The sequence below is a fragment of the Oratosquilla oratoria genome, chromosome 26, assembly GCF_046742065.1.
Source record: "Oratosquilla oratoria isolate Oo_2021 chromosome 26, ASM4674206v1, whole genome shotgun sequence".
NCBI lineage: Eukaryota > Metazoa > Arthropoda > Malacostraca > Stomatopoda > Squillidae > Oratosquilla > Oratosquilla oratoria.
Genome location: NC_134802.1, coordinates 31,627,401 through 31,699,489, shown reverse-complemented (window position 1 = coordinate 31,699,489; position 72,089 = coordinate 31,627,401). Strand labels below are relative to the sequence as shown.

General features: G+C 39.1%; 4 protein-coding genes across 10 annotated transcripts in view; 3 read left to right on the top strand and 1 right to left on the bottom strand.

Moving 5' to 3' along the window:
* Nucleotides 1-12,709, bottom strand: part of MAPk-Ak2 (MAP kinase-activated protein kinase 2) — a 29,877-nt gene extending 17,168 nt beyond the window's left edge. The window contains exons 1-3 of the mRNA XM_076209483.1: nucleotides 12,373-12,709; nucleotides 5,296-5,435; nucleotides 3,507-3,679 (exon numbers count right to left, since the gene is read on the bottom strand). Coding sequence (XP_076065598.1) covers nucleotides 3,507-3,679; nucleotides 5,296-5,435; nucleotides 12,373-12,555 — 496 coding nt within the window. The 5' untranslated portion in view covers nucleotides 12,556-12,709. The remainder of the gene's footprint in view (nucleotides 1-3,506; nucleotides 3,680-5,295; nucleotides 5,436-12,372) is intronic.
* A 427-nt stretch (nucleotides 12,710-13,136) lies between these two features.
* Nucleotides 13,137-22,918, top strand: Alg1 (ALG1, chitobiosyldiphosphodolichol beta-mannosyltransferase). 6 transcript variants are annotated; one of them, XM_076209477.1, is made up of 2 exons: nucleotides 13,137-13,279; nucleotides 20,940-22,918. In XM_076209477.1, the coding sequence occupies exon 2, from the start codon at nucleotides 20,969-20,971 to the stop codon at nucleotides 22,328-22,330; it is 1,362 nt and encodes a 453-aa protein (XP_076065592.1). In that variant the 5' UTR covers nucleotides 13,137-13,279; nucleotides 20,940-20,968; the 3' UTR covers nucleotides 22,331-22,918. The 6 variants fall into 6 exon arrangements, with proteins under 6 accessions (XP_076065592.1, XP_076065594.1, XP_076065591.1 ...); XM_076209479.1 differs by lacking the exon at nucleotides 13,137-13,279 and adding an exon at nucleotides 13,334-13,444; XM_076209476.1 differs by lacking the exon at nucleotides 13,137-13,279 and adding an exon at nucleotides 13,384-13,678.
* A 4,376-nt stretch (nucleotides 22,919-27,294) lies between these two features.
* Nucleotides 27,295-29,288, top strand: LOC143039437 (uncharacterized). The gene is made up of 2 exons (XM_076209484.1): nucleotides 27,295-27,475; nucleotides 28,669-29,288. Exons 1-2 carry the CDS (start codon nucleotides 27,295-27,297, stop codon nucleotides 28,902-28,904), a joined length of 417 nt encoding a protein of 138 aa, XP_076065599.1. The 3' UTR covers nucleotides 28,905-29,288.
* A 3,319-nt stretch (nucleotides 29,289-32,607) lies between these two features.
* LOC143039434 (ubiquinone biosynthesis protein COQ9, mitochondrial-like) lies at nucleotides 32,608-67,241 on the top strand. 2 transcript variants are annotated; one of them, XM_076209475.1, is made up of 7 exons: nucleotides 32,608-32,829; nucleotides 55,806-56,009; nucleotides 57,363-57,513; nucleotides 58,615-58,804; nucleotides 66,232-66,321; nucleotides 66,834-66,953; nucleotides 67,059-67,241. In XM_076209475.1, exons 1-7 carry the CDS (start codon nucleotides 32,772-32,774, stop codon nucleotides 67,095-67,097), a joined length of 852 nt encoding a protein of 283 aa, XP_076065590.1. In that variant the 5' UTR covers nucleotides 32,608-32,771; the 3' UTR covers nucleotides 67,098-67,241. The 2 variants fall into 2 exon arrangements, with proteins under 2 accessions (XP_076065590.1, XP_076065589.1); XM_076209474.1 differs by lacking the exons at nucleotides 55,806-56,009; nucleotides 57,363-57,513; nucleotides 58,615-58,804; ... (1 more) ...; nucleotides 66,834-66,953; nucleotides 67,059-67,241 and adding an exon at nucleotides 39,421-41,453 and having other exon boundaries at nucleotides 32,650-32,829.
* The last annotated feature ends 4,848 nt before the right edge of the window (nucleotides 67,242-72,089 follow it).

Sequence of the window (72,089 nt, the reverse complement as noted above, 5' to 3'; positions counted from 1 at the left end):
CACACACACACATACATATACCAAGGCTTTTTCCCTCTTACTAGGGAGGTAGCCAAAAAGGAAAAGGCATAAAATCATTCCCACCCATTCCATCCCCGAAAACACTCCACACCCCTCCACCCTCCCTCCCATCTTAGCACCTCCTAGATGACGGGTCATCCCTGCACCCTGTCCACTGCCCTGGGTCAGAAGCAGTGTCGCAAGACACAGCACATCCACAGCAAGGCTGCTTCATTAAATCGGCGACCCCCCCCTCTCCGTCCCCCCATATAAAGGAGAGGACGGGGAGAAATCCCTTCGGGCTGCGTCAAAATTTTGCTCACACACACTACCTCACCCCCCATCCCCCCATCCATTCCACCTCATGCATCACAACATCTTCCATATACAACCATTCTCCATTCCCCTTTTGCACCACCCCAGTACCAAAAATAATATGAAGAAAATAGAAAGAATTCAGAGAGTAGCAACAAAAATGGCACCTGCACTTGCAAACTTGTCATATGAGGAGAGATTGGCTAAACTGGAGTTACCGACTCTGGAGCAAAGGAGAGAGGTGACCTACTGACCATCAACAAAATCATGAAAGGCACAAATACTCGATAGAGAGGACTAATTAAACTGGGACAGGAGTAGCACAAGAGGACATGGAAAGAAAATCAAAAAACATAGCTACAGAAGAGATCTGAAGAAAAACAGTTTTCCACATAGAGTGGTGGACACTTGGAACAAACTGGACAATGAAATAGTGTGCACAGAAACCATTCATGAGTTTAAGAGCAAACTAGACACTGCGAGATACAAAGGCGGGACACCACAAGCATAGCTCCCCTTCCCACAAAATACAACTAGGTAAATACAAGCAAGTTGTTGTGTGCATGTGTATAATGTCATGGCAATACACACAGATCTGGCAATATACAAGCTTTAAGCTCTCACATGGGTGGGTAATAGCTGTCAATCATGAGTCCAACACATGATTAAAGACCATGTTGAACTACATGGAGACACAGAGGCAACATTCTTCTCCCCCACTACCACAGAAGGATTAGAAATGGACAGGCGCGGATCCAGGGGGGGGGGGGGGGGGGAAGCCCCCCCAAATTTGTTCATCCTTGAAACATTGTAAGGATGCCAATTAATCGATTTTAGTACTTTCTGATGTTTTGCCAGGTCCGGGGGTTATATAAACTGACAGAATGTGTGCGGTATTTGGGTGGAATTGTGCTGTGTTTGGCATTTGTTTAATTCCATTTATCTGTTTTGTGCTGTGCGTGTTGTAGGGTTGCCAGGGTTGTGTCTCAGTTGCGCTGAAAAGGGATAGAAAGGAGATATACCAAGTTCGTTGGCCATTTAACATACCTGTATTGTCACCTATATGATTGTTTTGTGTTGTTGAAGCAATCAAGTTGAAGCAATCAATCAAGAAGTATCATCTACAAACAGTAAGTATTCAGGAATACCACAGGCTTTATAGATATCGTTAATGTAAATCAAAAACAAAATAGGACCTAGAATACTACCTTGAGGTACCCCCATACTTACACCCATTAATCTCGATTTAACACCGTTAAATAAGACAACTTGATTACGATTAGATAAATATGACTGAAACATCTGAAGTTCAAAGTCTCTTATTCCGTACTCAGCCATTTTCATCAATAGAATACTATGATCAACTGTGTCAAAAGCCTTTTTAATGTCTAGAAAAACTGCGGCACATATTTTTTATTAGATAGTCGAGTTGCAACATATTTATGTAAGAGAGCAACAGTCATATATGTTGAGTGGTTTTCACGGAATCCAAATTGATTATCGAAAATGATCCCATGGTACTCAAGGTAATCTACCAATTGCTCAAGAATAACGGTTTCAAGTACTTTAGACAATACCGGAAGGATCGAAATCGGACGAAAATTTGATACGTTTGATGTGGGCCCATCTTTATGGATCGGGTGTACTACAGCAATTTTTAGGACATTAGGAAAGCAACTCTGTTGAAAGCACAAAGTTATTAAATGCATGAGTAAATGAATAATTTTGGGAGCAGCAAGTTTAAGGATCTTTGTATTAAGGCAATCATAGCCATTGGACTTATTTTTAAGATTATTTATAATACTCAAAATATCGTGAGTTGATGGTTTTATTACACTAAATTGTGATGAGACTGGAGTTATATATTGAAGTTGGTTTCGTGGGTCATTTGCCAGCTTATCAGCCAATAAACTACCAATTGAACAGAAAAAGTTATTAAACATGTCAGCAATCTCATGGTTGTCAGTTACCTGCCTGTTATTGTGAATAAACAAATTGGGAGTATTATTACTTCTCTTTTTATTAATTACTTCAAGAAGTATTGACCAGAGTTTCTTCGGAACCAATGAATTTTCTTCAAGTTTTTTGAGATAGTATTGCTTGCGAGCCGATTTAATTGATGAGTTGAGAACATTACGATATCTGATAAAATTGTGTTTATCAAGTTCAGAGTTGCACTTAATGTATTTTTTATAAAGTTTATTTTCTAAATTGATGTATTTCAATAAGTTATTTGTTATCCAAGGTTTGATTGGTATCTTTCTTCTTGATGTTATTTTAGTCGTTAATTTTGATCACGCTCTCAGTCTCGAACGCAGAGGCTGAGCGTTCATTTTCAACCCTGAAGCGACTGAAGACCTACCTAAGGAATACTATGGGTCAAGATCGCCTCAACGGCCTGGCGCTACTCGGCGTTCACAATGAAATCAATATTGAAATAGACAGTGTAATCAATGTATTTGCCCAAAAAAACAGGAGGTTGGTGTTCGTGTGAGATCCCACGAACAATGCTGTGTGTTATTAATGTAATTTAGATACTTTTATTAACAGGTTCAGAAGTTCATACATGCTTTTATTTGTATTTCTGTTTTTTAAAGCTACTTTTATTTTTTATTATTTCCATGAGTCCATGTGCACTAACACTACACACGGATCCTGCAATAATTTCTCTCTATGCGAGAGTATACGCGTGCCAATGCCTTATCACTGACTAGCACAAGCGTGTAACAATATAAAACGAATATACATTCTATTATATATGTCTAAAATACAGAAAAATCTGAAAAACATTATTAACTTAAGTATACCTCAGACTTCTGATACATCAGACAACTCAGAGGAAAGAATTCAGGTTAGCCCACCCCCCCCAAATTTTTATCCTGGATCCGCCACTGGAAATGGATGAGGTAGTCACAGAAGTGGTAAAAAATAAGTTTAAGGGTAAAGCAGTTGTACAAAAGCATCTTGACACTGATTTATAAGTAGAAAATTTACACTTAAAAAAAAAAAATTACTCTTATCCATAGGGGTGCCCTACAGTCTTTAAAATATGGTACTAACTGCATGCCATCATACATTCAGTACCCCAGTGCTTGTATATTAGATATGCCTAATTTGAGGACATGATATGCAAATGGTAAGAGGAAACTCATGAAGGTTAGGTTGCATTTGGTTTCAATTCCTATTCCTACCTGGAACTGTGTATAGAAGATTTTCTGGCTTCAAGTCTCGGTGAGCCACATTAAGAAGGTGAAGATGCTGGACAGCACTGCAGATTTCTCTCATGATTTCTGCTGCTTCGCGCTCTGTAAATGCCCCATCCGCACGATCCTGAATACGCTGAAAAAGCTCTCCTCCTTCCATGCTGTCAAGACGAGAAATAATATAATGCAGCCACTACAATGTTATGATTTCTGATTTAAGCAAAAAGAAGACACCAAATATAACAATGAGAATATCAAAATAGAATTCAAATACAAACTATAAGAGGAAGACCAGATACCATGAAGAAAACCTTTGTTCTAAATGTAGCAGATGCAACCACCACAGAGAAGACATAGTACACTACTACCAGTATTCAAAATTGTCTTCCACTCACTCCAGACAGTTCCAGAAAATGTCTTCACTCACACAATCTCAAAATTTCTTTACTCAACTTAATCAGACGATTTGTTATAATCAATTACACAATGTTAGACACAAGCATTTTTTTTGTCATTTTATAAATTTTATCCCTTTAATCACCAAAATGCACATGTATTTCTAAGATAATAGCACGCATCTCATTTCTAACATTAACATAAATTCTATTACTCATGTGAAAGCATATAAAATGAATATGTATTTTCACTTTATTACAAGAAAGACCACATGTCCATTGGATGTGAAGGAATACAGGTTTCCACATACATGCATAAATACTTGGAATATCATAGAATGTAATATAGCCCAACCTGGAACAATACATGAATTTGAGGCTAGGTATGATAAAATATTAGAGAATAGGAGATGGGACCTAATGAGCATTGCTCCTTTCATGTATACTACAATTAGGTAAATGAGATGACGTGTCTGAGAAGTATGATGGGGGTTTCTAGGCTAGATAGAGTGAGAAATGAGGAGGTGAGGAGGAGAACAGGGGTGGAAAGGGAGCTGGGAGATAGGGTTGATGAAAGAGTATTAGGATGGTTTGGACACATGGAAAGAATGAGTGAAGAAAGACTAGTAAAAGAGGAGGGAGTGAACATGAAGGGACGTCCTAGGATGAGGTGGATGGATGGGGTGAAGGGGGCTTTGGGGAAGAGGGGAAAGTCTGTTGAGGACGGACGGGAGAGGACAGAAGAGAGGGGTGAATGGAGAATGGTTGTATATGGATGATGTTGCGATGCATGAGGTGGAATGGGTGGGAGATGGGGGGTGAGGTAGTATGTGTGATCAAAATTTGACATAGCCCGAAGGGATTTCTCCCCATCTTCTCCTTTTATGCATGGGAGGACGGAGAGGGGGGGGGGGTCGCCAATTTAATGAAGCGGCCTTGCTGTGACTTACGACACTGCCTCTGACCCAGGGCAGTGGACAAGGTGCAGGGATGACCCGTCATCCAGGAGGTGCTAAGATGGGAAGGAGGGTGGAGGGGAGTGGAGTGTATTTAGGGATAGAATGGGTGGGAATGATTTTATGCCTTTTTCTTTTGGGCTACCTCCCTTGTAAGGGGGAAAAAGCCTTGGAATATGTATGGTATATGTAGGTAAATGCATAACAAAAATATGCAAATTAAAAATGAACTAATTTCATGTGTGCACACTGCAGCTGTACAATTCATTTCCCATGGCCTCTAAAAAGGAGAAATTAATATCCTCCCTAAGATGATACAGGATAGAGACAGTACTAAAGAACAAGGCAATCCTACCTAAACCAAGACACCCAGGCAACTTATGTCACCATGAGCAATTCATTACTAAAACAGGTGCTACCACTTACCATTCCATAACAACTAGAAGGCATTTCTGTCCATTGTAGATATTTTCATAAACATCTATAATTCGAACAACATTTGGACAATTGGATGCTCTGCAATGGAGTTCCACTTCCCTCCTGGCCTTGGGATTGTCCAATAGCACCTTCAACAAAAGAAAGGGACATAAAAACTAAAAGTTACAGTTCTCTGCAAGGAAAGAAGAAACAAAAAATAAAGACACAAATAAAAATAAATAAATAAATAACTAAATTAATCAAATAAATAAAATTCTTCAGCATAACTAAAAAAAATTGCATACCCACAAGAATTGAAGCCATTGCAATGAACTTTGAAGAAAATATTAACCTCTTCAATACAAATCAAATTCTTGTGCGCAGCATCAGATACCTAATGTACGATGCATCACACTAATCATGTTATAAAATATAAAATCACCTTTGTATTACTAATAATCTTTCACTCTGAGTAATAATAAACACAAAAAAAGTGATCAAACCAGTTCACAGAATTTGGGGGTCACTCGTATACAACTACAAAACAAATACAATCAAGACGCCAATGCCGGCATCCTCGTATACCCACTCGCACCTCATGACACCTGTGTAGGTGTCATTGTATCAAAGAGTTTAAGTAAATACCAGGTACCTTACTTGTAAATCACCTCAGTACTTCTGGGGTATTAGCTGCATGTTATTGTGGCAAAGTAGCATGCAGTTGATACTTTAGGGTCTATATGGGGTGCCCCTATGGACCACAGCCACACATCATTTTGTCTGTGATAGAGGAAAACTCTGTACATAGAGAAATGATGACACTTTTATACTACGACTGTCCCTACGTTATGCTTTCCCCAACCCCTTGTCACTGTCCTGTACCATTTCTCCGAATATCCATTTCCTTTTTTCGCCAACCTACTACCCTGTGGTGGGGGCAAAAGAATACTGCCACCAAGTATTTCCACTTGAGTCGTAAAAGGTGACAAAAAAGGGACGGGGGATGGGATTAGGAGTCCTGCTACCTATAGCCCCAAAAGGGGACATTCCTAAAAAAGAAAGTAAAAGCATAAGAGGGTCTGGGAGCTTTCCAACCAGTACCCTAAGGTTTGGGTCTTTTAATGTGCGTGGATGTGGTACAGATGAGAGTAAAAAACTTCTTAAGAACATCAGAATGGGGGAGAATGTCAGAGACCATAATTGGCAGTTCCAAGTCCATTACCACCTATCATCTCGATCCATAATTTTATCTAATCTTCCCTTAACCTCTTCCATATGATGACGCCTATGTGGACATCATGAGGCGCGAATGGATAAACGAGGGTGCTGGCATCAGAGTCTTGATTATCTTTATTTTGTAGTTATTGCTAAGTGACTCCCAATTTTTGTGAACTGGCTTGATCACATTTTCTATGTTTATCATTACTCAGAGAGATAGAGAATGAGTAATACAGCAGTGACTATATTCTATAACACAATTAGTATGATGCATCATCAAATCGCTGCACATTACGCATCTGATGCTGTGCACGAGAATTTGACTCGTACTGAAGAGGTTAAGACAACAACTTGTTTCATCACTACATGGACACTAAGTCTTTCCCATTTGTTAACCACTCTGTTAGCAAATTAGTTCTTGCCTATTTCCTTCTTAAACCTAAATTTGTCCAATCTATATCCATTACTACAAGCCTTGCCCCACTGTTTTAATATGATGACCTTCCCTGTATCACCCTTGTTCTAAACCTGACCCAAGAGGTCATCAAAAGAAACTCAAAAAAGATAACTATACAAGAGATCAGAAAAAGAATAGCTTCCCACACAGAGTGCTGGATATATGGAATAACTTAGATAAAGAAACAGTGTGTGCAAATACTATTTAAGATTTTAAGAAAAAACTTGATACTGAAAGATACAAAGACGGGTCACTACAAGCATAGCTCCCTTCTCATGTTATACAACTAGGTAAATATGAATACTGTACCTATATTAGATCACCCCACATTCTACATCTTTCCAGAGTGTAGGTTAAGGTCCCTAAGCCTGTCTTTGTATGGTAACTTTCTAAGCTCTTTTATCACTTTGGTTATTCTCCTCTGTACAGATTCTTGCCAATTAATATCCATTCTATAGGACAGAGACCAAAACTGTACTGCATAGTCAGAGATAGGTTTATCAACAGATAGAGTTTAATGTTTACCTCTACATTTTTGTTTGTAACCATCCTTGCAATAAATCCTAATGCTCTGTCAGTCCTATTCCTGAAACTAATGTACTGTTTCCCGGATTTAATGTCAGGACTCACTAACACTCCTAAGTTATTTTCACATTCTGTTTTCTCTAATATGGCATTATCTAATCTATATCTATCAGCTGGATTGTGTAATTCTTCATTTAACAAACTGCACTTTTGAGATATTGAAGTCTATTTGCCATTACTCCAACCACAAAAACAATTTACTAAGATCCTCCTGCAGTATCCCAGCATCTTACACAACCTAATATGGCATCCTATTTTAGTGTCATCTGCAAACTTACTAACTTTACTAATAATCCCATTTTCCGATTCATTTATACACATAATGAACTATAAGGGACCCCAAAACTTGAGCCGTGGGGAATTCCACTAGTAACACTACACCATTTGGATTTTAAACTGCTAATGTTGACTTGCTGTTTTCTGTCACTAATTCATGCTCTAATCCATTCAAACATTTTTTCTTTTATCCCATGAACCTTGATTTTATTTAGTAGTCTCTTGCCTACAGTACCCTTTTCAACATGAACAAAACTGCTGACATATTCATCCCAAAATATCTTCCAATGTCCAAATGCACATAAAACATATTGGATACACAAGCTATATATATATATATATATATATATATATATATATATATATATATATATATATATGCAATAAAAACACTAGGAACGTGTGTTCACAAATGCATAAGTAACCACTAGGAAAAGTAAATTAACAAAGCAGAGCGCCTTTATATAATTACATCTTCAGTGCTGATACAAAGAAGGAATTATAAAATGAAGAAACAGGGTACAGAATATATGACTGGGTGAGACATGGTGAAGAGGGAATTCGGAGAGGTAGTGGAATTACACATGACATTTGATACCGTTTTGGTAACTAACAAGTATGGGACAATTGCTCATAACTGGTATATCACAATTTAAATAATTTTGAAATTTCATGACAAATATAACTATCTAATAATTATAAGCCTTGATGGAGATTAACATTTATTCCCTTACTAGATTTGATCAAACTGCATTTAATTAAATTTCTTTCTATGATGTTATTGTATGTGATGACTTTAGCATTATCGCAGTCAACTGGGTGGTTAAAATGAGAAGAGAAAGAGGTGATCTACTGACTATATTTAGATTCGTGAATGGAATGTAAATCCTTGATAGGAATGATTTACTAAAAAATGACAATGGAAAAACAAGAGGTCATGAAAAGAAATTCAAAAAGGATAACTATAGAACATACATACATACCTATACCAAGGCTTTTTCCCCCTTACAAAGGAGGTAGCCAAAAAGGAAAAGGCATAAAATCATTCCCACCCATTCCATCCCTGAATACACTCCACACCCCTCCACCCTCCCTCTTATTTTAGCACCTCCTGGATGACTATAGAAGAGATCAGAAAAAAGAATAGCTTCCCACACAGAGTGCTGGATATCTGGAATAACTTAGATAAAGATACATTGTGTGCAAATACCATTCAAAATTTTAAAAACTTGATGCTGAAAGATACAAAGATGGGTCACCACGAGCATAGCTCCCTTCCCGTGTAATACAACTAGGTAAATACAGCGAGTCCTCCTTATACGGTAATTCTTTATCCAGTAAATTCACAGATAAGGTATTTGGTAATTACTACCCTCGATTATATTTACGGTAAGAAAAATTCACAGATACGGTATCCGCTAGATATTTTGGAAGAGGAAAGAGCAGGGAGAAGGTATGTCTGCCATATCCTATTATTACATGTTATAATGGGTGTTCAGTATACAGTAATTTCAATTTGCGGTAAGGTTTTCAGGAACGCATATGTACCGTACAACGAGGACTTACTGTACTATCAAATTTTACATACGAACAAAGATTGGAGAAATTACATCTATCAGCACTGGAACAGAGAAGAGAAAGAGGCAATTTGTTGACCATTTACAGGTCTCAACAGAGACGACTTATTAAAATGGGACAGAAGAGAAACAAGAGGACACGAAAAGAAGCCAAAGAAGGACAGTTACAGAAGAGACCTGAAAAAGAATAGCTTCCCACATAGAATGATCGATGTCTGGAACAAACTAAATGGAGAAACAGTGAGTGCCAAAACTATACACGATTTTAAGAATAAACTGGATGCGGAGAGATACTAAAACGGGTCACTACGAGCATAGCTCCTCTTCCCCTTGACGTAAAATGCAACTAGGTAAATACACACATTTTCACCTCTACTGTTCCATCTCTTCAATGATCTACCAACTCCAGAGTCAGAACTAAACACCATGATGTTCTCTCATAAGCAGATGACTTCACTGTAATAACAAACAGTAAATACAAAATAGTAGTAAAAAACACCCAAACCTACTTGAACAAACTGAAACAATGAATAATAACAGAATCGAAGTTTCACTCCAGAAATCGAGTGACAATACTCACACCAGAGTATCATGAATAAAAAACACCCTATAGTCCTATCAAATGGCCAAATCCTTGCATCGGAAAAGAACCTTAAAATTCTAAGGCTCACATCTGATACTCATACGAATTTCAATCCACATATCAAAGACCTGATAGCAAATATCAACAAGAAAACAAACCTACTTAAATCTATGGCAAGCACTAATCTTGGACAACAGGAAGAAACTCTGATAACCATCTATAAGCAATTTATATGAACCACCCTGAACAACACTCCAGAATATGGTTCTTCCTGACAATTAGGAAATCAAACACATACAATTGACAAAATACAGCACCACCAGTAACAATTTAATGTACCTAAACCACCCCAATTACCTTCATACAGAAACAAAAATCCTCCCCATAGACATGAAAATTACAGGAACACAATTGTATGCCAGAACACTAACCACCACACACCATTCAAACTACATTTCAGAAGCATCACCAACAGAATACAACAACAAAAAATGAATCTTCCAGATAGATGCATAAATACTTGGAATAGCCTAGTGGGGGATACAGCCCAAATTGGAAAAATACATGGATTCAAATCTAAATATGATAATTGGAAATTAAGAATATAAACCAAACTGGAACTGTACATGATCTTGAGGCTAGGTACAGTAAATTAGAGTAGGAGAAAGGACCCAACGAATGTTGCTCCTTTCCTGTATGGGTACTATAATTAGGTAAATACTCAGATCACTAAACAACCCCATCAACAGAGACCACAAAATTCAATATTCCAACAACAACTCCTAAACAAAAGCCACCAAGAAAAACCCTCCCACACCTGATAACAATAACAATACTGGCACACCTGCACTTAAGGCACCATCCAGCATTGAAACTGCCAACAAAGAATAGGTCTGGGCACAGATTTAAAGTGTCCCAAATGTAACCACAATACAATGGACAATGAACACCTCTTACTACAATCCCCCACACTAACAGTTCCTAGACAACAACACTATATATCTTCCCTCAGTGACTTACAGTCCCACCCTAATACTGTTACTGGTTACCTAAGGGCCACAGGTATTCTGCAAGAAAGACCAGGGACAACATATTGATTGATATGGTAAATTTCCTTACTAAAAGATACACTTATCCAGTCACTACCCATAACTTGTATTTGTACTGTGTCAGTACCCTTGAACAACTAGAGTATATAAACTTTGGGCCTATCCCTTCCTTGCCTAGTCTTATATAGGCACAGGCACACTACTTTAACATCTACAACACATTCAAACAAAGATATATACACAGATCACAAAACAATCATCCAAAGATCAACTATCAAACTCCATACTCCCCCACACAATGCTTGCTGACTAGTTCAGCCTATCACCAACTTGGCTCATTGGCTGCTTGAGGTGCCATCTTTGTTTTGATAGACATGGAAAGAAATTAACGTATGATAAATTTGTCTACTCTAACCTAACCTCCTTAAACTAACCATGCATGCCTAAAAAAATAATGAATAAATAGATAAGTAAAAAAAAAATAATAATAATAATAATAATAATAATAATAATAAAGGAAAACAAACATGTGGAGTTAGTCATGGCTGGCCGAGGTGGTAGGCCAACTTTGTTCAGTAGTTAGGCCAAGCTGTCAATGGGCCGAATTGACCCTACACCCACACACCAGCCCTACAAAGAAATCTTTCCCATAATAAGCAAGAACCACACTAGTATAACTGCATTCAGACCACCATTTAGCTTTCCATCAAGCCAACACAAAATGTACTGGACACAATCAGAACACAGAAGACATTGAACACTCATTCTAAACTGCCCTTCTAACCCTGACCTTACCCACAAAACTATTTTTCCTTTGAGCAACTTGTGGGCCAATCTAATAATTACTATTAGTTACCTGAAAGCCATGAGTCCCCTACACAATAGACCTGGGGCAACTGATTAATTGACCTAGATCCTTAAAGGAGGGCAGAAAATAAACAGGACTGAAGTCTGAAATGCGATAAGAAATATTTTTTCAAGTACAATTACAGGAGGTATAAAAGAAATAAACCATTTCATTACATATTATTGTTACCAATTCAATAGAATTTGCAAAGCAACAATTCTGGGAGCATCCAATATCTGACACATTTCAATGTATCTTATTTATTGATTACAACAGTTTAAATGGCCAAAAAGCTCTTTCAATGTCACCTGGTCCCCTCTCATTGATGACCATTTATTTAACAATACAACGTTAACAGGATATCCGATTTTATAATAATTATATTTTTAGACAAACCCTAAGGTTTGCAGAGCTAGGACACCTGCTCCAATTGTCTTAAGGTCATCACTATAGTGCCACTCTCGCGTATCATGACGAAGGTACTATGTGCCTACCTTGAGGGCGTATTTGTGTCCATCGCGCTTGCAGAAGCATTCAACCACCTTGCCGTTGATGCCTAATCCAAGTACAGTGTTCGAGATAATATAGTCATCTAGTAAGGGAGTTGTCTTAGCATTCATTACACCTGCATGAGGAGGATGCGGAACTCCTCCGTCTACCACCATTGGTTCCTCCATGATGGCTATTCTTGGAAGTATGAACTTGAACCGTTTTCAAAGCTTAATTTATATACATTTCTCGCAAGGTGCTTAGCCTTGAACGCGATGAGTAATAAACTGCCTTCTTCAGCGAGTTGAGCCAGGACCAAAACAAGACGCCGGAAGCAATTCCTTTTTTAGGATGCTGATATTAAATACCCCTACGATTTTGCACTATCAATAAATAACTTATTATTTATTAAGAAAATCAATCGTGTCCTTGAAAGCTATTCAGATTACTTAGCCCATAGAAACAAGTCTGTGCAAGTTACGGAATACTTTTATCCACGTTAAGTAATAATAATGAATTTATAATTAATGGAAGAAAACAAGTAATTTTGATCCCGGCAATGTTTTCCTGAATTAGTATACGAATGAATCTGGGGAGTGTAAATTCAGGGAACAGTCTCCTTGCATCATCAAAATCAATGCAAATTCTACCATAAAAATATAATGTTGTAAAGGAGCTGTGGCAATTCTCATTGATTCATATATATACATTCTATTTAACTAGTTGTATTTTGATGTACTGAAGTCAACTGGTACATTTTTAGTAAAGTTGACTATGAACAATTTAAAGGTGATATACCTTGCCGTATGTGTTAATTTGACACAAGTCAAAATATAAACAATACGACTGACAAGTAGTTATTTAGTGAGAAATCTTAACTTTACTGAAATAGACTGAAACTTCGACTACTGGGTAGGGAAAATGCACTTATGAATCAGATAACTGAATTATTTATGTAGGTTCAAGGTCATGTGTATTTCATTTGAAGATTATTGCTCGACTCGGTAGCAATAACAATAAAGGACGTGGTTCATGAAAACAGCTCACACCGTGCAGCGAAGACTTAGTAATATTTCGGTAGTTACTACACGTCAGAAATTGTGTCGCTCGTGGAATATGGTGGTCAACTTTGTTTATCAAGGAAGTTAATGATTAGATAAAGGATTGATAGTAAAGTTACAGTTCAAAGTCAAGGATTGAGTAAGTTATATAAATGCATAGGCCTTAATCAGAATCTACCAGATTTTAGCTTTCTCTGCAGGATTATACAGGCCGGTGTAGGACAAGGTGATGCAGTTTTAACTGATTAAGGTATAGTAGATAGTGCCATTTTCACCAGATGGTGATTTTAGACTGGTCTGCTATTTTCATGCCTTCATAGATTAGATAGTATTATTCTGCAATTCAACTCAAATGGTAAGTTCTTAACCACTGCTGCTAGGTCTAAAGGGATGGTGTAGAGTTATCCCATGTACAACTCATCAATACATTAAGCAAGATTAAATATGTACCTACTGCCTCTTTTGCTGGTTTCCAATTTAATTATTTCCATTTAGTGTTAGGTATATTCAGTGAGAGGAAGGTGGGCAGAGTATTTTAGAGAGTTGGTAAATGTGAAGGAGGATTATGATAGGGAAAGGTAGTTGTAGTGGGAAGCGCTAAGAAAATGACCGTGGTGAGTGAAGAAAATGGAGGAGAAATAAGGAAAGATGAAGTGAATGCAGATGTTAAGATGATGAGAGCAGGTAAGGGACCTGGGTTGGATGGATGTCATGTAGAATGTCTGAAAAAAGGAGGTACAGTGATGGTGGATTAGCTGGTAGGTTATTTACTGTTTGGGTAAATGTTCAGTTGTGTACATGGACACGATATAGCATTAGAAAATTAATTGTTAATTTTGTAAATTATAATGTATCAACATAATATGCAATTTTTTTGGCAGAAATAAAAAACAAAAAAGTTGCTAAAACAGATTTCATAAGTAACAAAGTCACGCCGGACGAATGGTATACCATGTTTGTTCTGATAGATGCCGACATCGAAGAAATAAAAGGATGATAAATTCATTTAACCTAACCTAACCTAACATGTATTTAGTAAATCGGTACCTATAATTTAAGGTCATCCGGATTATCATTCAATCACTCTTTCTGATTGCGGGGTATATAGGTTTATCATAGCTTAAAGGAATGCATGGATTTCGGCTCCATAGCATTACCTCAAGAATATATACCTCACGAGGTACTGGCGTAAGTACCGAGGGTGTACACTAGGCCTCAAATGGACCAGGCAGACAACACTTGACAAATGACAAGATGGCATCCCTATCCTATGCTAGCGATTTCATCCGTTATTATATTTGCTTATAGCAAGGTATTTTTTATTTTTATTTCCGCCAAGAAAATCGCATATTATGGTCATGTATTATAATTTACAAAATTTATATTTAATTTTCTAACGCTATATCGCATCTATGTACACAACTGAACAAATACCAATGTTTGTTTAACCCATTCAACTCCGATGACAAGATGTCTTGTCATTTGGTCAAATAAAACAAAAAATCATAAAACACCAAAATGTTTGATCAAACACCAGAAAAATATGACGTCAGTCCTCGCTTCGCTCGCGAGCGAAGCGAGGACTGACGTCATATTTTTCTGGTGTTTGATCAAACATTTTGGTGTTTTATGATTTTTTGTTTTATTTGACCAAATGACAAGACATCTTGTCATCGGAGTTGAATGGGTTAAGAGAGGGTAGAGGGCCGGAGGACTGGAGAGGTGCCTATATAGTCCCACTTTACAAGGAAAAAGGGGACAAGTGTAGTAGTTTCAGAGGGATCAGCTTGTTAAGTTTAGTTGGGAAGGCTTATGGGAGGGTCTTGATTGAGAGGATTAGGAGAGGAAGATAAGGAGTAATTGGTGAGGAACAGTGTGGGTTTAGGACAGGTAGGGGTTATGTAGATCAGGTTTTTATGGTAAGATAGATATATGAGAAAGCTATAGGAAAAGGTAAGGATTTTTGTTTTTTGTTTTTTTTTCTTTTATGGATCTGGAAAAGGCTTATGGCAGGGTAGACAGGAAGGTACTGTGGGAGATTTTGTAGATATATGAGATAGAAGGAAAGCTGTTAAGAGCATTCAAGAGTTTTTTTGAGAGTAGAAGAGCATGTGTCAGGATTAGAAATGGAGAGAGTAAGTGGTTTGAGGTAAAGGTGGGACTTTGTCAGGGATGTGTTATGTCACCCTGGCTGTTCAGTTTATACATGGATGGGGTAGTGCGAGAGGTGAATGCAAGAGTAGTGGCTCAGTGATTGGAGATGGTTAAAGAAAATGGAGAAAAGTGGGAGATAAGCCAGCTGTTGTTTGCGGACAGCTCTGTGTGTGAAAGAAGGAAATTGAAGATGAATGTGGGCAAAAGTAAGGTGATGAGATGTACAAGGGGTGAAAGTGGCAGCAGACTGGAAGTGAGTATTAAGGGAGAGAGATTCTAGGAAGTGGATAGTTTTAGGTACTTGGGTGCGAATGTGGCAGGAAAGGGAGGAGTGGAGGTGGAGGTAGAATGTAGATTGAGAGAAGTGCATAAATGCCTTGGGGGATTAAAAAGTAATGAGAAATAGACATTTGGGAATGGATGCTAAGAGGCTAGATAGAGTGAGAAATGAGGAGGTGAGGAGGAGAACGGGGGTAGAATGGGAGATAGGGTTGATGAAAGATCATTGGGATGATTTGAACACATGGAAAGAATGAGTGAAGAAAGACTAGTAAAAGAGGTGTGGAAGGCAGAGGTGGAAGGATTAAACATGAGGGGGCAACCTAGGATGAAATGGATGGATGGGGTAAGAGGGGCATTGGGAATGAAAGGAATGTCTGTTGAAGGATGGGAGAGGACAGAAGACAGGGGTGAATTGAGAATGGATGATGTTGTGATGCATGAGGTGGAGTGGGTGGGGGATTGGGGGTGAGGGAGTATGTATGAAAAATAATTTGACACAGCACAAAGGGATTTCTCCCTGTCTTCTCCTTTTCTGCATGAGGGGACAGATAGGGGGGGACACTGATTTAGTGAAGCAGTCTTGCTGTGGGTGTGCTGTGTCTTGCAACACTACCTCTGACCCAGGGCAGTGGACAAGATGCTTGGATGACCCATCATCCAGGAGGTGCCAAGATAAGAGGGTAAAGGGAGTGGAGTATGTAAGGGATGGGATGAGTGGGAGTGGTTTCTATGCCTTTGTTTTTGGCTACCTCCATGTAAGGGGGAGAAAGCCTTTGGTATATGTACATACATACATATACCAAGGCTTTTTCCCCCTTACCAGGGAGGTAGCCAAAAAGGACAAGGCATAAAATCATTCCCACCCATTCCATCCCCGAAAACACTCCACACCCCTCCACCCTCCCTCCCATCTTAGCACCTCCTAGATGACGGGTCATCCCTGCACCCTGTCCACTGCCCTGGGTATATGTAGTGTATGTATATTCTATTATAATTTTTACTCTTTAAATTTTCTTAATTTGTTCAAATTCATGACAAGGTAAAGTCAGACTTCTGGTCCTGTATTTGAAAATAGTATTTTGTCTGCATTTTTTCCTGCCTTGACGACTGGCCGCTGTGCATAAGGAGTTACACAGATAGATTCTTAGATCAGAAGTTTTTGCCAGAGAGGGAGGGGGAGGGGGGAAGAGCACAGGGAGAGCTAGGGAGAAGGTGGGAGGGAGGGAGAGGAGTTAGGGAGGGATGGGGTGATGGAGGGAGAGGAAAAGAGGGTAGAGAGAGGGAATTGAGTGGGAAAAGGAGAGGGATGGATGGAGTTGGTGAAGGAGAAAGGAAAAGAGAGAAGGGAGGAAGGCAAGGGTAAGTGAAAGAGAGGGAGGGAGGGAGCAAGGGGGAAGTGAAAGAGAGAGAGGGAGTGAGGGGGAATGGGGAAGATAAATATCTCATAAGAAATGGCAACATTGCTTCAAAACAAACTCAAAAAGTATGTATTACTCATTTTCTGTGCCACAATGGCAGCATCAATTGGTGACTGCCACTTGCACTGGCTATCCAAGCAAATAGGGCATAGGTTTCTCACTCCAAAGCTCTTCATTGTAGCCATTTACCTTCATTCTTGGAGGTCAAGGGAGCATGGCTAATATTCTTTGGGTCACTTGAAGAATTGTCACCCCAGAATGCCCACATGAAGAATCATCACCCCATGAGATCCCACTTAAAGATATGTCACCCCAGTACATTGAATATCAGCAGTGGAATAAAGATTAGGTTAGGTTAGGTTGAATGAGGATTATGCTTATTGTCATCAACTTGTACAACCGAAGAATCATAAACCCAGGATGGCCCACATGAAGAAATGTCACCCTAGGATACCCCACATGAAGAATTGTCACCCTGTTGAAGTCTGGGGTGATGATGATTCTTTTAATCCTATTCTTCCTTTGCTTGAATATGACTTGGCTAATTGTAGAGCTCCACCCTTCTCACAGGGACCTAAGATATTGTTGTCATATAATCATGTGTGTTTAGTTTAGTTTTTATTTTGCAATAGGATACACAGATGTAGAAATACAATGTATAAAATTGTGAGGATGACACAGAAAGCATTTGAAATTTATTTCCATTGGGGTGGAGGTGATATTTGGCAATGGAATTGAAGAACACTACAATGGAGGGGATGGTTACAGGCATAATTGGCTCACACTAATTGGGTGATAGCAAAAGTCGTATGTGGTCTTCTTTATTTAGGAAAAAATGACAAATTAGGTAAAGTCTAGTCCTGTGAGTGGAAAAGGTGGTAGAGAAACGTAGGTTGGAGTAGGAATACAGGTAAACGTCGACTTACGATGGCATTAGGTTTCGATAGAGCCATCGTAAGACGATTTCATCGTAAGTCGATCCCCAATTTGTGTATCACTCTGTTCCGTGGTCACTGTACCTAGCTTACCTGTATATTAACCACCAGAGATACTGAATATAGCCTATTAAACATGTACAGTAGTTTATTTAATTATTTTTATCCTTTTTACCATATTCAAACACTATATGTATTTTCAGTACGGAACTTAAATCTCGCGGGCAGCAGCCAATGCCAGCCGTATGACGTGACGTAATAATACTCGCATCATAAAATATAGTCACCGCTTATATCGATCATTCTCTCTTTCACCCGCGAATTTTGAAAACCACAGAGAATGGGATTCAGGGCACATTTGAGAGAATGTAAAACACAGGGGCGACTACAATTAATAAAATCAAGACGCCGATATGGCAGCGTCGCGAATCCACTTGCTCCTCATGACGCCTACGTAGGCGGCACCGTATGGAAGGGGTTAAATTATCATGTCGTTGTCGTCGTCGTCGTCATCGTAAAGTCGAACAATCGTAAGTCGCGTCCTTCGTAAGTCGACGTTTACCTGTACTATATTACTGACGTTTCGACTGCAAGTCTTCTTCAGAGTAGTCAAAAACATCAGTAATATAGTGTTCCTACTCCAACCTGCGTTTCTCTACCACATTTTCCACTCAATTGTCTAACCTTTTCTGCATTTAGTCCTATAATTGTATGTATTGAAGGATAATGTTTGTTTTAATTCAGTGGTGCTGCTCATTCAAGAGCAGGTGTTAATTGTAGAGTTACTCTCAAAAGTGTGGTGATAAGCAGTGTGACACACTTGTATAGGAAAGATTGGCAAGTATGGTTAACCTTTGGAGGCATTGCAAGAGTAGAAATCTTTCATGATTTCAGAACCATTACACTAAACTAACCCAACCAAACTTGACTTGTACCTTCATACATATACCAAAGGCTTTTTCTCCTTTACAAGGGAGGTAGCCAAAAAACAAAGGCATAGAAACCACTCCCACCCATTCCATCTCCTACATACTCCATTCCCTCTACCCTCCCTCTTATCTTGGCACCTCCTGGATGACGGATCATCCCAGCATCTTGTCCATTGCCCTGGGTCAGAAGCAGTGTCACAAGACACAGCACATCCACAGCAAGGCCGCTTCATTAAATCAGCGACCCCCCCCCCTCCATCCCCTCATACAGAAAAGGGGAAGAGGAGATGGAGAGGGGGGGGTTGCCATACAAGACTTAACCTTTTTTAACATACTTTCAGATATTGTCATAACAATACATGGAATGTATGGGCAATCAGAATGTCAAAAATAAAATAATAATAATAACAATGATAATAAAAAAATAAAAAAATAATAAATAAATAAATTAAATTAAATTAAAATTTACATCACTTGAAATCCAGTTTGGAGAAGGGACCTGAAATATCTGAAGTCAGGGAAGAGACCAAGAGGGAAACAATTTACAAATACTTCATTCAGAATGGAGTACTAAGAATAATAACAATACACCAAAACCATCTTTATTGATCACCTGCATTCAGAAACCAAAATCTTAAGAACATAAGAATGAAGGAGACTGCAAGAGACCATAAGACCTACACTAAGCAGTTCCCCCATAGAACTTCACATGAAAATAACAGGAACACAGTTCTATGCCAGAACCTTAAACACCACATACCCTGCACCTTACATTTCACAAGCTTCACAACAAAAAAGCTACACCAGCAGCAAACTAATCAAACATCAACCACAACCTTCCGCCCAAACCACATAAAAAGATCCTCACAAAAACACATTCATACCCAAATAAATGAACAAGCCCTTCAAGAAAGATCACCAAACTCAATACTCCAACAATAATCCCCAAATATAAATCCCATAGAGAACCCTCACACACACACATACTCACCAAACAAAAACCACACTAGCATGCCTACGCTCATGACAACATCCATCATTAAGATAGTACCAACACAGGGTAGACAAGGCCACAGATTCAAAATGCCCCAGATGCAACCACTAAATCTTCCATCTTACTAAAATGACTCATATTAATAATCCCCAGACAACAATACATCTTCCCTAAGTGACTAATAGTCCCACCTAAAAGCCAGTTTCCTGAAACCCACAGGTCTTCTGCAAGATAGACCAGGGGCATTGGATTGATTAACTGCTGTTTTGGTGATGGTATTTTACTGAGTTACACCAACTACTTCTTGGTTGGAGGGAGGATTTAATTTTGAATTTTTCATGGTTTTCACAGCTTCCCTTTGTGCTCACATTTTTTACCCATACATGCAGAAGTGTCACTCCATCATTCCCAGGAGCATCTTCAGCATATGTAACCAAAGGTTTTCAGGGCATCTCAAGTTGTACAAGAAATGGTGTGTGCTCACCATTAGATTGCATCTTATTCAATGTGCAACCACTACACAGAAAACACAGACCACCTCATTCTACAATGCCTCACACTAAAAGTCCCTAAATAGCAACACTATTTCTTCACTGAGTGACTTATGAGCCTGTCCAGTGGCTGTAGGAGTTGTGGGTCTCCTGCAAGAGAACTAGAGCAGAGGACAGACTGACCCAATAGGTTTTAATGTGGTTATAACTGAATAGGTCCTAAATGCATTTATTTGCTGGTTGTTGATTAATGTTTTGATTTAATTATTCATATAATGGATATTTGTTCATATTTGTATACCTTTCAGGTTGAGAAGTAGAAAAGCAAGGAACCCAAATGTCTGGAGAAGAACATGAAGATGATGTTGGTGAAGAAACTGAAGAAACAAAAGCAAGGGAAAATGTTACTGTTGTTGTCCTTGGAGATTTGGGTCATTCACCACGGATGAGTTACCATGCCTTGTCCCTGTCACAAGAGGGCTTTGAGGTCACCATGGTGGGATACAGGGGTTCAAGACCACAACAGGAGATCTTGGAAGATGAACACATTACACTCACATATATGCAACCAGTGCCAACAATCTTTAATTCCTTTCCTTCTATTCTAAGATATATTGGAAAGGTTATCTTTCAGGCAGTCATTCTAGCTGTTACATTATTCCTTAATACTGCAAAAGGTCGGGTATTGATCATGCAAAACCCACCTTGTATTCCAGCTATGCCTGTATGTTGGTTTTATTGCTTTCTTACAAGAACTAAGTTTATAATTGATTGGCACAATTATGGGTACTCTATTCTTGCCTTGACTTTGAAACCCAATCATTTACTAGTCAGATTTTCATACTTTTTAGAAAGAGTTTTTGGCAAGTTAGCTCATGCAGGTCTTTCAGTTACTAAAGCCATGAAAATGGATCTTGAATATAACTGGGGAATTAAGAGAATTTCTGTCTTATATGACCGTCCAGCTGAAAGATTCCATCCAATATCTGATCATGAGAAACATGAAATGTACATCAAGTTAGCAGAGAAGTACAAGTACCCATGCTTTTCTAGTTCCACACCAGATGATACTGCTTTAAGTGAGCGTTATGCAGAGAGGGTAGTTTTCAAAGAAGATAGGCCTGCGATTCTTGTATCATCGACTAGTTGGACTGAAGATGAAGACTTTTCCATATTACTTCATGCACTCTCAGATTATGAGGCTGTAAGGAAAGAGTTCCCATCTCATTATCCTCCATTGATAGTTGTCATCACTGGGAAAGGCCCTCAGAAAGAATACTATTTGTCTCTGATTGAGGAACAGAACTGGCAGCATGTTGCTGTAGTTACTCCATGGCTTGATGCCAGTGACTACCCAAGACTTCTTGCTTCTGCAGATTTAGGTGTTTCTCTACATTATTCATCTTCTGGTTTGGACTTGCCAATGAAAGTAGTGGATATGTTTGGCTGTGGCCTTCCTGTAGCTGCTATAAATTTCCAAGCTCTTCCAGAGCTTGTTAAGCACAATGAAAATGGACTCATTTTTGAGACCAAGGAAGAACTTGCAAATCTCCTCCAGGACTGGTTCAGGGGATTCCCAAAGGAAACACAATTGAAGGAGTCCTATTATGATTTCTATAAAAACATTGAATCTTTTGGAGAGTTGAGATGGCACCATTGTTGGACAATGCACGCTTTACCACTTTTTAGAAATGGGTAGTAGAGATAATTATGGCCAAAGTATTTAAGGGGATCTTTCAGTTGCCATTAATATGGACATTTATTTTTATATTTTCATTCCATTGAATTGAAACGTGTAATATAACCTTTTTGACTATTTATTAGACTTAATTTATTAGGAATCAGCGTGAATGGGAACAAATAATTGTGTACAGGTGTTGCAGATGGATTTGACTGCTGTGGGAAATATGTCTTTCATCTATAGAATAATCTATACTTGGTTGTATTTGGGATGAAAGGAGTGTTTTCAAACTATATTTTTCAAAATAAGTCTGATATTATGAGGATTTATTTTACTACTGTATGGCCAAATCAGTTTTGATTGCCAGTCATATGAACTGTATGTACTAATGTAGGACTTGAATCTCTAGTCTACTTTCCATATAGGCTAATGAAAATTCAAGTGTATGTTTACAAGATATAAATCAATGGTGATGCATTTGCCCTAAACAATGCTATGGACATATTTTTGTACCATTTTCATGATAGTAAACATCTTATGTAAGGGAATTTTATTTTCCTACAGTTATTACATTTGTGAAAAATTAATAAAGAAAAGAAAGAACAATATTTTTTTTATTTCTTTTCTTAGTGATAATAGTAATGAATATTGCCTCAATTTGTACTTATTGGAACCCAGCACCTTAACAATGGCTGGGGGAAGGGTTTTCTCTATGCTCTAATGGGGTATTAACTGCAATAGTAATGTACAGTCGATACTATAGGGACTTTTGGGGGTGTCCCTATGGATCAGAGCCACCCATCAGTCATCTATATTAAAGTTGGAAATCCTCATTCAGAGAGGAATGATATTTTTGTACTAAAGCCATCTCTCCTTTATGCTGTTCCCATGAACCTGTCATTTTTCCACTTCCGTGACTATCTCCTCTGGGTCACCCTGTGATGGGAGGAAAAGAATTCTGCCCCGGTGTTTCCCATGCATGACAGCTGTGATAGTGATAGGACTAGGGATCCTGCTCTCTGTATGTCCCTCTTATAAAAATTCAAGGGATAAAATGGTCTGGGAGGACTTCAACAAGTACCTTTGTAATTGGGTCATTAAACATGCATGGTTGTGGTATAGGTGAGAGTAGAAGGGAAGAGATTGGCAGTTTCTGAGAAGAAAGATAAATGTGTTGGCATTAAATGAAACCAAGTTGAAGGGTAGGGGTTAGTTAGAGAGGGAAGGAGTGACTGCTGGTAATTGATGAAATATGAAAATGTGGTGGAGTTGGGGGTGGGAAAATGCCTTTTAGCATTATGTGACTGAGTGAAACAGGTGGGAAATGTGGGTTTTTACAAGTGCATACGGTCCTGGTAGTGAGAAAAGTGAAGAGGGAAATATTTTTAGATAAATCTAGATGTTTTAGAGATGGGAGGAATGTAAATATTGTGGGGTTGGAAGATGCAGGAATGACCCATCATCCAGGAAGTGCCAAGATAAGAGGGAGGGGAGTGGAGTGTGATAGGGATGGAATGGGTGAGAGTAGTTTTTATGCATTTTTTTTTCCTACCTCCCTTTAAAGGGGGAAAAAGCCTTTGGTGTATGTATGAAAGATGCTATAGTAGGGGACAAGTCAACAGATGGACTAGTAGGGATGCCAGGTAAGAATTATATTAAAGAGATGATGCTAGAGGTGTGTTTAAAAAGGGAGTTGACAGCAAAGTGTTTAGGAGAGTCAAGCACAAGTATGTATGGGAAAGGTTGGAAGGAAGGATGGTTGATGGAGCATAGATGGACTATGTAGTGGTACCCAAAAGGAGAATTGAAAGAATTGTGGGTATTCATGTTTTCAGATCGTTCTTTTGTAGAAGGGAAATTGAAATATTGCAGATCTATCTTGACGGTGCAAGAAGTTCAGTGAGTGTCAGGTGGATGCCGTAACGTAGGAATCATCCGTTGTTTTGCTCAACCGAATGACATCAATAGCACTCCTTGAGTCTGTGTACATTATGGCTGCCTTCTGCCCAGCAGTGTGTGATCCAGGGCCATAAAGATGGCAACAAGCCCCGTCTGGAGAGTGAAGCTGCCATCACTCCCTCCACATAAAGGCTTATTCACACATGTCAGTGATGCGTCCGCTCAGTGCTTCAGTGTCAGTGAAAAAAAAGTCGTTACTTTGAATTCGATGGACGCATTCACACATGTCCGGCGCAGTACCGCATTTTGTTTCTCAGTGTCAGTTCAGTCTCCGTCCTGTGAAGTTTAGTATCATTGCCACCGATATTTTTTAGATTTTCATGGATGTCGGACAAGTGTTGTGAGCTGCTTGGAGAAAATGAACAATGAACTGCTCATTGAATTGGTGCGAAACCATCCAGTTTTATATGATATGTCACAACCTAAATATATGGATAGCAGTTCCAAGCTAGATATATGGAACAAAATAGGAGAAAAAATGAAAGTAGATGGTGAGTACTCTTTTTATTTGATGTAACTAAATTACACCACACCACACAGCATCATATTACAGACCACATCACCTAACCTCACATCGCACATCACCACACCACACCTTCCCTAACATCGTCACACTTCACCTCACCTTTCTTTTACTGATGTAGTTAATATACTCTTAATTTTTTAGTCACATGAAATTTATCAGCTTTGAATTTGCTAGGCTTTTGCCTCTCTGATTTAGGCTAGGTCATTTTCAAATTTGCAATCATGAAAACTGCCATGGCAGAGATCCAACTTCTGAATTAAAGTAATCTTTGTACAGTTCCCTTACAATTAAGGCTTCTCTTGTTGCATTTCCCTCCTGCTGAGGCAAATTTTCAAGTCTTGCTTCTGTAGTTTTAGGCACTTGCATTTACTTCATATGGGCGTGTATCTACATAATATTTTCTTATGAAATTATGCAAAATACAGATTGCAAGTATCATGTGATCTATATTTTCTGGTTTTGCTTGAATTCTTGTTACATATTCTAAATTTTTAAGACAAAATTCCAAAAGTTTTTTCAACGACTTCTGGCATGAGACAGTTGGTAGTTAAAGATATGCCTAGAAACATCCAAAGCTTGCCCCCAGATATGGTCGCATCAAATAAGTTTTTAGAGGAAAGGCTTCATCACCCACCATTACACAAGGAGCTTAAGTATGTGTGCCTGGCAACAAAGCATTCCCTGGTACTGATAATGTACCCTGCTGAAGTGCTTTGCCTAGACCAGAATTAGCAAAAATTCCACCATCACTGTTTTTTTCCCATATGCACCTACATCAATTGCAGTAAAATTGTAATGCACATCAACAAGCGCTAACAAGACAACTGAACCACTATTTCCGGAAGCCTGAATGGTCAAATGTTTGCCGCTCAAAGCTCCCAAACAGTTAGGATAATTCCAAAGTGTTGAAAAATCATTAGCGATGGATTTCCACATCTCTGTTGAAGGATTTGGTAGCATTTCACTCATGAGATTTTCTGCTATTACCCTGCAAGTGTCTGTGACAATCTTGTACACTGTGCTATGCCCCAAGTGGTAGCTGAATGAAATTGTCTTCAGGGAATCCTCAGTTGCTAGGTACCTGAAAGAAGTAAATATAACTGTTTTTCAGGTTCATCATGTAGAAGCTTTTCAGGATAACTCTTTAATATGCACCTTAAAACATTCTACTAATTGCTAACATGGATAATCAAACATGAATTAGGATGAATCTAACCTTTTTGATAGATATTAATGTATTGTCACTTAGTATAAAAATAAACTTGTTGTTTCTCTGTGAAGAAAACCTCCAGCATGGGTTAAATAGATAATTAAAGTTATTAACATACTACAAAGACAGTATATTATTTTACCTCAAGCAGACTGCTAATCGTTCCTTTGGTGTTGTGGCCTTTCTCCAATGGGTGTCTTGCTTCTTCAGGCGAGTCTTTATTTTACTGAGCAATATCCTGAAGCAGTTTTTGGACATTCTGAAGTACTCAAAAATTTTGTTTCATCATCGATTAGTTCCTTGTACAGAGTAGCAAACTCTCCTTCAGTTTCTCTTTTCTTCCACGCTTCATGTACCCACTTTCTTTTTTTCACTTTTTGTTCTACCTCATCTTCATCAAGAATTATGGCAATCATTGCCAGGTCCATGTCTGTAAACTTTGCCATCTTGGAAATCACTGACCACAGTGTACGGCGTCACCATGGATATGTGTGAATAGACACCACGGAAGCGACACAGATATCACTGACACGATACTGATACGGCACTGATGTATGTGAATTGACCTTAAAGTGGTCACAAAAATTGTGCTACATCTTTCTGTGGGGCGGTCCACAGAACCGTCAATGTAGTATGAGTTCAAAGAGGGGTGGGTGGGATGGACCCAGGGCCCCAGCAAGGGGAGGGGCAAGGGGGGCAATGCCCGGGGTGTCACGTTTTTTTTTTTTTTTTTTTGGGGGGGGGGGCAGCACTTTTGGTGATAAAAAGGTGAAGTAAATTCCCCCTAATGTACTTTTAATGCATGATTTATTTATCATGAGTTGTGTGTATAAACGTTTTGTGGATGAATGTTACATGTGAATCGTGCTAGTGGCCATCAGATGTGGAAGGTGGTGGTGTGTGTGTGTCTGTGGGTTGGTGGGGGCACTTACCCATGTCGGGGCCCTGGGTGGACCTTAAAGCCTCTTTCAGATGGCGCGGGTGATGCCCGCATCCGCACTTTAGTGCAGACCTGCTTAAACTAATTACAGATGTTTTCAATGTAATCTTCCACACGGTACGTGCGTTGCCCGCCGCAGGCAATTGTCCGCGCAAAGACCCGCCGCAGGCGATTGTCCGCGCACGGACCCGCCTCCACGCATTGTCGCTATGGGGTATAGTGTCTAATGCATGTCTTCACATGTCGCGGGCAGCTCCGCGACCCGCCCACTTCTCCAGAGGAAAGTCATTCAGTAGCCGATTGAATTTTCAGGTGATTGGTTGTGTGTGACTGTCCCTTTGTATCTAATGGAAGCTCATATTGATACAGAGCAGTTGATATCCCTTGTGCAAGAGAGACCAGCTCTATGGGACAAATCACTTGAAGATTATAAATCCAGAACACACACAACAGAATGCTGGAGGGAGGTGTGTATCAAGCTCAACCCAGACTTCGAGAGTTTATCAGAGGCAGATAAAAGCAAGTATGGTAAGTGCACAAATATATTTCTTCCATCCCTTTACTTCACGATATTTACATAATTTTAACAAGGAAACATAGGCCTGTAAGACTTGATATTGCTAACATAGGTGATTATAGGAAAGAAAGCAACAGGAAAAATTAACAGAAATACACCTCTAAGTTCATACCCCAATGTAGTATATTAGTCACTGTTGTTCCTTATCGCAAGCTATATTTTACTCATTTGCCATGGCAATGAACCCTGTTCACTCATGAAGTACTCTGCATACTTCTGACGGATGTTTGTTGCTTGCAAGCCTCCTCGTTGATTTTGGCGTTCTGCATCACAATCTTGAAAGCCTGCCACGGATAGTGTCCTCAAATGCGTAACCATCTCTGTCTCTGACAAAATTGTGAAGTACACAGCATGCTTGAATGATTTTTGTTGCAAAGTCCAAAGAAACATTCAATGGCCGATGGAAAATCCTCCATTTGTTTGTAAGAATACCAAAAGTGCACTCCACAAACCTCCTTGCTCTGGTTAAACGGTAGTTGAAGACACGTTTTTGAACACTTAGCATTTTTCCTCCGAAAGGGCGCATAAGGTTAGGGTGCAGACCAAAAGCTTCGTCACCGACGAGCACATAAGGCACTGTAACTCCTCCATCATTTGGCAGATGTTTGGGTTCAGGGAGCTTCAGTTCTCCATTGACGATTGCCTTCCAAAATGATGAATTAGAGAACACTGTTGGGTCACTGCCTTTGCCATAAGAGCCAATATCAACATAAACAAACTTGTAATGACTGTCAGCTACTGCCATCAAAACGACAGAAAAGTACTCTTTATAGTTAAAACACAATGAGCCACTGTGCTGTGGTTTGATCACTCGAATATATTTCCCGTCAACACTCCCAAAGCAGTTAGGGAAATTTGCATTTTCTCCAAACTTCTCAGCAATCTCTATCAGTCTTTCTGTCGTTGGTTGAGGAATGCTTTCATTCCTGAGGACAGTCCAAATGCTCGTGCAAACACTCTGGATTATATCAGATAATGTTGAGACTCCAATTCTGTAGGTGTAGAACAAGTCAGTAAAGGTGTTCCCACTGGCAAGATACCTGAGGAGAGAAAGAAAGACGTACATAAATAAATAAGTAGATAAATAAATGATGCAGTGCAGTTATATAGGCTTCCTCTAACATTTACTCTTTATTTGTTTCAGGTAAGCTGATAATAAATAGGTGGAAAAATGTCAAGGATCAGTACATCAAATCGGTCAAGAAGACGAAAAGGAAGAGTGGCTCAGCAGCAAAGACTGTGAAGAATTACATCTTCCATGAACAGCTTTCTTTCTTAAAGGTAAATATGGACATGAGGGAAACAGGATTAAGCTTTGAAATCAATTCTGAAAAATCTCCTGGAGGACTGGATGAAGAAAGGAAGGCAGCGATGTTCTGAAGAAAGCCAGTGAGGCTGGTGAAGTTAGTGCAACAAAAATGTCTGGTAAGACTGCTCCAAAGAAAAAGAAACTGGACATTGAGACAGAAATCCTGGAACATTTAGCAGCAGGAGAAAACCGTCATATTTCCTTATTTAAAGGGCTTCTTCCCTCTCTCAAAGGATTTACCGATGATGAGAGTTTGCAGTTCCAGTCTGGCGTTATTGGTCCGATCCAGAACATTAAAAAGACCCGTTCACCTCAAGCTTATGATTTACCACAGAATCAAACGAACATTCCGCCACACTAGGCCCCCTACACTGCACACCCTCCAACCTTTTGGAAAAATCCATCATCAAGTGGACTACAAAGAACTGAACAAAGCGGGTCCTGCTAAATGCCGTCCAATTCTAAATTAAGCCATCTTTTTTCATCATAATGCATTTAAATGGTGTATTCTTCAATTTACTGCAAGTATACCTAATTTCAGCGAGTTTGGTTGAAGATTAATAAAGTTATCTGCACCGATACCAAAGACCAGCTTACTGTCCAACTCGCCTGTCAGGGGGTCTCACTAATTACCGACAAAACCCAAACAAAGACGATTTTTGCTCAAATGTACAATTCTATATATATGGTTGCATTATTTGACATATTTTATTTAAAATTTGTGACTTAATCTAATTTGATCAAAGAGAAGTCACGTTTCTAGCTTCTGCAAAATTACCCACCACAGCTACGCATACCGTCCGACTCACTAAATACCGACAAAACCCGAACAAGGATGGTTTTTGCTCAAATGCACAATTCTATACAAAAAATTAGAATATAGTTGCATTATTTAAACTATTTTGGTGAGCAAATGTCCTATTTGTCACTTGTTCGGTGAGCAACTGTCCTACACTCAACGATCATAGATGGTGGGCTGGACAAATCGTAGCTGTGGTTGGTAATTTTGCAGAGGATAAAAATGTAACTTCTCTTTCATCAAATTACATGAAAATCACACATTTTAAAGAAAATACTTCAAATAATGCAATATATTACACTAATAACACAATAGTAAGAAACTTAATAGAGTAATTTGATCCATACCACCAGTGATCATAGATGGAGGGCTGGACGAATCGTAGCTGTGGTCGGTAATTTTGCAGAGGATAAAAACGTAATTTTTCTTTGATCATATTACATATATATAGCATTATGCATTTGAACAAAAATCATCCTTGTTTGGGTTTTGTCGGTAATTAGTGAGACCCCCGACAGCTGAGTTTGACAGTAAGCTGGTCTTTGGTATCTGTGCAGATAACTTTATCAATCTTCAACCAAACTAGCTGAAATTAGGTATACTTGCAGTAAATTGAAGAATACGCCATTTAAATGCATTATGACGAAAAATGATGGCTTAATTTAGAATTGGATGGCTCTGGACGGCATTTAGTAGGACCAGAACAAAGCTCACCATATATGCATAGGTCACATGTTCAACCGCTGCCTACATGTAGTACTTCTGTTTCACCAGTATCTTCTGAGGTGTCAGAGTTTGGTTCATCCTGTGATGCAAATTTTCCATATACATACACTTTGACTTGAACTATTTTGTACCTTATGAGTAACACTTAAGAATGCATTCACTTAAGTGAGTAACTGCAAAATTTTTCATTACTTTCTGCAATCACTGTACTACTTTTAGAGGAGACTTTACTTATCTAACTGTCACTGTGTTGTGATTATAATGAAGTATAATTCCTAAATATCAAATAATGTATTCACTTAGGTGAGTAACTGTGCCAAGTTGTTCATTACTTTCTTGAAACTGTTTGTATTACATTTTTAAAAGGACACATTACTTACCTGTCACTGTGTTGTGATTATAATGCAGTATAATTCCTAAATACCAAATAAAAAGGATGTTAGAGATATTTTTGTTCATCCTATTGCTGCAAATGATGATAATAATGACAAAGGTAGAAGCAATGGTAGTGGTATTGATTGTGAAAAAAATGAGGTCTTGATTATACTGATCATGTTTTACTGTAGATATTTTCAAGCATTTTGAAAATGGAATTTATTAACTGGCTTATATGGTATATTATAAACTCATGCCTTACCTTAAGGTAACAGCGAGGCGTTCAGCGGGATTAATAGAGTCCCTCATTTTAGAGTCCTGGCGAAGGAGGTGGTCATGCAGCTTGTGTAGCAATTCGTCAAAGCTTGTGATTGACATCTTGAAGTAGTTAAAAAAAATTACATTATCCTTTCTCAGTTCAAGGAAAAGCGTGTTAAATGCTCCAGCCATGCTCCTCTCAGCAATCAAAGGATGTATCCATAATCTCCTATGTCTCCTCTTCTTGCGTATATGTAATAGGTAGAGGAGACGAAGGCGATCACGGTCCATTATCAATGCATGCAGAACACAAACTGGTGGTGTGCGGGAGGCGGGCGGGTGGTTTTGACCCGTGCTGTCTGAATACCAACGCGGAAGCGGGTGCTACCGCGCAGCGCGGACGCGGGCATCGCCCGCGCCGTCTGAAACAAGGTCTATATGTACAGTGTATCAAGGTCTAAATATACAGGTCAGACCGTTTGAATTCTTCTGCGCAGCTTCTGACGTCATTAGGCTGAGTCCATTTTCTCTTTGTGAAACACTGAAGAAAACTGTGAAATGCCAAGGAAGACAGGAACTATAATATTTTATATATATAGACAGGAACTATAATATTTTATATATATTTTATATAATATTTGTCAGAATATAACTAATTGCGTGGAGCGGTGCGAGCGAAAGCAACGTCTTTCCTAAACGACGTACCAGCTTCAACTGACAGCTATAGGACCCGCCAACCCCACTTTGAACAGCCAGGTGACGTTCACGGGCCCGCTGCGCCAACTCCCTCGAAATTCGGTCGGAAGTGGTTAGACCTTATATTCTTAGATCTTGGAGTGTATTGCAGTATTTCACAAATGACACGTGAATATAATTTGCAGAAAAAAACACTGGTAAATGATGTCTTAGATAGACGAAAACGTTCGGACTACGTTTCTTATTTACCAGTGTTTTTTTTTTTTTTTTGCAAATGTATGGTGTATATAGATCTTGGTCAAAGAGGCCTAAAACCTCGAGGACCATGGGCCGTATTCGCGGCGGATCGCAGTTGGCCTTCCTCCTGGTGAGGAAGGAGATTTAAATCACGACTCTTATGAGAACACCGTGGTCGATTCTAATCTACCCCCCCCCACCAACTACCACAGGGGTATGGAGGAGTCACGCAAGTGAGAAAGGATAGAGGGTAACAGTTGAGAGAGACATCAGCAGTACAAAATTTTCATAATTCTTTCATGAATAGATATTTTAGCTTCCGACATACGAGTGATGTACGACTCTGACCATATGGGTCTGCCTAAAAACAATCCTTGAAGTCAGTAATCCTCACAATTGATAGTCTGATGCATGATAAAAAATACCTCTATAATTTTAAGCAATAACAAACAGCGCAGATTTGTTTTTATACGTTTTTTCATATGAAGTCATAAAAGAAGAAACTAGGGGTAAATGAAAACATTTCAGGCGAGATAATATTGTAAAAGTGATCAATTTTTTCTGTATTTTCCGTAGCTTAATTATGTCTTTTCTGTACTTTGACCTCCACTTTATTCTATTCCTATTTTATTTATTCATCTATTTATTTTTTATGAAATGCGCCCTCATATAAACAAACTTAGTTCAGCGTGTGGTCAATAGATGGCGGTAAACTGCAAGCTCACGATTTTTCAAGTTTGCGTCGTGATATTAGTTCAAACTTTCGTATGTTCGTGGTTTTCAACTTGAGACGAGAATTTGACGGACAGAAACAAAACATAAATTGCAACCAGTGAGTAAAGCCAAAATGCTCAGAACAGCTCGGTTGGCAGTACTTACATTATATCGACAAAATCATTCTACAGGTAATTATAATGTTATGCCAGTGACATTGAAAACGTTGAAGAAAATAGGTTGTCTTACATAATTTTTGGTATATGTAAATAGAGCAATTTCACTATGATTATGATGTAAATATAAAATAAGAACACAATGACAATGTGAATGTTTGTGATTTATAGCAATATTAATAATTTGGTATGTTTAGTTGGCAGCCGTTTGCAATATTTCACTAATGAGTCACTTACGGGCAATAGTTCACTTCCTGTAAAATTGTAGGGAGGGGTAAGGTTCAATTATCAATAGGGAATAATTCACTGCCTATAAATTTGTTGTAGGAAGGGGGAAGAGACGGTCACAATTAGGAATTGGTATTCCTGGAGTATGGTCTCGTCTTATAACTTATTTCAAACTTATGTATTCCAAACGGAAACATTTTCAAGCACTAAATACTGGTAATAATTTACTTCCCCACCCTTCAGTGCCAAACTTGGCAAATGAAATTGCTAACGGGTCTCACTAATTGCCGAACAAAACCGATAAAAGCCGAATATACCAACAAAACCCAAACAAGGACGGTTTTTGCTCAAATGCACACTTCTATATATATATGGTTGCATTATTTGAACTATTTTCTTTATAATGTGTGATTTCCATGTAATATGATCAAAGAGAAGTTACGTTTTTATCCTCTGCAGAATTACTGAACACAGCTACGATTCGACCCAGCCCGCCGTCTATGATCACTGGTGGTATGGATCAAGCTACACTCTTTTAAGTTTCTTACTATTGTGATATTAGTGTAATAGACTGCATATAGTTGAATTATTTCAACTATTTTCTTTAAAATGTGTTACATTATACTGCAGAGGCTAAAACATAACTTCTCTTTGGTCAAATTACATGAAAATCACACATTTTAAAGAAAATAGTTGAAATAATTCAACTATATGCTGTCTATTACACTAATAACACAACAGTAAGAAACTTAAAAGAGCGTAGTTTGATCCATACCACCAGTGATCATAGACGGCGGGCTGGACGAATCGTAGCTATGTTCGGTAATTTTGCAAAGGATAAAAACGTAACTTCTCTTTGATCATATTACATGGAAATCACACATTTTAAAGAAAATAGTTCAAATAATGCTACCATATATATATAGAAGTGTGCATTTGAGCAAAAACCGTCCTTGTTTGAGTTTTGTTGGTATGTTCGGCTTTTATCGGTTTGTTCGGCAATTAGTGAGACCGTTGCTAACAATCCCATGCAAATTCAAACTAAGAATTTGAATATTTGGTGATGACATAGGTTGCTGGTAATATATGTTCATGTTGCCATTGATGGATGGATTTTTTCTTTCTTTCTTTATGGAGTAAATATTAACCAATAAACCATATTTGTGTACTGTTATTTTCATACTTTTAGTGGTGGTTGGGGATGGGTTGGTATGCGATGGAGAATCCATACAGAATATGGTACTGTTTTCCTAGTGTGCATGTGAGGAATTTCATTCTTTTTAACTATAGATTTTTTTTTTTTTTTTTTTTTTAAGAATTATTCTCAGTGCCTTTTTTCTTTAAAGCAATCTCTGAGATCATGTTGGGAATATGGGATCTTGAGTTAGAAAAAGAGAATAGAATGAGTGATTTCTGATAATAAATAAGTATTATATTTGTCCAAAGCAGCAAGAACACTATCTAAAAAATGTTACCAAACATTCACCTAACCTAACTTGCACTATTCTAACAACCAGAGGTGAGGTGTTTCCTATGTAAAATATTTGCAACCTTCTCCATCTTATCTGTGGCCCATGAAGAGAGAGAGGCAAGATCTTGAAACAGAATTAAAAAACAAGCTGGAAGAAAACCAGTAAATATAGTGTTTCATCTTGTTGAAGCACTTATACACTTGTAAATTCAAATGACTCCAGATGGTCATTCAGTAGCTCATAATAAGCATACCAATAACTTTTAATATTGGCAGGCAACACAACAACCTTCCCTAGGCTCCTACCTGAGAAATGTCCCCATAACATAACTTGGTTGCTTCACCATGCCACATGAATAGTGCGAGACCAGTGAATCACTGCTTTGTGTCTGGTAAATTGGCCATCTCTCACCGCAGTCTCTGTGAAGGTAGCATTGTCAGACCAAAGCATATCCAGCCTCTATGAGCCCTCTACACATGGGTCAGAATCCGTTTCTTCACAGGGAGTACCCAAGGTCACATATGCATCAATAAATATTATATACAGACACTTCACGAAATGCACCACTGTTGCTCTCCTTAATTTTACAGGCAGAAATACAACAAAATTTATATTGGTTTTTCTTAATGTCAGCACATGCCTAAAGGTCTTATGAGACCTACCAGACTGCATGTTCTGGGTTGGTATGGTGTTACAACTTCCTTCCACCATCTTGCAGTGTATGGGCTCACAACATGGACATTAAGTTAAACATCAATTTCCTGAGTTTGCTTCTCTGCCTCCTTTAGAGTATTGATCTGGGCAATAGTTTCTGACAATGCTTCACCTTGCACAAAAAACAAGAAGGGAAATAATGGAGGTCTGGATCAAACACTCGGCAATCTGTCACTACAACAGCCAAGCAAGCACAGTGACAGTTAGTTGCCTGCAGCAAGAAGCAGGAGGATACTGTGATGTCATTTAGCCTGCCAAAATTTATGGAAAAATTCAATCACCCCAAGCATCATTCTTTTTTGGACACTTCTACTCTGGGTCCTCTCCAGCCCAAACTTTTGTCAAGTACTCTGTGATAAATTTCATATCAGACTTGGCAAGTATAGTAAAGATGTGCTCTTGAATTGCAGCAATCATGTAGTGAGGGGACTCAAATGCATTTTAAGTCATTGGATCCATTGCTGTGGATAATGAAATCAAAGGCCGAGTGTAAACATATTGAGCCTATGAGTCCCCTTTTTTTTGTGAAAATTCTCAACAAGAAATCGTTAGAATTTAATAGTATAATGATACTGATTTTTGGAAAGAAATTTTGTACAAAACTATAGAATTGTAATTTTGAAAATGTTGAGAAAATAGGAAATATTTATGGGTAAAAATAACCTGTCTCCCATCAATATATACCAAGGGTTTTTTCCCCCTTACAAGGGAGGTAGCCACATCAGAAGGCAAGTACTTACTCCCACCCACTCTACTGCCATCCGCCACCCTTTCCTCCCTCTCATCTTAGCTCCTAATAATAACCTAATGTAGAAAATACCTTGTATTGGAAAGATGTTGCCGTGTCCTAACTTTCACCTTCTTTGTAAAGGCTTGTGGTTCAGACTGAATTGAGGAGAGCAGCAGTGGATACAAAGAGTTGCCCTTGTTGCCTTTGCAGTACCTTTTTTCTGGATTTTTTTTTTTTATTGTTATTCACTTACCTACGGACAAGAGATGAATGTTTGATGCCTTGTGAGGTGAGAGGAAGGGGCACATGTGGGTACTTGCCTCCACACCCCACCTGTGATGACCTAATGGACTTAAGACCTCGCCTCACCTCACCTCAAGCCTGGGAACTGGAACCAGAAAATTATTAATTTTCTTCCATCCAAGAAATTGAGGAAGTTAATGTAGTATTTTCTAACAAGGTTCAATGATTTCATAAGGTACAGGAGCATAACTACCACAGGTAGGAACAATTCAGTAAATGATGTGTTGACATTTGGAAACAATTTGTCAACATTTATAAGGATAACAAAAATGGCTGTCTTTAACAGTGGAACCTGGTAGTTGAAAATTTTGCTCTATTTTGGGAAGAATGATGCATGCTTAATGGTGTTTTGACTTTAAAATGCTGGAATCATAATGGAAAATAAATCTATATGCAATAAAAGATAATTAAGACCTACATGATGTCCTCAGGTGGAAGATGTACAAACTATTAAAAAATGCTGTTGTTAGTTCTCGATTAAGAACAAAGAAATGGTAGAAGTAAGTACCATCTGAAAGTCTGAAAATATCAGTAAACCAGTTACTACCTCATCACATAGTGCCTGTGGGTTTCACCCCCACTTGGGAGTTAAGAGCCGAGAGGTAACAGCTAAGACTGACAGTATAATTATTCATTCAACAAAAAAATCATCTGGCAATGCTGAAGGGACAATGGTATGCTTGACAAATTTTGGTGGCCAAAATTAGATGATTCTATTTAACTTAGAAAAGCCTGCAGGAGCTGAGGAAGAATTTTAAGTATATAAAAAATACAGGAAATGTGTGTAGAGAATATTAATCTGATGGTGGGTTTGGTAAAGGTAGGCAAAAGGACCTGAAAGGAGACTTTTCTTTCATTCTTTTTTCTTTTCTTTTTTCCTTTTCTTTTCTTTTTTTTTTCTTCTTTTTTTTTCTTCTTTTTCTTTTTTTTTCCTCTTCTTTTTCTTCTTTTTTCATCCCAAGCTTTTGTCATTGGGGGAGGGGAGCATAAGCCACCATGTGGTCTCATCTTTTCATCTCTATTTCTGATTTTCAGTTTGATTACTTCAGTCTTGCCTTCATGTAGATACGATTCTTCCACCATTATGGCATTTCTCACAACTATCACTCCACCACTCATTTTGTCTTCACAGTTTATTCTCCAGATAGTGTATTTATTATTTCCCAGCTGTAAATCAACGTATTTTGGGATCTTGGTCTGTATATCACAAAACAGGCTCACTGGCAAGTAATTATTTATCTCCAACTTTGTTATAGTGTTTCCTATGCTATATTTTTTCCCAAACAACTTCCATGTGCATGAATTGAGAACCCTCCAGAAAAACTGCTGTTTTTTTCTTCTATCATCATTTCATTTTTGTCCTTGGCATCCTTTAAAAGTTCATGTCTTTCCATGTTCATCTATAATCATATTTTGTAATCTAAATGTATTTAAACTTTTATTTTCCTGACAACTTCCAAACCTTACCTCATCTGCTATGGCTTGCAGCTTAAGTTTGGTTTTCAAAGTGAGCCATTCCTCTTGTACTGACCTAACCAAAATACATCACTGCTCAGTTGTATCAGATTTGCTTCCCATAATCATGGAGGTCATTTCTTTGACCTTTTGCATCTTGTGTTTTTGGGTGACCATGAAAATTAATGTGGTCTTCCCACCAGCCAACATTTATGATGCATCATATCAACAACATCACAGATTGTGGTACTCCCCAAGGTAGGCATAGCTCCTCATTGGGGATTGGTGCCACCTGCATAGAGCTGATGGCCAGGGGTGGTTGCTGCTGCATGCCAGACCCCCTGATATCCACCCTTCTGAATCCTCTCTCCCACGAAAGGACAGAGTCCACTTGGCCAGACTGCGGTGTGGTCACCACCCAGCACTTCTAAGCTACCAGAAGAGGCTGGACGACCGTGTTGTGAACAGCTGCCCAGGATGTAACACTTCACCCCATACCATACAACACATAATGGAAGACTGCATTATACACAATCATGCACGCAAACAACACAACATACACTCTATAAAGGATTTGTGGGAAAACCCAGTTTCGGCTGTGGCCTTCCTTGGGGAGACGGGACTGCTCGGACAGACAGTCTAGGGAACGACAACAACAACATCACAGATGAGATATATATATATTTATATATGTACACCTAGGTCTCTTGACCACTTCAGTACGAGTCAAATTCTCGCACACAGCATCGGCTGCCATATGAATGATGTATCACACCACTCGCATTATAGAATATAAAGTCACTTCTGTATCACTCATTCTCTTTCACTCTGAGAAATAATAAACACACAACATGTGATCAAGCCAGTTCACAGAATCTGGGGGTAACTTGTACAACTACAAAAAATATATATCAAGACGCTGATGCCAGCATCCTTGTATACCCACTTCGATATGATGATGCCTATGTAGGCAACATCATACTGAAGTGGTTGATCCAACACTTGGTAACTGCCCTTTGTGCAGATGTTTGGGCCCAGAACATAAAACCACATCGTGAATTGGCCCCCAGGATATAAAACACCACTAATTCTAATAGTGGGTTTATGTCCTGGGCCCAAAAACCCATATATGTGGTGGTTGGCAATTGTTGGATTAAGAGACTTGAGTGTACAGTATTTATTTTCATCTACATTTTTATTTATTTATTTTATTTATTTATTTTATTTATTTATTTATTTTATTTTTTTTCGTCTTTACTTGTGGCGAAGGTCGAGATGAAGACAATTCAGACCCTGCTCAGGGCGAGTTGAACTAAGGGCATGGTTCGTTAAATTCCACGCTACTAAGTCCACTATAAACCAAATCACCATTATTATTATTACTTTATTTATTTTTATTTATTTTATTTTATTTTATTTTGTTTTATTTTTTATTTTTTTCCTCTAGTACTGCAAACCTATCAAGTTTTCTTCTCTTTTCTGCTGCTCCATAATGTCTTTAAATCTTGCATCTTGTTGACTAGATGTCCAGCCTGTTAGAAACCCATTGTTGTTCCGTTATATTATCTTGCACAATCTCATACATATTCATTGATAGACAAATATTTTTATTAATAATTTGAAACTTTTTTACTACAATTATATGGGATCTTGGCAAGTTCTTGTGAAAAAGGACAATCAACTTTGTATTTTTCATGCTTACAGGAGAACCTGTGACCCCAGGACCAGTTGGTACACTTCACCTGAGGACAAACATATGGTTTTGATTAACTTTGATACGTGTAAATGACCTCAGCTTGAGCAATAAGGAAGACATTGTTGAATTTAAGAAGTTTCATTGAAATCTAAATAGAAGTGATTCGAAAATAGAAATGGAGGTTATTGAAGGAGATCGTGGAAATAGTCATGAAGACATTCATGATTTGGGTGTTGTTCTTTGGGACTATTTCAAATGTGGAAATTACAGTGCTGCTCTTGAAGAGATACAAACTGATAAGCATCATGATTACATCACTCATAACAGCTTAGAACTTGTTCCAGTTGTTACAAAATTACTGACTGAAAATGTTGACAGTGAGGGGGAAGACTGTATATCTAGTCTTCTCAAATATATTGCCCAAGTAGCCCACCACAAAGAAGCCTTGCTAGCTTTTTTGGAAGAGATGGAGATTTTTAAGTCTGAAGCTCATTTTCGTGTGATGCTTCCCCCTATACAGACCTCATTACTGAAAGCTGCCTCTGTTAATACAAAGCCATCCATGTTCAAGTGGACCTATAACACGTTGTATTCTCACATATGTCAGATGGATTTGCCTAAGAACTACAGCTTAGAAGGAAAGGATAGACTTATGTTAGATGTTGACCCTAGTGCTCAGGCTTTGTTAGAAAATCTTAAGTCTCTTAGACAGTTTTATACAGGTTTTGTAGATGTGGTACTGTCAGGGAAGTTGATATGGACTAATATTAACATAAATTCAGAAGAATTCTTAGCTTATTACATTCTACAATTTTTTGAAAAGCCATTGACTTACCTTGATATCTACTGTTCTGAAGGTATGTGTGAAAGTTCACTGTATAGAGTTTCACAAGATTTTGTCATGTTGGTGTGTAAGCTTGTCAGGAATCCCTTCAAATTACTGGCTGTAGTAAAATGGAAGGAAAGAAAGTGTGAAGATGAAGACACTGATTGTAAGGATGATAACAGTGAAACTGAGGTGTCTGAAAATTTGGTGGCAAACGAAAATATATCACAGCTATCCCTTGCAACATATTTCTACTGTATTCTAGGTTTAGACTTTTCTAGCAATTTAATTCCTCAAGTTTATTGTAAACAGTTCCTGTACTTATCCTGTCTACCCTTGCTTTCTACTCTGCTGCAGGAGAAAAGCCTTCTTAGTATCCATAAAGGTGTAATTTTTTGTAATCGTTTGCTAGACACTGTTGCAGAAATGTCTTTAACAGCGGATACATTAGAAGCTGAAGCTCATTTGATCTTCTCAAAATTGTTGATTGTGGTTATGACAGGATGTAATTCAGAGGAATGCCGCATAGGGGCTCTTAAGGCCTTTAAAAAGTTACTTCGTCGTTTTGACATGGAAGGTAGATATAAACTACTAACGAGTTTATTTCATTCCACAACACATGCTGGAGTATTTGGTTTGTTGATTCATGAAGTCAAGGAGAATGTTGTTCTTTGTCTGCAAGAAGTATCACATGATTCATTTTACTTTAAAGGGGATTATCTGAAAGAGATAGTAGGGATTTCATGTCACTTAGCCAGTGAAGAAAGAACAGATTTGTTAGAGGCAAGTGACCAGGTTATGGCAGCCTTAAATCTACTTATATATATTTACTTGAGAGACCGAGATGATGTCCTTGGTATGAGAACATTTATTCCTAGAATCAAGGAAACATTTTTAGAGCCATTACAGAAAGGACTAGATTTATCACGGGGTCACTATGAATTGAAAGCCAAAGAACTTAAGGAGAATACAAAAAAGGTTGGGTCAGAACTCAAAGTTTCAGTTAATGTAGGTGGTAGTTTACTTCCGAACCTTCCACCAGATCAAGAAATAAAAGTTGTTGAAGCAGCTCTCTGTACTTTTGATATGACTAGTTGCGTTTTGGCTCGTCTTGAGCAAGTTCTACAAACGGCATGTCATATGTAAAAAACATTGAAGGGTAAATAGGCTTTCTGTGATAATGGTATTTTTTTTATAGTAAAATATAAAATTAAATTTTATTTTTTCATTAAACTCCTTACCATAAGGTGTCGGTACATCTTAAAGTAATAAGATTAAGGATGGCATGCACCATTGCTTCACCAATCCCACACCCATTCAACAGCCATTTTTCCCAATAGCAGCAAAAAACAAATCAGAAATGCCTACCTCTTCCAGCCAAAATGGATTTAAGGAAGGCTTTACCAGCACATTGCTCACAAACATCACAAGTGCTGTAGGGATTGAATTAAGAAAAATATATCAATAAAAAGCCAGAAAGAACAGTAATGGTAGCCATGAATACAAACGAGGCTTTTGAAAAGGTCCCCAGTCACACACTATCCAAAAAGATCATTGGGAAAGACGTTCATAACAATGACATAAGAAATGGTTAACCATCTATATAGCAGTATGACTGTGCAGAGTAACCCAAAGCGACCATATCTTAGGAACACAACACTTGAACCATTACTGTTCAATTTCTAATGAGTGGTCTCCCAACTCAAGAAACAGAACTAAATAACAATGCTCATTCATATGCAGATGGCCTGACAATGATAAGCCAGCACAGGGAATATTAAATAGCAGTAAATAACACCCAAGTCTACTTGAATAAACTAGGATGATAGCTCAAAAGTAATGGAATGGAATCCTTAGCCTAGAAATAGTGACATTCCTCACATCAAACAACCATGAAAAAAAAAATGTAATAATATTAAAGGGCCAAATCCTTCCATTGAAAAAGAACCCTAAAATTCTATGCCTTACATTTGATACTTGTATGACTTTCAGCCCACATATCAGAGACCTGACAGCAAAAAATCAACAAGCAAACCTACCCCGATCCATTGCATACACTATTGATAACAGACACTAATAACCATCTATAAGTAATTCATGAGAACCACCATCGATTCCCTTCACTGCATGGTTCCTAACATTCCCAACAGCCACCAAGATGAACACAAACAACTTGCTTACTTTACATAATAAAGCAAAGAAAGAAAAGGATGCACCAAGATCACTTTGAAGGAACACCTGCATACATACATAACCAAAGCCTTTTTTTCCCTTTACAAGGGAGGTAGCCAAAAAACAAAGGCATAAAAAACACTCACACCCATTCCATCCTTATCACACTCCACTTCCCTCCATCCACTTCCTCCCCTCCACCCACTCACCTCCCTCTTATCTTGGCACCTCCTGGATGACGGGTCATCCCTGCATTTTGTCCACTGCCCTGGGTCAGGAGCAGTGACGCAAGACACAGCAAGGCCACTTCATTAAATCAGTGACCCTCCCCCCCTCTCCATCCCCTCATGCAGAAAATGAGAAAACGGGGAGAAATCCATTCAGGCTTTGTCAATTTTTTCTCACACATATTTTCTCACCCCCCCCCCCCATCCCCCACCCATTCCACCTTGTGGATCACAACATCATCCATATACAACCATTCTCCATTCACCCCTTTCTTCTGTCCTATCCCATCCTTACTCAACTGACATTCCCCTCTTCCCCCAAAGCCCCTTTTACCCCATCCATCTCTTCCTAGGTCGCCCCCTCATGTTCACTCCTTCCGCATCTGCCTTCCATACCTCTTTTATTAGTCTTTCTTCACTCATTCTTTCCATGTGTCCATCCCAATACTCCTTCATCCACCCTATCTCCCAACTCCCTTTCCACCCCCGTTCTCCTCCTCACCTCATTTCTCTATCCAGCCTAGTAACCCTTATCATACTTCTCAGACACCTCATCTCAAACACATTCAAACTCCTCTCTTCCTCTCTTATGTTCCATGTTTCTGCCCCATACAGTGATGTCAGCAAAATCACTCAGTCATACAATCCCCTCTTAGCATCCATTCTCAAATCTCTATTCCTCATTACAATCTACATTCTACCTCCACTTCCACTCCTCCCTTTCCTGTCTCATTCGCATCCAAGTATCTAAAATTATCCACTTCCTCCAGTCTCTCTCCCTTAATGCTCACTTCCAGTCTGCTGCCACTTTCAACCTTTATACATCTCATCACCTTACTTTTACCCACATTTATCTTCAACTTCTTTCATACAATTTCCCAAAAAATGTCACTTCTTCAATCCCTCCTCTGATCCTGCTACAAACCCAGTGTCGTCTGCAAACAACAGCTGGCTTATCTCCCACTTTTCTCCATTTTCTTTAACCATCTCCAATCCCTGACCCACTACCCTTGCATTTACCTCTTGCACTACCCCATCCATGTATAAATTGAACAGCCAGGGTGACATAACACATCCCTGATGAAGTCCCACCTTTACATCAGACCACTCACTCTCTCCATTTCTAATCCTGACGCACGCTCTTCTACTCTCATAAAAACTCTTGACAGCTCCTAAAAGCTTTCCTCCTATCCCATATATCTCCAATACCTCCCACAGTGCCTTCCTGTCTGCCCTGTCATAAGCCTTATCCAAATCCATAAAAGCCCAAAAAACATCCTTACCTTTTCCTATAGCTTTCTCACATATCTGTCTTACCACAAAAATCTGATCTACACAACCTCTACCTGTCCTAAAACCACACTGATCCTCACCAATTTCTCCCTCTGTTCCTCTCCTAATCCTCTCAATCAAAACCCCTCCATAAGCCCTCCCAACTACACTCAACAAGGTAATCCCTCTTGAAACTACTACACTCACACTTGTCCCCTTTTCCCTTGTAAAGTGGAACTATACAGGCACTCCTCCAGTCCTCCAGCACTCTACCCTCTCTTAAACAAACATTAAAAAACCTCACCAGCCAGTCCACCACTGTACCTCCTTTTTTCAGACGTTCTGCAAGACATCCATCCAGACCAGGTGCCTTACCTGCTCTCATCATCTTAACAACTGCCTTCACTTCATCCGTCCTTATTTCTCCTCCATTTTCCTCACTCATTACGGTCATTTTCTTAGCACTTCCCACCACAACAACCTTTCCCTTTCTATCCTACTTCACATTCAGCAACTCCCTAAAATATTCTGGCCGTCTTCCTCTTACCGCCTTCTCTTCCATTATCACCTCTTCATCTACACCTTTTACTTTTTCTTCTCTATTTGATTTGCCTCTTCTTCCTCTCTTAATTTCTTTATATAAGAACATAAGAAATAAAGGAGACTGCAAAAGACCATAAGGCCAACACTAGGCAGCTCCGTATCCATCACCACCTGTCATCCCCATCCATAAAGTTGTCTAATCGTTTTTTAAAACAACCGATAGTTCCAAAATGTCTTTTTATTACTTTCAAAATTTTCTGTCATGCTCTTACCCCATTTCACATCTGCTCTCCTCTTTGCCTCCTTTATCTTATGCTTTACTTTGCTTCTCTTTACTTTGTACCTCTCATATGCTTCCCTTGTCCTATTTGGTAACCAATCTGTGAAAGCTCACTTCTCTTCTACAACCTTCTTTGCTTCCTTATCCCACCACTCACTACCCTTCCTTCTATTTCCTCCTGTCCTCCTTGTTCCACACACCATCTTTGCACACCTTGTGACTCCCTCCTTGAACCATCCCCATTCCTCCTTCACTCCCTCCCACTCCTCTCTCAGCTTCTTGTACTTCTTTTCTTTCTCATTTAAGCAGTTCACTCTTAGCACCTCCCTCCCTTTTGTCCTTTTCCTCTTTCTCCATCTATCCTCCACTCTCAACTTACCTTCCAATAGAAAATTATCTGATATTCCCCCACTGTCTCCCCTTAGAACATGTACATCCTTAACTCTTCCTATTATACTCCTATCTACCACTACAAAATCCATTAACACTCTATCTACCACCCTTCCATCCACCACCCTCTCCCATATATACTTATGCTTTACTTTCTTCCTAAACACTGTATTTCCTATCATCAACTCTCTAGACACATCACCATCAACTCTCCACTATGATTCTTTCCTGGAACTCAACATTTCCCAACCAAAGTCAATTGGTTCATTTCCTACCCTAGCATCAAGGTCTCACAGTACTATTACATTGATATTTCTCCCTAATCCCTCTATGCACTCATTTAAATCTATCCAAAAAGCCTCCCTTCTACACTCTTCTCACTACCAGGCCCATATGCACTTACAAAAAAACACATCTACTAGATATAGAGGAAATGAAAAACCCTCAAAATTGGACTTAATACTTACGACAGAACCTGAGATAATCGAAAATATTATTTACAAAACTCCGATAGGAAAAAGTGACCATGCACTAATAGAAATGGAATTGAAAGAACAAACAGACCAAAGCAAAAATGATAAACATAGAATAGGAAGACCTATGTATAACAAAACAAACTTTGAGAAACTTAAAATATTCTTTCGCAATGCAAACTGGGAAAAATTCCAAAACGAAGATACAGGGATAGAAGAAAAATGGAACATACTAAAAGTAATTTATAATGAAGGAGTGAACAAATCTGTACCACAAAAAATGGAAAAGGCATACATAAAGAACTGGTACAACAAAAGATGTAGTGAAACAAAGGAAAAAAGAGACAAAGCTTGGAAAAAATGGAAAAGAGATAAGAAACAAAGCAAATGGCAAACATACATCAAACTAAGAAACGAATATGTAAAAATACGCAGAGATGAAAAGAGAAATTGTGAAAAAAAGATAATAGACAAATGTAAAGAAGAACCCTCTTCGTGTGCAACAGAAACGCGGGGGGACGTTTGGAGTCTTTATTAATAAGTGGGTTATGCGTACAGAGGTGAGTCACAATAGGAGAGCCACATGCTCACCGTATGAGGGACAGTTCTAGACTGACTTGGTGGGTACGTCGTATTCCCTGCGCAGAGGGAAATCTATGCCTTGTCCTACATATCTAACAACGAGGGCCTTGTGCCCAAGAGTCTTTCTAAACCTATGGCGCCCTGCTCTTCGTGTCGAGCGCCAGGGCCCAGGATAACACTACACCACACCTCCCCCACCCCCCGCGCTCGCACGACCACGGCGAGGGGAATGCTTACTCGCAAGCCTGAGCGAGCGGCGGGAGCGGAAGTGGGGGGATCCGCGCATGAGGACGGCATGTCCTCCACCAAAGGAACGCGACGGGGCGGCTTCTTTCAAGACCTGGGGTCGCTCCTGGAGATGGCGGGGCTCGTCAGCGGAAGGGACGGTGCGGAGCTTCCAATACGGAGGGATGGAGTTGGGTAGGGCGCGGTAGTCGGACGGGAGCCCGGAGGTCACGCAGGTCTGCGGGTGACCGTAGGCGGGGCTTATCCGCGGCGTAGTCTTCAGAGCGCTCCGTCGGTGTCGGAGTTCCAGACGTGAAGGGGATGAGCGAACGGTGGTCCGTCATCCACGAGAAGTGGGGCCATCCAAACGGGCATGGCTTGCAATTGGGTGCGACCCAGATGGCAGCAACTGTCTCCAGTGGTAGTGGCGTATCAGGTTTCGGCATCTGTCGGAAACCGTAAGCCACACTGGACCATGCGGAAGTGCGCGGTATTTCAGTGACGCATATAAACTGCGTCGGGGGCGGAACCGAAGGGGGTCCGCGCATGAGGACGACAAATCCTTCGCCGAGCGGAGAGGTCGGCCCGGTGCTCGAAGGGCGCCATTACGGGCGGTGGCGACAGAGCTCGCCTCACGATGGGCGTGACGATACCTTGCTGCACCATTGAGTCAAGTCTTCCTTCGCTTGAACCTGAAATGCGAGCGGTATCTGCCTGGGCGTGCGGGCGGCGTGGGGCGTCGCGTCGGCTTGCAGGTGGGTTCTCACGAAAGGGGGGGGACCATGGTCTTTCCTAGGGCAGGCGATGCTGGGGTCGTCCTTGGAGACCAGCACGTCACTAAAGTACCGTAGGAAGATGTCGCGAGTGGCGGCCGGGAGCTTTCCATGGGCAATGTTAGCTCGGCGCATCTGTTCGCGTATGTCATCGCCAGGACGGGGTCCGGGAAGCGTTCGTTGCGGGGGGTCACGTGAGATGCGTCGAGCGCGTCGTCGGCGCCAAGAGCGGCGTCCGTAGGCTGGCTCCGGATATCTCCAATGTGCCCAGGTGCCGAGTGCCCATCCCTGCGATTCCGCACCTGCGTTGGCAGGCGATACGGCACGGGCACTGACAGGTGACGGAGGGCGGTCACCCAGAAGTGTCCTGTTGGGGGGAGGGGGTCACGTGAGGTACATCGACCGCGTGGGCCTATCCCCGTGATTTACACACCTGCGAAGGGCAGCGCATTGCGGGCGCTGACAGGTGGTGGAGGGCGATGGCCCGGAAGGCATTAGGACGGCAGGTGCCAGTCCTCTAGGGAGAAGGGGCGGAGAGTGCGTGCATCTGGCGGGGGACCCCTTTCATAGTGACACGATGCATGCGTGCAGGTCCTACTGAGCGTCCGAGACGGTCCCCTTCAATGCCTCCGGTGGGCGGCAGTGGTGTCACCTCCTCCTGCGGTGACGTAATTGCCACGGGTGTGCAGGGGCAGTGTGGCAGTTCCAAAGCTGGGTGGGTGTGGCTTGTGCGAGTCAGCTGGGCGGGTGGCACTCGCGGTGAGCACAGCGAAGCAGGACAAAGGCCTCCTTGTTCGCGCGGCCTACTTTGGCCTGGGCCGCGTGCGGGGTGGCGTCCTCGGCGAGCAGGGCGGAGCAGTGGGACAAAGGCCTCCTTGTTTGCCCCACTACGTGCACGAAGGCACGCCACTATCACTATCGCACGATTTTGCACGGTCCCGTGCATGCTCACTGTATCGGCACTGCACTCACGGTCCAGTGTGTTCACTGTCGCCTATCGGTCTAGTTCCGTCAGTACGCTCCACTGATTCACGTATCGTCCCATGTTTCATTGTTGCACACTGCAAGCAATTGCAAGCAATCCTACTCACTGCGCCATCTTCGTGTGCAACAGAAACGCGGGGGACGTTTGGAGTCTTTATTAATAAGTGGGTTATGCGTACAGAGGTGAGTCACAATAGGAGAGCCACATGCTCACCATATGAGGGACAGTTCTAGACTGACTTGGTGGGTACGTCGTATTCCCTGCGCAGAGGGAAATCTATGCCTTGTCCTACATATCTAACAACGAGGGCCTTGTACCCAAGAGTCCTTCTAAACCTATGGCGCCCTGCTCTTTGTGTCGAACGCCAGGGCCCAGGATAACACTACACCACAAACCCAAACTATTTTACAAATATGTAAATGGAAAACTGAAAAACAAACAAGAAATAGAAAAACTGTGCCAAGATAAAAAGGAATTTACAGAAGAACTGGAAATGGCTAAAATAATGAACAACCACTTCAGATCAGTATTCACAATAGAAAACTCGCCTAACAGTGAAGTTAGAGAGAGAGAATTATCCCCAGCAATGAAAGAAATAAACGTAACACAAAAAGAAATCAGTGATCAAATTAAAACCCTGGATGTCAGAAAATCACATGGCCCAGACGGAATAGCACACTGGATACTGAAAGAATGCATGGAAGAATTAACTGACAAAATATATGCTATAATTAAATCCTCACTTAAAGAAGGAAAAGTACCATTGGACTGGAAAAAAGCAAACATTGTACCAATTTATAAGGGAGGTGATAAGGAAGATCCATCTAACTACAGACCGGTCTCACTAACAAGCACAATAGCAAAAATTTGTGAAAGAGTGATAAAAAACAGATGGGTTAAATACCTGGAAGAAAAATCTATACTGAACCCAAATCAATTTGGATTTAGACAAGGGAGATCCTGTACAACAAATCTGATCTGCTTTTACTCAAGATTAGTAGACATAATACAAGAAAGAGATGGATGGGCAGACTGTGGTTTTCTGGACCTGCAAAAGGCATTCGATAAGGTACCTCATAGGAAACTAATAGATAAGATAGAGTCAAAAGGTGGCATCAGAGGAAAATTATTGGAATGGATGAAAGACTTTCTGATTGGAAGGAAAATGAGAGTTGTAATTAGAGAAAAATTCTCCAACTGGGAAGAAGTAAAAAGCGGTGTCCCGCAAGGATCAGTACTGGCCCCGATCATGTTAGCTGTATACATTAATGACATGAATGAAGGCGTGGAGTGCTATATAATTTTTTTTGCAGATGATGCAAAATTACTTAAGGTAAAAACGGAAGAGGACTGCAACTCATTGCAACAAGATCTGGACACAATATGGAATTGGACTCAAAAGTGGGAAGTAAAATTCAATATTAAGAAATGCAGTACAATGGAATTTGGAAAGAGTAGAAACAGAATATCAAAAGATTACAGAATTGGGGAAGAAAAAAAAAACTATGAAAAAGATCTTGGAGTGATGATTGGAAAGGACATGAAACCAGATAAGCATATAAATAAGATGTTCAGAGAAACCTACAACTTATTGAGAGCAATCAAAGTGGCATTTACTTATATGGACGAAGAAATGATAAGGAAAATACTAACTACACTAATAAGACCAAAACTTGAGTACGCAGCATCACTTTGGACACCCAGTACCAAAAAGAATATTAAGAAACTAGAAAGATTACAAAGAGTGACAACCAAAACTAGCTCCGACACTCGCCGAACTAACATATGAGCAAAGACTATCCAAATTGAACCTACCAACTCTGGAACAAAGAAGAGAAAGAGGAGATTTGCTATCTACAGAATAATGAAAGGAATGGAAGTTTTAGATAGGAACGACCTATTAGTGTGGGAAAACGGGAAAACAAGAGGTCACGGAAAAAAATTGAAAAAGGATAGTTATAGAAAAAACTTGAAAAGGAACAGTTTCCCACACAGAACGATAAATACATGGAACAAATTAGACAACAAAACAGTATGTGCTAACACTATACAAGATTTTAAGACAAAACTTGATGCGGAGAGATACAAAGACGGGTCACCACGAGCATAGCTCCCCTCCCTTCATCCACATTAACCTTGAAGAAACCTCCTTCCACTCCAGTACACATTTACACATCTCTTCACTTACTAGTATAGCCACCCCTTCTCTCCCTCGCCCTCTCTTCACTCCTGAGAACCTCCTAACTACACTCCCAAATTCACACTCGCCCCTCCCTCTCAACTTAGTTTCACTCAAAGCCAACACATCCATCCTTCTTCTCACAAACATACTGCCTATCTTTTCTGTTTTACTCTCTTCTGTACTACATCCATGCACATTAAAAGACCCAAACCTTAGGATACTGGTTGGAAAACCCCTAGATCCTGTGGGGCTACAGGGAGAAGGATTCCTAGTCCTAATCCCCGTCCCATTTTTCTCGCCTCTTACGATTCAAATGGAAAGACTTGGTGGCACCATTCTATTCCCCACTACAGGGTAGGCAAAAAAAGGAAATGAATATTCAGAGAAATTGTACAGGACAGTAACAAGGGGTTAGGGGACAGCATAATGGAGGGACAGTCACAGTATAATAAAAGTGTCATCATTTCTCTGTGAACAGAGTCCTCCTCTATCACAGACAAAATTATGTGTGGCTCTGGTCCATAGGGGCACCCCATATAGACCCTAAAGTATCAACTGCATGCTACTTTGCCACAATAACATGCAGCCAATACCCCAGATGGGGTAATTATGATAGATTTTACAGAAATAAAAATGCTTCCCATAGAACACCACATGAAAATGACAAGTACACAATTCTATGCCAGAATCCCTAACACTACATCTTGCAAATAAAAACAACATACTAAAATATTTAAAACAACCAATTATTTATACTACACAAAACATCCATACAAAATCACAAACTCAGATCACTAAACACAACACAGCTCCAACAACAGAAACAAAAATGCTTCCCATAGAACACCACATGAAAATGACAAGTGTACAATACTATGCCAGAATCCCTAACACTACATCTCTCAAGTACCACCAACAGAAAGGAAAGGAAAATAAAAACACCAACATACTAAAACATTTAAAACAACCAATTATTTATACTACACAAGACATCCATACAAAATCACAAACTCAGATCACTAAACACAACACAGCTCCAACAACCCATAGACATAAGCCCCACAGAAGAGAAAAAAAAAAATCCACACCTACACTGACTATTGCTGATTACTTGAAGGGCATGGGTCTTCTTCAAGAAAGACCATGGGCAATGGATTGATTAGCTTTAGCTCCTTGTGGATGAAGGATCCCTCCCTGCTGCCCAGAGCTGGGTGCGTTCCTCAGTGTTCTGACTGTATGTGTCAGTCAGGACACTGAGGAATGCACCCAGCTCTGCTGCTACCCACTGCTTGGGTCAGAGCCAATGCAGCAAGATAGTACCTCCACAGCAGGGCCTGTCAGAGTTGTTTTCCTCCCTCTGGTGCATTACATGAAATCCCTCCCCCCCCCCCTTCCTCATCCACTCACAAGTAATTAGTTGAGACAAGGAAAAATCCCTCAAGGCTGCATCAGTTTATCTATTCACAACCACTCTACACTCAAATGTATCTCTTGCCCTCTTATCTTTCCAGTAGGTATCTCCAACAATAAAGAAGCCAACAAGGCAGTTCAAATGTTGGGATTTACCTCTTTTCATACTTCCATTCCACTGCCTGTAACAGACTATAACCCAGTCTGTTGATCATCAATGTTACACATATGGCAAAGACACTGGGAGCAACACCCAACAAGTCAAAAAGCAATCAAACCCTTCATATATCCATGGCTATTCTCATATCAGTATAACATATATTTTGAAATTGTACTATTATGCCTAAGAACAGAACATTCCTGCATCACACATGGCCACCTCATGGCAAGAAATGACCCTGCCAATTACTAATGTAAAGCTTTCCTCACAATAACACACATACTACAAAAACTTCCTATTTTCACAACACCTCACAATAATTACCAACTCTGTCATTAACTCCTTCAAACAACAGTGACTCTATGCCAAGTCCTGAGCAACAACAAACACCTGTACATCTATCATATCTCCACAACTTCCTACAAAAAACAGGACTTCTAACAAAACCATTCCCTTGACTAAATCAACATACAAAATCTAAGATAATGTTTGACGTCGGCACAAGATTGTCCACAAGGATAGAAGCACTGGTAAACTACAGTCCATAGCATTAGACCCATAGAAAAAACCCTCCCAAGAGAAACAAGAACTACAGTTGTATGATTGTGTAGAGGTCATCATCAAGCATCAAGACAGTATATACAATAAGCCGGACTGCAGAGGCAAAGTACCCTAAATGCAATCATCACACAGAAGACACAGAACACCTCATATTGCCCTAACTTATTTTTACCTAGACAATTATACAACAACACAATATTTCTTCCTCAAATGGTTTATGAGCAAATCCAAAGGCTGTAGACAGTTACTTTGGATCTGCGGTTCTCCTACATGAGACCTGGGACAATGGAATCATAATAAATATTATCATCATTTTATGTATATATATATATATATATATATATATATATATATATAATATATATATATATATATATATATATATATATATATATATATATATATATATATATATATATATATATATATATATAATGTATTTCTTCATGTAACCTCTGGGGAATTGTATTTCACTTGCTTTTAGTATGGAGTTTGTTCCTTTCAGTGGCTTTGCACTATGTTGGAATCACCTGATATGACTGGAGTTCAAAGAACTGCTGAAGAGAATTACTTGGTAGATAGTCTTTGTCAAGTATCTTCATTATTTCAGCTGACTAACCTATTGCCCCAGGGCTGCTACTGTGATCTGAGGGAATGCTGCAAATCACTATTATTGTGAACATTAATTCTATTCAGAAGAGGAGAATCTGGTAATGTGAATGTGTGTAAAATTATGTGGTATGTGAACTTTTTATTCTTGTGTTCAGTTTTTTTTTATGCTAATATTTTATTAGTGTAATAAATTCTTGAAAAAATATTATATTCTCATTCTACCACAAACTCTATGGTGATTCATATTGGAAAATAGAAGGAAAATCACAAATTATTTCCCATGTTGCTTGGAGCTAAAGCAAGAGTGGGCACATTAGAATGTCATGGAAAGTCTAATGTTGACTATGTTGAGGGGAGTTTATTAGACTAGTATGTTCAAGTTGGGGAGTTGGTCTCAAACTTTGGTCAGCTCTTTGTGTTTGCATCCATATGGGATGAGTGCATTCAGGTCTCAACTCGTGTTAATTGTTCTAAGTTGGGTGATTGGAGTTCAGGTATCTTTTCTGGTTGCTAATGTGATTGATGGTATGTAGATATTTGCAATGTTATATATGTTTTCTTTATTTGTGTTTGAATGGTGATTACTTCTGTTGTTTCTATGAGTGATTATTATGTTTCTTGTTATGCTGGAGAATGGTATGTTTCTGTATACAAGCGTTGCAAGTGAGACCAGTGACAGGTCTTGCAAAATGGATGGCAGAGAAAATCATCCCCCTGCTGTCCAGTTTCAAAATTTGTCATCTCTCATACGTCCATCTAGAGGTGTAGTCCCAAGGGGCTGGTATTTGATCTTTGGATCAGTAATAAGATAGAGTCAAAGTGATTACAAAGGATTACAAAGTGACAAAGGATTACAAAGTGACAAAGGATTACAAGTGACAAAGGATTACAAGTGACAAAGGATTACAAAGGTGGAGTATGCCAACAGGAGACCCTTTGGTCCTTAACTAGGTTGTATGCACACAAAAAAAGTTATAATAATGATAAATAAATAAATTGTAATAATGTAAATGTAAAGAATAATAAAATAAACGCATAGGTGTAGTTGAATAATAAACAAACAGGTAAATGGTAAATAATAAATGACAATCAAGCAAATAATAATAAACAGATAAATTATAACAAACAAACAAACTATTGCTTTCAGCCAGTGGCATAGTAACTGCTCCACATTGATATAACACAAACAACAGTTAAATTTTCTATTTATAGAGATCTATGTCTCTGGACACATTACCAACCACTGTGGGGCATCCAGCTTTCAGTTAGTGAAACTCTCTTAACCCCTTCACTCCAGGCCAAAATCTCACGGGCAGCATTAGCTGCCAGACGTGCGATGTTGCGTCAATACTCGCATTATAAAAAATAAACTCACCGCTGTATTGCTCGTTCTCTCTTTCACCTGTGAATTTTGATAACCATAGAAAATATGATGAAGCCAGTTTACAGAGTACGGGGGTCACGCAGGTACAACTACAATAAATATAATCAAGACGCCGACATCGACATCTTCGCGTACCCACTTGCTCCTCATGACGCCTACGTAGGCGTCATCATATCAAAGGGGTTAATTCTGCAAGTCCTCTTTTGTATTGTGTTTTGTCCTGCAATTATAGTGTAATTTGTAAAGGCCAGTTTGTGGTGAGAGTTTTGTTATACTAGTGTTATGTGTGGGAGGTGCTAAGATGAGAGGGAGAGTGGAGGGATGTGGAGTGTATTGTGGGATGGAATCAGTGGGAATGATTTTATGCCTTTTCCTTTTTGGCTACCTCCCTTGTAAGGGGGAAAAGGCCTTGGTATATGTATGTGTGGGAATATCTTCAGCTCTGGGTTCTTGTTTGTAATTTCATTTATGTTTATTTAAGCAATTTTAGATTGGGTTTGTTTTGTATTGGTTTTTTTTTGGCTGAGGGTTTAGATGTATGCATGCAAGTGTGGCATTTATGTAGATTTAAGAGTGACAATTGTTACAGTGGAAAGATATGTTTGTGTATTTGATTGACTTTGCATTTAGGCCATGTGTAAGAGACTGGGTTTGATTTGATGTCATCAGCTTGCATAGGGAGAGAAGACTGATAAAAAAAAAAATTATAATAAGATGAGAGCAAGTTGCATTGTTCTAAAAAGTAATAAAAAATTAAAATAGAACCTGTTCTGGAGACCAGATACAGGTCAGTTTGTACTGCATCTCCAAGTGGAGAAAGGAATTTGCAAGTTGATCTTGAGCATTGGGCTGGTGGATGATTCCTCTCCTACGGTACTGTGATTTGGGGGTCCATCCCCCCCCTGTTACCTCAGTGAGTCATCTCTCAAAAGTGCACTTTTCAACCCTAAATAGAAAGAAAATATACAAAAATATGTAGTTTCCCAAACAGAAGTATAGAGTGCATTACTGAGGTATATAATTTGGAATTAAGATATGATAGGCCTGTTTTGAAAAAAAAAAAATGTAGATACATGATAGGACACTGAGAACCTCGTTTCATAAAATATAATTAGGCAGGTATGACCCGTCATCCAGGAGGTGCTAAGATAAGAGGGAGGGTGGAGGGGTGTGGAGTGTGTTCAGGGATGGAATGGGTGGGAATGATTTTATGCCTTTTGCTTTTTGGCTACCTCCCTTGTAAGGGGGAAAAAGCCTTGGTATATGTATGTATGTATAATTTCATGAATACATATAGAATTTAAATGAAATAATTATTTTCTTCTTTTTTCCTTAGGGTGCAGAAGAATACACACATCAAGAATATTCTCATGTTCCAAACAAGATAGTGGAGAGAATGAGGAGACATCATCATCATCAGATGAGGCCTTTGAAGAGGAGTATACAAATGATGGAGTAGAACAGATTCGGTTAGAAATCCTATCTGCTTCTCTTCCATTTGTGCATACTGATGGGTGGTCAGAGAATGCAATAGCTCAGGGTAAGTTGTATGACTTGTATAATGAAGACAGTTGGTAGACAGTACAAATACATATAGAGAATCCTTGAGCTATAAATGAGGTACATTTTGAAAGGCTGTTTAGTAATCAAAAAGTTTATGAAGTGAGAATCACATGTCCAGCATAGGGTGTACCACTGAAATTTACTATTTATGTAACCTGTGTACTTATGGTATAATGTACTATGTAAATAGGTTTAAAAGCTAATGTACGAAGGAAATACCTATACATCAGTTGATTAATCTGTTGCCCCAGGTTTCTCTTGCAGGAGACCTATGGTTCCCAAGTAGCCAGCAATGGCCACTGGATAGGCCCATAGGTCACTCAGGGAAGAAATATTGTGTTGTTTTCTAGTGGTTTTGACTGCATGGTAACATACAGCAATAACTACATGGTGACATGCAGACAGTAATTTAGGGACTGTTTTGGAGTATCCCTACTGATTGGAGCCACAGATCATTTGTCTGTGTTAGAGTAAAATCTCTACTCATAGAGGAGTGATGCTACTTTTGTACCACAACTGACCCTCCTTTATGCTGTTCCTTTCAAACAGTCTTAACCACTTCCATGACTACCTCTTCCTATCTCCTGTGGTAGGGAAAGAATTCTGCCAATATGTTTCCTTTGCATATTATAAAAGGAAACTTAAGCGAGATAAAATAATGAAACTAGGGATCCATCATACAAGACGTCAAGGCATAAGTGGGTCTGGGAGAGAACATGAACCAGAACCCTAAAAATTGGATTATTAAATTTGTGTGGTTGTGGTAGAGATGAGAGTAAGAGGAAAGAGAATGGCAGTTTGTTTGTGAGAAGGAAAATGGATGGGTTAGTGTTAAATGAAACTAAATTGAAAGGGAGGGGTGATTTCGAGTTTGGGATTATGGTAGGGAGAGTGTTAGGAGTAATGAGGGGGCAAGGGAGGGAAGGAGTAGCTTTGCTATTAAGTGATTAAATAGGAAAGTGCATGGTGAAGAGGAGGGAAATGTTTTCAAGGATAACATTGATGAAAGTGGAACCGAGATACGAGGTGTGGGGTTTTGCAAGTGCGTATATTTTCTTGCTCTTTCTTTGTTGTTCCATGATCTCTGTCAGTGTTATTATTTCCTCATTATGACTATTTTTCCACAAAAATTTTCATGTCCCTCTTGTTCAATTTTGCTCTACTGTCATTCTCATCCAATATATACTTTGATTTTACATTATCAACCTTTGATTTTTCATTAGTTTTTAATTGCACAATTGTTTTTGCATGTATTTTGTTAATGAGGCTGTGTATATATGGGGGAAGGGGGACTTTGAAATATGTAAGACATATGTCTATTACCTTATAGGTGCTGAAAGTTTAGGCTATTCTGGAATGGCACACGGAATGTTTCCTGATGGAGGTGTGGAACTGGTCAACTATTTTTATAGGATTTGTAATGGCAAATTAGAAGAAATACTCAAAGAGAAAGTTATTCAAAATGAAGAATCACCACAGCTGTGAGTATTATGAATATGTGTACTCTTTTCACATATACTGTATGTTACAGTACTGTCTCAGGATTCATTTGGAGTTGATAATAGTAATTATTGCCTTGGGTTTTACTGACCAGAAACATGCAATCCCACAGCAGTTTGCAATGGCCCCCAGGCCCTTTTATATTCTTTATTTCTCTGGGAAGAAACTTTAGATCTATGTCTGCTCTGTATTAGTGTGAGGCTGTTTGCTACTGACTCAGTTGTAGAAGGGGAGCAATCATTTGAAAAGGTGAAGATAAAGTTGAAGTTGACAGAGATCTTAGTCCCAATCCAGAGATTGAGTGTCAGTCACTTATGGCTGTATCTCCAGGTGAAGGTGAGAGTCGTGACATGTTTTAAAGACAAGTGGCAGGGTGACAGTTCTATGTCCATCTCACAGGACTATCACTTGCAGATACCTGTCATTAAGCCCTCGCCTGCAATAGAAGTCATAGAATGTGCTATTATTAAAGTTGAAAATGTGTACATTTGTACTTAACAAGTTTTGTATACTATGTTGTGCTTTACAGGATAGAATATTTTCAGTGTTACATCTATGGACACTACGTGATATTTTCTCTTTTAAACCCAATTTCTACTTTAGTTATATTTGATTTTTAGTGTTTATTTAGAAGTAACTATGCAATATATATATATATATATATATATTTTTTTTTTTTTTCTTTTCATGCATATAAGAAATTCATGTTTAGAAAATAAACTGTGTGATTATGTCCTCCATATTCCTTTCCTTCAGTATATCTAGCTCCAGTCTCTTAGTATCCCTACAGATAAAAATTCAAGACACAGAACTCATTCTGTGATTGCCTTAAATATTGATAATAATATAATTGGTGCCTCAAGTTTTATGGGCTGGAAACCCAAACCCATTGATAGTCGCCACCTGGAGAGGCACCCTTTGGGGTTGGTTTTCTAGACATGGCCCAAGATCTCAATTCAGTTTGGAAATCTAGCCTTTAACTTGACATGTGACTTATCTTTTATCTTTTCATTAGTTTTGGTAGTCATATTTGTTTGGGTAAAATATGTATTCTGTTTCTAAAATACTCTTGTACCTTTTAGTAAACAAGGAACTACAGCTTTTATAAGAGATGCAGTAGAAATTCGTCTGCGCATGAACATCGATTACCTCGATCATTGGCCTCAGGCCATGGCACTCCATGCTGCACCCTCAAATATCAATGAAGGTCTCTTGAATGTGGGCACTCTGGTTGACCACATATGGTATTATGCTGGTGACAGATCTCATGATGTAAGTAACTGCTGAAAAACAAAGTTTTAGTATGTCACATTATTTTCATTGATAATTTCAAAAACTCGTTTAAAAAATAACCATCTCAATTTCTCCAAGAATCACCCTGCATTGTTATATAATGTTGGGGAAGTTTTGGATAGGCCATGGGTTTAAACACTAACTCCTAAACACCCTAGTTTAACACATTAGTCTCCTGAAAGCCTCAGAATGAAATATATGATTAAAAATCATTAGATTAAGATTACATACATACATACATATACCAAAGGCTTTTTCCCCCTTACACAGGGGGGGTAGCCAAAAAGAAAAAGGCATAGAAACCACTCCCACCCATTCCACCCCCTACATCTAACCTAACCTTTTTTAAAGTAAAAGTAGATTAAGATTACAAAGCAGAACACCAGTAATTATCAAAATAATTATTAAAATGCTTTTAAGTAAAAAGAAAAAAAATTGATACATTTACAATATTTTAATTGAAAAGCTACAAAGCCCTCTGTGAGGGGCACCGTCCTAGCCTTCTGGTAGGGGGGAATTTGTGACGTTAAACCATATCATCATATCAATTGGAAATAATGATTAAATATATGTTTCTCTTATGATATTTAGCAAAAGAATATATAATAGTTTAAAATCTTGAATTAAGTCCATATTTAGGAGAGGGCAATGAAGCTGGGGGTAAAATATGGGTTTATTATCCTAAGTATTCCTTGGCAAATTATATGTTTGTCATATGTGTTTAAGTTTCTTGTATGGTGGAAAATATGGTACATCTTCATTCATATATACATACATGTGTTTGTGTATTTACTTATTATACAGGAAGGGAGCTATGCTCGTAGTGACCCATCTTTGTATCTTTCAGCATCTAGTTTGTTCTTAAATTCTTGTATATTTTTTGCACACACTGTTTCCTCATCCAATTTGTTCCAGGCACCTACCACTCTGCGTGGAAACTATTCTTTTGCAGATCTCTTCTATAATTATCCTTTTTGAGTTTCTTTTCATGTCCTCTTGATTTTTCTTTATCTCACTTTAATAAATCTTCTCTGTCAAGGACTTCCATCCCTTTCATAATTCTGTAAATGGTCAGCAGATCTCCTCTTTCTCTTCTTTGTTCCAGGGTTGGTAGTTCCAGTTTGGGCAATCTTTGTTTGTATGTTAATTTAGAGTGTTGGTGCCATCTTTGCCATTGCTCTTTGGATTCTTTCTAATTTCTTTATATTCTTTTTTGTACTGGGTGTCCATAGTGTCGCAGCCTACTCCAATCTTGGTCTTATCAATGTGACTAATATTTTCTTTACCATTTCCTCATCCAAAATGTCAAAGGGCACTTGCATTGATCTTAGTAAATTGAAAGTTTCTCTATTTTTTTAATATGCTTGTCTGGAGACATGTCTTCCCTAATAATTACTCCTAGGTCCCTTACCGAGCTAACTTTTTTTTTTTTTTTTTTTCTCCTATATTTTATACCAATTTTATATTGCCCTGATACTCTATTTTTACTTTTTTCAAACTCCATTATACCACATTTCTTGATGTTGAAGTTCACCTCCAGCTTTTGACTCCATTCCCAGACCTTATCCAGGTCTCTTTGTAGTGACTCACAGTCTTCCTTTGTACCTATTTTCTTGAGTAGTTTTGTGTCATCTGCAAAGAATTTCATATAACATTCCACACCTTCATCCATGTCATTTATATATATATATATATATATATATATATATATATATATATATATATATATATATATATATATATATATATGGCAAATATTATCAGATCCAATACAGAACTGTGTGGGACTCCACTTATCATTTCTTTCTAGGTCAAGTTTTTGTCTCTAAGTACCACCCTCATTTTTTCCCATTCAAGAAACCTTTCATCCACTTCAATAACTTTCGTTGTACACTACCTGTTATTTTGAGTTTTCTTAGTAGTTTTTTGTGTGGTACTTTATCAAATGCTTTTTGTAAGTCTAGGAAAGCACAATCACCCCATCCTTCCCTTTCTTGCATTATTTCTATTAGCCTCGAGTAAAAACAAATCAAGTTAGTGGCACATGATCTTCCATGCCTAAAATCAAATTGATTTGGATTCAGTATATTATTTTCTTCCCGATGTTTAATCCATCTACTTTTGATAACTTTTTCACATATTTTTGCTATTGTGCTTGTAAGGAAGACAGGTCTATAGTTTGTTGGGTTTTCCTCTCCCCCTTTATATATTGGTACAATATTTGCACATGTGTGTGTACATATACATACATGTATTTACCTAGTTGTATTTTATGGGACTGGAGCTATGCTCGTGTTGACCCGTTTTTGTATCTCTCTACATCTAGTTTGCTTTTGAATTTGTGTATATTTCTGGCATTGACCCCTTCCATACGGTGCCGCATACATAGGCGTCATGAGGAGCAAGTGGATATGCGAGGCTGCCATATCGGCGTCTTGATTATATTTATTGTAGTCGCCCCTGCGTTTTAACATTCTCTATAAACTGCCCTTAATCACATTCTCTATGGTTTTCAAAATTCACGGGTGAAAGAGAGAATGATCGATATAAGCGGTGACTATATTTTATGATGCAAGTATTATTACGACACGTCGTACGGCTGGCATTGGCTGCTGCCCGCGAGATTTAAGGCCCGTACTGAAGAGGTTAACTGTTTCACTGTTCAATTTGTTCCAGATGCCAATCACCCTGTGTGGGAAACTGTTCTTTTTCAGGTCTCTTTTGTAACTGTCTTTAGTTTCTTTGCGTGTCCTCTTGTTTCTCTTTTGTCCCATTTTAATAGGTCATCTCTATCAAGAACTTCCATTCCATGTACATATATATACATGTATGTGGGATCTGGAAGAAGTGTAGTGATAAAAACAGTGAAGGACAAGTTCAAGGGAACAATATAAAGGAGTGAGAGCCGTAGTACAAAAAATATCCTTATTCCTTTATGAGTTGAGATTTTTAAACTCGATCATAGATGAATGATGTTTGGCTCTGGCCCTGGGGGGTTCCCCCAAAACCGTTTCTAAAAAATTGGCTGCATGTCACTAGAAATAGCTATCATCTCATCAGGTAGACAGTGCAGAAGACACTAAAATAACCAAAGTTCCAGTTCATAAAGACTATAATGGAGTCCAGCAAGGAGAAATACTCTCACCTCTACTGTGTAACCTCTTCGCAAGTGATCTCCCAACATCAAACCAAGACCATAACACCAAATCACCTATTCAAATAATATGATTTACCTAGTTGTATTTACCTAGTTGTATTTTGCGGGAAGGGGAGCTATGCTCATGATGTCCCGCCTTTGTATCTTGCAGTGTCTAGTTTGTTTTTAAACTCATGAATGGTTTTTGCGCATACTATTCCATTGTCCAGTTTGTTCCAAGTGTCCAAAACTCTATGAGGAAAACTGTTTTTCTTCAGTTCTCTTCTATAGCTATGTTTTTTTATTTTCTTTCCATGTCCTCTTGTGTTTCTTTTGTCCCAGTTAAGTAAGTTCTCACTATCGAGTACCTCTATGCCTTTCATGATTCTGTAGATGGTCAATAGGTCACCTCTCTCTCTTCTTTGCTCCAGTGTCGGTAACTCCAGTTTAGCCAATCTCTCTTCGTATGATAGGTTTGCAAGTGCAGGTGCCATTTTTGTAGCTGCTCTTTGGATTCTTTCTATTTTCTTTATATTCTTTTTGGTACTGGGGGACCACAATGTCGCTGCATACTCTAATCTAGGCCTTATCAATGTAACCAATATTTTTTTCATCATGTCTTCGTCCAAGTATGTAAACGCCACTTTTATTGATCTTAGCAAGTTGTAAGTCTCCCCGACAATTTTGTTAATCTGTATATCATAGGACAAGTCGTTCGTGATAATTACTCCCAAATCTTTTTCGGATCCTACTTTCTTTACTTCTTTGGTTCCAATTGTATATTTTCCTGATATTCTGTTTTTGCTTTTTCCAAACTCCATTATGCTACACTTCTTAGTATTAAAGTCCACTTCCCATTTCTGACTCCAGTTCCATACCCTATTTAGGTCTTCTTGCAGTGCTTCACAGTCCTCATCAGTTTCTATTTTCCTTAGCAGTTTGGCGTCATCGGCAAAGAAGCTCATGTAGCAGTTCACGTCCTCATCCATGTCATTCATATAGATAGCAAACATTATTGGTGCCAGCACAGATCCTTGCGGTACTCCACTGATCACCTCTTTCCAGTCTGAATATTTTTCTCTGAGCACTACTCTCATCTTTCTACCAGTCAGAAAGTCCTCTATCCATTTTAGTAGGTTTCCCTGTATTCCTCCTATGTGTTCCAGTTTTTTTAGTAGTTTTCTGTGTGGTACTTTGTCAAAGGCTTTTTGCAAGTCTAGGAATGCACAATCAGCCCATCCATTTCTTTCTTGCACTATGTCTATTAGTCTTGAGTAAAAGCATATTAAGTTTGTGGAGCATGATCTTCCTTGTCTGAATCCGAATTGTCTTGGGTTTAATATGTCATTGTCTTCCAGATGTTTTACCCATCTATTCTTGATTATTTTCTCACAAATTTTGGCTATGGTGCTTGTTAGTGATACTGGCCTATAGTTGGTGGGTTCTTCTTTGTTTCCTCCTTTGTGTATTGGTACAATGTTAGCGTTTTTCCAGTCCTCGGGTATCTTTCCTTCTTTGAGTGAGCTGTTTATTAAGATGTGTATTTTGTCTGTTAGTTCTTCTTTGCACTCCTTTAGAATCCAATTTGCAATACCGTCCGGGCCATGTGATTTTCTGACATCCAGTCTTGATAAATGTTCTGATATTTCCTTTAGTGATGCTGTAAACTCATTCATGAGGGGAGATTTCTTGTTTTTGTCTATGTCACAATTTGGTATTTTCTCTCTGGTGAAAACAGATTTAAAGTGATTGTTCATGACTTCGGCCATCTCTAAATCTTCTGTGTATTCTATGTTTCCTTGGCATAGTTTCACCAATTCCTGTTTGTTTTTAAGTTAACCATTCACATACCGATAGAATAGTTTGGGTTGCTCTTTGCATTTGTCTATAATATCCTTCTCATGGTTCCTTTTCTCCTCTCTTCTCACATTAACATACTCATTTCTATAGTTAACATAAATTTGCCATTTGCTTTGTTTTTTGTCTTTTCCCTGTACAACTACAAAATAGCTGCTAAGAACACCCAGATGCACTTAGACAAACTAGAGCATTGGTGCAGAAATAATCAGTAACATTGTTCACACCAGACAATCATGAATGAATAAAAATAAAAAAAAGTAAAATAAATAAATAAATGCCCAAACCCATCCACTGGAAAATACATACATCATACATGTACCAAAGGCTTTTTCCCCCTTACATGGGGGGTAGCCTAAAAACCCTAAAATTCTGGGCCTCACTTTTAATGCCCATGTCTTTGACCCTACACCTGAAAAATCTGATCATAAAAAGCAGCAAAAAATAAGCATATTAAATCAGCTGCAATCAAATGCTTTGAACAACAGAAAAAATCTGTTACTGTCTTCAAACACTTCATAAGAACCACAAACTGGACGAAACAATAGTGTGTGCAAAAATTATACTCGAATTTAAGAGCAAACTAGATACTGCGAGATACAAAGACAGGACACCACGAGCATAGCTCCCCTTCCCATAAGATACAAATAGGTAAATACAACTAGGTAAAATACACTTGCCTCACACTTCCACAGCATGGTTCTCAACAATCAGCAAAACATGGACATTGTATACTACAGAAAATAAGCATTGAGAATAATGCACCCAAACCACCACCAATAGAACACATGCACTCAAACTAATATCCTCACTATATCATATGATAATGTTAAGTACATAGTTCTGCACTAGAGTCCTCAACCCCACTAACTCATCTCTAGGTACCCCCGAATCCACGCGCGGCGCCACCGTCGACCATGTATTGTTTTCATGGCCATATGTTGCGGCCCACTAGGTTTTATTTGGTTCAATTTGAATGCTTCCCGCGCTTAGCGCATGCGAAAGATATTCAAATTATCTTGTTGTTTTGCAAGTGTAAGGCTAATTCTTGAAATAGAAAAAAATTTCAGCGATTTAAACGGAAATTTGGTTGTCAAACTCGGCAACATAGTTTTCCGAGTAAAAATATTAAGGTAAGGAATCTCTAAACATAATTTTAAGTTACATAAACAAGTTTATCAACCTATTTTCTCCCGGACATGAGAAGCTTAATATCGTGTATCACATCATAATTGAGCTTAAATCCCCGGAATGTAGCCATATCACCCATGAATCTGATGCGTCCAGTTCGTGTTCCATTTTGTTTACTATTACCATTGACGACCAAAATCACACAATGACGGTTTTTGCTCAAATGCATAATTTATATATAAAAAATAGCATATGGTTGCATTATTTGACCTATTTCCTTTAAAATGTGTGATTTCCATGTAGAATGATCGAAGAGAAGTTACGTTTTTATCCTCTACAAAATTATCAACCGGCAACCAACGTCATTGTTTGGGTTTCGTCGGTGTTGGTTGCCGGCTGATAATTTTTCAGAGGATAAAAACGTAACTTCTCTTTGATCATTTTACGTGGAAATTATCCATTTTAAAGAAAATAGGTCAAATAATGCAACCATGTGCTATTTTTTATATATAAATTATGCATTTGAGCAAAAACCGTCATTGTGTGGTTTTGGTCGGCGTCGGTCGACTTCGGTCGGCGTTTAGCGACAGCTTCATGGTTGCCATGAAAAGGCAAATATGGTATGATGGAGATGTCTCACATTGTTTTTGACATGCTCATGTGATTTGTTGATCCATAAAACCCAAGTATTCCGAATTTTAATAAAATTGGACCAGTGGTTTAGAGTTAATGTGTATTTCTTTACCGAAATCTTTACAAATTACCACCCTTAATTCTAACACTTTGTTATGGTAAAGTCGAGCCAAAAATGCGGGCTAAGAAAATAATTCAAAAAATCGTATCTCCCTTATTTTTCAAGCTATTTCAAAAATTTAAAAAGCATTTTGTTTCTAATAAAGTTGTCTTTCATATGCAACAATAATATAAAGGTTAATTTTTTTTTTTTTTTTTTTTGTGGGGGTACCTATCATCTCACTACATCACACAAGCACATAATGGATTTAGAAATTTATTCCGAGTTACCTGATTTTATCTATTACCTCCAAGATCCATTGAATGGTCTGTGAAATTAGCTATATCTATAGGGGTTAAGGCGTTGTTACTTACGACGGAGGTCGAGATTATGGTTATTCAAATCCTACTCAGGGCAAGTTGAACTAAGGGTACCATCCTAGCCTCCCGATAGGGGGAGTTTGTGACATTAAACCAAATCATCATCATCAAATTATTTTTATATATATATATATATATATATATATAATATGATATTTTCCTTTTCCAGTTTAATTGGTATACCAAACGGGGTTTGCTTTTTGGAGTCTACAAGACTACAGAGTTATGTATGGTGCAAGATAAGTCTCCAGACTTTGAGGTATGAATTCCAAATATTTTCATTAGACTGATATAGAAATTTTACTTGCAAATCTTACATTTTCTTTGAAAAATATTTAAAAAAAAAATCATGATTCACTACTTTCATACATATACCAAAGGCTTTTTCCCCATTACAAGGGAGGTAGCCAAAGTCAAATGCATAATCCACTCCCACCCATTTTATCTCCACATATTCCACTCCCATTCACCACCCCTCCCTCCCTCTTTTCTTGGCTCCTCCTGGATGATGGGTCATCCCTGCATCTTGCCCAAAGAGTGGGTCAGAAGTAATGCAGCAAGACAGCACATCTACAGCAAGGCCACTTCATTTAATTGGTGACCCCTCCAGTCCCCACATGCATAAAAAGAGAAGACAGGGAGAAATCCCTTCAGGCTGCATCAAAATATCATTCACACATACTCCCCCCATATTCCCTTGCATGCATTATCTATACACAATTATTCTCTTAATTTTGTGAAAGTAAAGCAATTTTTACTACATACTTACAGGATACATGGAGTTTCTTAGATCGCCGTTTATCTGATGTATCTAATGTTGCTAAGGCTGTAAAATATGCTAATTCTGCAAGCAAAGATGTACATAATATTTTGCAAGCAGGAATTGTATCTGTAAGTAATTCTTATGATATTTATTGAAATAAATAGTAAAGGTATGACTTAAACCATCGGTAATTTTGAATAATTGATTTAATATTTATTAATTTTGTATTTCAGGCACTAAACATTGTGGGTTTAAATAGAAAGTCACGATGAATTATCACTAAGACACACTTCAATGTACATTATTGCTCCTGTACAGTCCTCGGCATTTTGGAAACCATTACCAAATGATACTTTATATCAGGGAATTAGAACTGATTTTGTAGTTATACTTAAAGATTAAAAGCACATATTCTTTGATGTGTATTATTTTCAACTGGGATTATTTTGTAATTACTAGGATTCCCACAAACTGGTGAGAACCAAAGTAAAATAAACAGGATCTGGATTTCAGCAGTGAATTGCTTAAAAAAAAAACACTATCTACTTGTTTCATTGTCATCATCAATAGTAATATTTATCTATCTATATACCAAGGGCTTTTTTCCCCCTTGCCAGGGAGGTAGCCAAAGTCAAAAGGCATATACCTACTCCCCTCCACCACCCTTTCCTCCCTCTCATCTTAGCTCCTCATGGATGACAGGTCATCCCTGTATCCTGCCCACTGCCCTGGGTCAGAAGTAATGAGGCAAAACACAGCACATCCACAGCAAAGTCACTTCACTTAATCGGTGATAACCCCCCCCCCCCCCATCTCCATCCCCTCATAATAATGATATTAATACTGCCTTGAATTTCATGGAACATAAGAGAAGAAGAGAGGAGTTTGAATGTGAGATGAGGTGCCTGAGAAGTATGATAGGGGTTAATAGGCTGGATAGAGTGAGAATGAGGGTGGAAAGGGAGTTGTTGTTGTTGTTGTTGTTCTCTGGACTCTGTCCAAGCAGTCCTGTCTCCCCAAAGAGTTGGGAGATAGGGTTGATGAAAGAGTATTGGGATGGTTTGGACACATGGAAAGAATGAGTGAAGAAAGACTAGTAAAAGGTGTGTGGAAGGCAGAGGTGGAAGGGGTAAACATGAGAGGGCAACCTAGGATGAGATGGATGGATGGGGTGAAGGGGGCTTTGGGAAAGAGGGGAATGGCTGTTGAGGAAGAACGGTAGAGGACAAAAGACGGGCAAATGGAGAATGGTTATGTATGGATGATGCTGTGGAGTGGGTAGGTGGTGGAGGTGAGGGAGTATGTGTGAGAAATAAATTGATGCAGCCTGAAGGGATTTCTCCGCATCTCCTTTTCTGCATGAGGGGATGGAGGGTGGTCACTGATTTGATGAAGCAGTCTTGCTGTGGATGTGCTGTGTCTTGCAACACTGTTTCTGACTCAGGGCAGTGGGCAAGATGCAGGGATGATGTCATCTAGGAGGTGCCAAGATAAGAGAGGGTGGAGGGGAGGGGAGCATGTTTGGGATGGAATGAGTGGGAGTGGTTTTTATGCCTTTGTTCTTTGGCTACCTCCCTTGTAAGGGGGAGGAAGCCTTTGGTATATGTATGTATGAAAACCCACAGCTCCACAGTGGCTGGCAATAGTGATTGGGCCCTTCCCCAGTTCTCTCTGAAAAACTTTTGACTGTTGTCCATGTTGTATTAAGTCTAGAACTGTTTTTGTGTCACTGACCTGCAGTAATAGGAAGGGCTGTCACTCAAATCTTATCATTATCTAATATATATACCAAGGGCTTTTTCCCCCTTACAAGGCAGGTAGCCAAAGTCAAAAGGCATAATTCCACTCGCACCCATTGCATCCCCACCCACTCCACTCCCATTCACCACCCCTCCCTCTTTTCTTGGCTCCATTTGGATGACGGGTCATCCCTGCATCTCGCTTGTTGCCCTGGGTCAGAAGCAATGCAGTAAGAACACCACATCCACAGCAAGGCCACTTCGTTCAATCAGCAAACCCCCTTCTCCATCCCCTCATGTAGATAGAGAAGACAGAGAAAAATCCCTTTGGGCTGTAACCACTCCCTTCCATGCATCACAGCACCATCCATATGCATTCTCCACTCTTCCCTATCTTCTGCCTTCTCCCTTCCTTCCTCAATAGACATCCCCCTCTTTCTCAATGCCCCTGTTACCCCATCCATTCATCTCATCCTTGGTCGGCCCTCCTGTTCACTCCACCCATCTCTGCCTTCCACACTTTTTTTTAATCTTTCTTCACTCATTCTTTCAATGTGTCCAAACCATACCAATACTCTTTCATATACCCTATCTTCCAACACCTTTTCCACTTCCACTCTCCTCCTCACCTCCTAGTTTCTCACTCTATTGAGATCTTGAGCCTGATCCAGACTGATTGTCAGCCCCTAAAGCGGCCCATACACGATCAATTATATTGCGCAATTTCATTGTCAATACTCTGAATTGACAATTAAATTGACCGTGTATGGGCAATTTATCGCCCATACACAGTCAATTTAATTGTCAATTCAGAGTATTGACAATGAAATTGCGCAATATAATTGATCGTGTATGGGCCGCTTTAGACATACACCTCGATACAGAGATGAGGATATTGACGAGTTAAATGTCCATCTTGCAGGACCACCACACTTGACCTTGATTCCTGCCATTACTTTATATAGGAGGTTCTAAGCCAAAACACCTGATTAATTGTGGATATAACTTTTTTTTAACATTATAGACTTCTTTGAATAAAAATTAATTCAGCTTCTCAAATTTTGTAGGAAATACTTGTGACCAGTCCTATTCATTGTTGGTAGTCTTGTGGCTGGTTTGTGTACTGAATGCAAGCATGTTAGTGTGATTCTTGCTTTCCTTAAGAGGGATTTTTCTCCGAGGATGATGTTGGATGGTGTTTATTGGACTATTGAATTGTGGTCTGTCTTGAAGAGATTGTTCTGTGATCTAGATGTATCTACCTAATTGTATTATATGGGAAGGGAGCTAAGTTTGTAGTGACCTGTCTTTGTATCTTTCAGCATCTAATTTGTTCTTAAATTCTTGTATGGTTTTTGTACATACTGTTTTTTCGTCCAATTTGTTTCTGGGATTTTTTTTTTTTCAGATCTCTTCTATAACTATCCTTTTTGAGTTTCTTTTCATGTCCTCTTGTTTTTCTTTTATTCAATTTTAATAAATTTTCCCTGTCAAGAACTTCCATGCCTTTCATGATTCTGTAAATGGCTAGTAGCTTTGTGATGTTTTTATGTGGATGTACTGATGAAATAGTAACTACCACCCAATAAGAAACCTTTCCAGAGGCTACGGGTAAAAAATACAACCTCAACTGCACAAATTAGTTAGTTATAACTAAGGAGTGACTTTAACCCCTTCCATATGACGCCGCCTACGTAGGCGTAATGAGGAGCAAGTGGATACGCGAGGATGCCGATGTCGGCATCTTGATTATATTTATTGTAGTTGTACCTGCGTGACCCCCATACTCTGTAAACTGGCTTCATCATATTTTCTATGGTTATCAAAATTCACTGGTGAAAGAGAGAACGAGCAATACAGCGGTGACTTTATTTTTTATAATGCGAGTATTATGACGCAACATCACACGTCTGGCAGCTAATGCTGCCCGCGAGATTTTGGCCTGGAGTGAAGGGGTTAATTATGAAGAGGAGAGGTAATATGGGAGACCGAGAGAAGTGATACTGGGGTAACATGTTACTGAACATAGTAATGAATAGTATGATGACCCATTGAGTGAAGGAACCAGGATGATATAGAGGGAAAGATGTACCTGCAAGACTGGACTTGATTTTAACCAAAGAAATTTAGCGACTAGAGCACTTACTCAGAGATTATGTGGTTCTTGAATTTCTCCTGGAAATACATACATACATACATACATATACCAAGGCTTTTTCCCCCTTCCAAGGGAGGTAGCCAAAAAGGGAAAGGCATAAAAACACTCCCACCCATTTCATCCCTAAATACACTCCACACCCCTCCCACCCTTCCTCTCATCTGAGCACCTCCTGGATGACGGGTCATCCCTGCACCCTGCCCACCGCCCTGGGTCAGAAGCAGTGTCGCAAGACACAGTACATCCACAGCGAGGCCGCTTCATTTAATCGGCGACCCCCCCTCTCCGTCCCCCTTTGCATATAAGGCGTCAAAATTTCTCCTGGAAATAGGGAAGATAAAGAGGATACTTTTTTTTGCATAGGCAAATTTAGCAAAAGTGAAAAAATTCTTTGAAAAGGTAGATGGGACTGAAGAATTTCAGAAGAAATGTAATATATTCATAAATATTTATAATGCATGAGTGTAAGAGTATGTACTGAAGATGAATAGAAGTACAGTACATAACAAGGGACTGATAAAAATAAATAAAGCTTCCACTCAATATTCAGCACAGGAGTTTTGAGAGAGAACTGGAGGAAGAAAAGTTGGAAATTCTGTCACGATTATGTTCAACTTGGGAATGGACACATATTACACATCATCAGGATTCATTACCATTAATTAGAAGCATACACTGGGGGCTGTTCCTTCATGAACATACATACATACATATACCAAGGTTTTTTTCCCCTTACAAGGGAGGTAGCTGTGGTAAATTGAGATTACTTGTCTTATTCTTATTTTACTCTATACTTGGAAATGGTGTATAAGAATTGTATACTGGTGCTGTAGATTCCTGATATGTGTGATTCTCATATGTTTATACTCTGTAATATGTTTAGATGCTATACAGCACCTGTTAGTATTGTTTATCTAATTGAATCCTATGTAGACATCCTTTGTTTATGTCAAAGTACTTATACCAAGACGTCTATATGTCGCTTGTTTGTTTACCTTGGCTTGCAAATAAATTAAGAAAAGCAAGAATGAGTGAGGAAAGACTAGTAAGAGAGGTATGGAAGGCAGATGTGGAGGGAGTGAACATGAGGGGACGTCCTAGGATGAGGTGGATGGATGGGGTGAAGGGGGCTTTGGGGAAGAGGGGAATGTCTGTTGAGGAAGGAAGGGAGAGGACGGAAGACAGAGGTGAGTGGAGAATGGTTGTATATGGATGATGTTGTGACTGCATGAGGAGGAATAGGCGGGGGGGTGGGGGGTTGGGGTAGTATGTGTGAGTAAATTTTGACGCAGCCCGAAGGGATTTCTCCCCGTCCTCTCCTTGTATGCAAAGGGGGACGGAGAGGGGGGGTCGCCGATTAAATGAAG

What these genes read in the sequence shown, in the direction of transcription:
- Alg1 (XM_076209477.1), top strand. Translation starts at nt 20,969, where the DNA reads ATGTCTGGAGAAGAACATGAAGATGATGTTGGTGAAGAAACTGAAGAA.
- LOC143039437 (XM_076209484.1), top strand. Translation starts at nt 27,295, where the DNA reads ATGGAAGCTCATATTGATACAGAGCAGTTGATATCCCTTGTGCAAGAG. An exon ending in GGCAGATAAAAGCAAGTATG is followed by an intron (nt 27,476 to 28,668) that starts GTAAGTGCACAA and finishes TATTTGTTTCAG; the next exon opens with GTAAGCTGATAATAAATAGG.
- LOC143039434 (XM_076209474.1), top strand. Translation starts at nt 39,588, where the DNA reads ATGGAGGTTATTGAAGGAGATCGTGGAAATAGTCATGAAGACATTCAT.